The 72,089-nt window shown below is 36.2% G+C and overlaps 1 protein-coding gene and 1 long non-coding RNA gene across 3 annotated transcripts; both read right to left on the bottom strand.

Moving 5' to 3' along the window:
• Window positions 1-45,169: 45,169 nt before the first annotated feature.
• On the bottom strand, window positions 45,170-47,066 carry LOC110903042. Of its 2 annotated transcripts, XR_002571621.2 has the most exons (3): window positions 46,805-47,066; window positions 46,501-46,657; window positions 45,170-46,375 (listed from the first exon to the last, which is right to left on the bottom strand). It is a non-coding gene; the product is annotated as an uncharacterized LOC110903042 (long non-coding RNA). The 2 variants fall into 2 exon arrangements; XR_004876722.1 differs by having other exon boundaries at window positions 45,170-46,657.
• Window positions 47,067-58,332: 11,266 nt separating this feature from the next.
• LOC110901390 lies at window positions 58,333-59,677 on the bottom strand. The gene is made up of 6 exons (XM_022148221.1): window positions 59,482-59,677; window positions 59,198-59,297; window positions 58,971-59,098; window positions 58,804-58,873; window positions 58,639-58,711; window positions 58,333-58,479 (listed from the first exon to the last, which is right to left on the bottom strand). Exons 1-6 carry the CDS (start codon window positions 59,675-59,677, stop codon window positions 58,333-58,335), a joined length of 714 nt encoding a protein of 237 aa, XP_022003913.1.
• Window positions 59,678-72,089: the final 12,412 nt, after the last annotated feature.

Raw genomic sequence — 72,089 nt, 5'->3', positions numbered from 1 at the left:
CTTTCCAAAGCGTGCCACACCCTTTCAGGGTGAAACCTTCAATAACACCATATCTCCTACCTCAAATTCCAGAGGTTTCCTTCTTCGGTCCGCATAACACTTTTGTCGATCGCGAGCCGCTTAGATGCGCTCTTGGATCTGTGCAATCTTGTCTGTCGTTTCCTGGACTCATTCCGGACCAACTAGTTGTCTATCACCAGCGTCAGCCCAACAAATCGGTGATCGACATTTGCGTCCATAAAGAGCTTCGAACGGTGCGGCTTGAATACTTGCATGATAACTGTTATTGTATGAAAATTCAACCAATGGTAGGTGAGTGTCCCAACTTCCACCTAATCCATTACGCAAGCTCGCAGCATGTCTTCAAATGTCTGAATTGTTCTTTCACTCTGTCCATCAGTTTGCGGGTGAAATGTTATACTCAGATTCAACTAAGAACCAAACGCTTCTTGAAAGGATTGCCAAATCCTTGACACGAATCTTCCATCCCTATCTGAGATGATTGAGAGAGGTACTCCATGTCGCGCAACAATCTCTCTCATGTACATCTCAGCTAGTTTACTCGTGTTGTCTTTTTCCCTGATTGGCAAGAAGTGCGCAGATTTTGTTAAACGGTCTACTATTACCCAAATCGTATCGTGACCTTTGGGCGTCCTTGGCAATTTCGTTATGAAATCCATTGAAATCTGTTTCCATTTCCATTTGGGTATTTCAGGTTGCTGTAGAAGACCTGAAGGCTTTTGGTACTCGGCTTTCACTTTGGTGCAAGTTAAACACTTGCCAACATATACCGCAACATCGCCTTTCATCCTTGGCCATCAATAGAAATCCTTAAGGTCTTGGTACATTTTATCCGCTCCTGGATGAATCAAGTACCGTGACTTGTGAGCCTCATCGAAAACAACCTTTCTCAATCCACCAAACAGAGGAACCCAAATTCGTTTCATGAAACATAAATTTCCTTCCTCGTTTGGTACCAACTGCTTCTCCATCCCACGGAGATACTCATCCTCAATATTCCTTTCTTTGAGAGCTTCTCTCTGTGCGGCACGAATGCGCAATGAGAGGTCTGTCTGGACAATCATTTCCAAAGCCCTAACCCTTATGGGCTTGATCCTTTCTTTTTGACTTAGGGCATCGGCGACCACATTCACCTTCCCTGGATGATACTTGATTTCGCAGTCGTAGTCGTTCAACAATTCTACCCAGCGTCTTTGCCTCATGTTAAGCTCCTTCTGATCAAATATGTGTTGCAGGCTCTTATGATCAGTGAAGATTGTACATCGCGTACCATACAAATAATGTCGCCAGATCTTTAACGCAAATACCACCGCGCCTAATTATAAGTCGTGCGTGGTATAGTTTTTCTCGTGAACCTTTAACTGGCGTGACCAAAAATAAGATAAGATATGTTAATTCTAACATTGAAAACTGATTTTTGTGACTACAAGTAAAAAAAAGATAAGATAATTTTTTTTTTCAAAATGCAAATCCAAACAAAACCTCTTATATGACTTTGTGTCCATTACCCCAGCTCTGTTGGTTGGTTGGTCGGATGTCTCCATTGGAGGCGCCGGTTCGATCCCCGGCTGGTGCTGGGTATTGGACATCTCGGTGAGGGCTTGGCTTGGGGTTTTACCCGGGTTCGAGTCCAGGGGGGCGGTTTTACCTATTCCATGGGGTTTCCGCGCATCAGGGGTGTGCTACGCTTTCTAGCGGTGGTTGAGTAGTCGGCCTTTGGACATAGCTCCGAAAGGGTGGGTTTACACGTGGAAAGCAATTAGCCCTTCAAAAAAAATCTTATGACTTTGTGATTGTAGGAAGAGTGTGAATTGGTAAAAAGATATATATTCATCACCGTGTTCAAGGGGATGTGGTTCTTGAATGTGTACATGTGGATCATGTTAGGGAGGAAATTATATTTAGAGTAATGTTTCACACAACATTTGTGCGAAGTGGCGTACTCAATTTGAGTTGTGATGAAGTTGGTGGGATGCAAGAGACCAGATGCAAAATAACTTTAAAGCAAAGGCAGGCCTTTTTTTCACACTGAGTATGCCCTTATTTTGCAAACACCGGAAGTTGAATGAATATATCCTTCAATTTGTATCAGGTATGTTTTTTGGATGCTGATGCTCTACCATCTATAATCACCACAAAAGGAGAATTTGACGACAAGAATGGGACCGAGTCCTACACATGAAGAGTGTTTTAAGGTCGAAGAGATTTTTAGTAATGCGGTTGATGAGCAAAAAATTAAGGTGGATGCTGAAAATGGTGATATAGTCTTGAAGGAAGGACCTTTACCAGAATCCGAAGTTGATGCATTTGAAGACTATGAACCAGATGATGGGAACAAAAAACCTGAAAACATGATTTTAGTTTGGTATGAAGATGCACGGTGGTCGCAACAACGAAGCCTAGTGAGTAGAACCGGCAGCAACGCGCCGGGTACTACTTCTAGTTCTCTATGAATAACTATATGTTGTGTATTGTTTGTTATTATATTATAATAATAATATCTAGAAAAATATATACAACGGTATTTTATAATATAATTATAGAGTAGGATTTGGGTAGAAAGTTTATTTTTCCTAGAAAGTCTAGGAAGCAATGAGAATTGGACATGTGGCATTGAGTTATTTTAACTAAAAGAGCAAGTATGTAATTTCACATTTTAATTTTATTTTTGGAATTTATTTTTCATTAACTAACATTCCAAGATTTTCGGAATTTTTGTTGTTTTCGAATTCAAATCTGGAAGTCAATGTGTTTATCTGGAAAAACTATCAGCATGTCATGGTGATGTGTTTTACCAATCAGAGAGGTTGAAGTCAGTGTGTTTTAACACTCTGAAGTCAATATATAATCATGTTGTGTTTTAACAGTTCCTTTGCATTTTAACACTCTGAATGTGTTTTATGTTGTTGTCTATGTCACTTTACATCACATTGTGTTTTTTGATGATTACATTACATCATAATGTGTTTTACAACAGTTTGTTTTTATACTAGAGTTTAACAAATCTGATTGTGTTTTAAGTCAGCAGATTTGCTGGAGGATTCTTGATATTGTGTTTTAACAGCAAGCAGATTTCTTGACATTGTGTTTTAACAGCAAGCAGGCCATTGTGTTTTAACAGCAAGCAGATTCTTGATGCTGTGTTTTAACAGCAAGCAGATTTCTTCACGCTGTGTTTTAACAGCAAGCAGATTCTTGACGCTGTGTTTTAACAGCAAGCAGATTGCTGGAGGATTCTGGACATTGTGTTTTAACAGCAAGCAGATTTATTGACGTGTTTTAACAGCAAGCAGATTGCTGGAGGATTCTTGACATTGTGTTTTAACAGCAAGCAGATTTCTTGACGCTGTGTTTTAACTGCAATCAGATTTCTTGACGTCGTGTTTTACCATCCATGCTGGTAATCCTTCCAATTATCAAGAACGACTCGGAAACAGCGGTACAAGCCTCTCTACAATCATCAATTAAAACAGGAAAAATGCAGCCAAGTTACAAGCAGATTAAGACCGAAAACGTATATGCACTTCAAGAACTTTAATCACAACACAAGATATGAATACCTAGTGAAGAAAAGGGGTATGAACAAGCCTTGGAACCGAAATCTGAATGCTCTTGGGATCCTGTTTTGCGTCGCCAGCAACAAGGGGAAAGAGATCGGTTTGGAGAGGGAGAGAGAGAAAGAGGGGAAATTGGATGAATTTAGGAATTGGTTATTGATATGGCAGTTTCGTGACTTATTTAAAACACTCCCAATTACCAAAATACCCTCACTATATTAAAAGTCTCTAATTATATAACTCAAATATTACAAGATTGCCATTGATTGAATCTCAACCCTTAAGCACACCAATCGGATGGACCAGATCGCTTCCTAGACTTTCTAGGAAAAATACACTTTCCGTGCGAACCCTACTCTATAATTATAACATTTCTGTGTATATATTAAATATAATTTAGATAATTTATAAAAAATAAAAAAAAATTATATTATGAAATCTTAACACTATATTAATAACATTTATTAACATATGAAATTATTCGTTAAATTTATTGGGTAATAACCAAATGTATGTAGTCGATATATTATTAATGTGAAAGTCTAATAATATAAACATGTATTATAGTTTAAATATTTCCTAATGTTAATTAAATGAAGGAATTTAAAAGTTACAAACAATAAAACATTTTTTAAATTGATCTATATATAGTTTTTATGATATGGTTTAATAATTACCGAACCTTTACCCAATGAATATAGCTAAATTTTATTATGGATATTATATAAATGTTAAAATATTATTATTTATAGTTTTGGGATATAACAGACGCAAACCGTTGTCGTATATAATGTAGCTGTTATTATTTATAAAGCTTTGCTATAAATTGTGGTAAAATGACTATGGATAAAGCTATAGAACGATATCCTAAATAACTAAGTTATTATATATCTTTATTATATTTTAAATCAGTTAAACCCTATATCAATTAAAAGTAATAAATATAATGTTTCACATAAACCATACACTGTCCTCCTTATGAAAAAAATAATAATAAAAAAGGGGGTTTTATTCTAAATAAAGTATTTTCCTTTGTATCATAACATATACCAGCATTGAACCGTTACCTTGACAAACCAAACCGATCTCGACTAAACAATATCGGTGTCGGTATTTTCAGAACCGCTACCGGTATTTATTTTTTTATCGTTTCTAACCGATGTAAAACACTTGCGGATATTTTTTTAACATATTACAATTTTGTATATTTTTTAGCTTTCTCTTTCGATTGTTATCGCAAGTATCGGTGCCCTAACGATCCAAACTGATAACGATTGAATATCCGCCGCATAGCACGGCGAATTCCAATAGTTAACTTTAAATATATATATATATATATATATATATATATATATATATACACGTGTGGTACAGTTGAATATTATAATATAATACCACCTTATATAAATATTCACTACATATACTTTTATACAAGTTTCGTAGTAAAATATGAAATTTATTTTATAATAAAGTAATGTATATTTAAAAACGTAAATATTTAATATATTTATCTGTAATATTTAATAACGTGTTTTATTACTTATATTCTACCAAGTCCTTTTCACGTATCATTAAATATATTTTATCACCTTCTACTTTAATTATATACTATTTAGAAATTTAGGTGAGATAAGTTATACTGTGGGGACAAATTATATAGACATATTCTTTGAGTATTAAATAATGTGTTTATAGGAAACTCATATAATTTTATAATTTTAATCCTATACTATTTATAAAAGTCGTAACAAGATTATACATTTGATAATATAGCGTTTAAACTGTATTACATAAGAACAATCCTTGGTTCCACTTAAATAGTACACAAACTATTGAAGGTATAACTTAAAAAATACACAGTAATAGCTTAACACCATGAGGTATCTGCTTTGGCATATTATATGTTATCCTAATTACATGATTGCTTTCGTAAATTATACGTTAAACTCGATGAAATAAGAACGGGTGTTACATCTTTCAGTCTGGCCGTCGGTTTGAGGATGGAATGCGGTACTTAAGTTAAGCGACGTATCGAGAGCTGCTTGAAACGTTTCCCACAATCGCGAGGTAAACCGAGCATCACGGTCAGAAATAAAGTCACGGGGCGTACCATGATTACAAATGATCTCGTCGGTGTAGATTCGGGCTAATCGTTCTACCTTGTAGTCTTCCCGTATTGGCAAAAAGTGGGCTGATTTGGTCAAACGATCAACGACAACCCAAATGATGTCGTGACCTGATGACGTGGGCGGAAGTTTCGTTATGAAATCCATAGCTATACTCTCCCATTTCCATATAGGGATTGGTGGTTGTTCGAGTAAGCCAGAGGGTCTTTGATGTTCAGCCTTGACCCTTGCACAAGTCAGGCATCTTCCGACATAGAGGGTGATATCCCTTTTCATGCCTGGCCACCAGTACTTGTAACGAAGATCCTGGTACATTTTATCGGCACCGGGATGAATAGATTACCGGGATTTGTGGGCTTCGTCCATTAAAATCTTTCGCAATTCGGTCCGCTTAGAGATCCAAATTCGGTCCAGAAAATAGAAGATCCCATTCGATTTGCTTACAAGCTGAGCTCCATCGTGATAGATTCTCTCTTTCTTCAAGGTACGTTCATTAAAGCAAGCATGTTGGGCTTCGCAGATGAGGGTTTCGAGATCGTGTTGGGCTTGGGTATTACGAATGCTGAGCAAATAACTTCGTCTGCTGAGCACGTCGGCAACGACATTTGCCTTGCCTGGGTGATAACGAATCTCCCAGTCGTAATCGTTGAGGAGTTCTACCCATCGGCGTTGACGCATATTGAGTTCTTTCTGATCAAAGATGTGTTGTAAACTCCTGTGATCGGTGAAGATCGTACACTTGGTACCATACAGGTAGTGTCGCCAAATCTTTAATGCAAAAACAACTGCGCCTAGCTCGAGGTCGTGGGTTGTATAGTTCTTCTCGTGGATTTTGAGCTGACGAGACGCGTAAGCTATAACCTTGTCCCGTTGCATGAGAACACAACCAAGACAAGGGCTGGAAGCATCACAATAGACAATGAAACCGTCGTTTCCATCGGGCAATGTGAGAACAGGAGCATTGCAAAGCCTATGCTTAAGGGTTTGGGAAGCAGACTCTTTTCCAGTTCCCCAAACAAAAGACTTGTCTTTGTGCGTAAGGGCGGTAAGTGGCACAGCGATCTTGGAGAATCCTTCGGTAAATCGTCGATAGTAGCCCGCTAATCCGAGAAAAGAACGGACTTCAGACGGGTTCTTTGGTGTAATCCAACTCTTAACTGCTTCAATCTTCGCATGATCGACATGGATACCTTGACTATTCACTATGTGACCCAGAAACTAAACCTCTTCTAACCAGAATTCGCACTTGGAGAACTTGGCATAGAGTTGGTTCCCCTGGAGTAACTTGAGAACCAAACGTAGATGTTGCACGTGCTCAGCCTTCGACTTGGAATAGATCAAGACATCGTCGATGAACACGATGACGAAACGGTCCAGATAGGGCTTACACACGCGATTCATCAGATCTATGAAAACCGCGGGTGCGTTGGTTAAACCAAAAGGCATAAAAACGAACTCATAGTGGCCGTAACGAGTGCGAAAAGCGGTTTTAGGTATATCTTCCTCTTGAATGCGTAGTTGATGATAGCCTGAGCGTAGATCGATCTTCGAGAAACACGTAGCACCTTGCAGTTGGTCAAACAAATCGTTGATGCGAGGTAGGGGATAACGGTTCTTGATGGTTAACTTATTCAATTCCCGGTAATCGATGCACATCCTGAACGACCCATCCTTCTTTTTAACGAAGAGGACTGGTGTGCCCCAAGGAGAGGTGCTCGGGCGAATAAAACCTTTTTCAACTAATTCCTGGAGTTGGTTCGAGAGTTCCCGCATTTCGGATGGCGCGAGTCGATAAGGGGCTTTGGCTATGGGGTTAGCTCCATGAATGAGGTCGATACGAAAGTCGATATCACGACTTGGCGGTAGTCCAGGAAGATCATCAGAGAACACCTGAGGAAATTCACGGACCACTGGAATGTCCTTAACTTCTGTCTTCCTTTTCTTTCCCTTCTCCGCTACTACAATGTTGGCCAAGAAAGCTCTGTATTCCTTGTGGAGATACTTGCTAGCTTGCACACACAACATGAGCTTGAGACCTTTTGAAGCAGTTTCACCGTACACACATAACAAATCACCATTGGCCAGCGAGAATCGAATCATTTTACCGAAGCACACAACTTCAACATGGTTTTCGCGAAGAAAATCCATGCCTACTATAATGTCAAAACTTCCGAGCTGCATCGGAATGAGGTCGATTGGGAAGATGTGATTGTTGAGCTCGAGAGTACAATCACGAAGAACAGAATTAACGGCAACAGTTCTTCCAGTAGCGACTTCAACTTCGAATGACGAGGGAAGATAAGAGTGTTTACGACTAAGGAGCTTCTCGAATTCAAACGACACAAAGCAGTTATCGGCTCCAATATCAAACAAACACGATGCATAAATACCATTCACAAGGAACGTACCATTAACCACGTTGTTGTCAGCATGGGCTTGACGAGCATTGATGTTGAAGGTTCTGACGCGTACTGCTTGTTGCTGCTGAGGCTGTTGCTGCTGCTGGGGCTCTTACTTCACCACCCTGTTCAGGCACATGTTTGCAAAGTGGTTAGGGTCACCACATGCAAAGTAGACTCGAGCATTGATCGCGGGTGCCTGAGCTGCTTGTTGGCCTTGCGAGGCTAGGGTTAGAGCTTGATGAGCAGTGGCAGGAGCTGCGGTGTTGCGGGGATTATAGCGACAGTTGGCAGTGAAATGACCGTACAGATTTCAATGAGCACAGAAGCAACATGCAAGACCCATCGGATGATGATATGAGCATGTCGGGCAGAGCAGGTGGGGACCTGTGTAAGCACGCATTGCTGGCGGCGCTTGAGTAACTGGTGCTGGTCGGTGATGGGACTGCTGCTGAGCCTTCAACTGTTGGGCCATCTTCTCCGGTGAATTCCTTTGGTCCGTATGCCTTCAACTGTTTGAAGCTAAAAACAGTTTTGGTAGCATCTTTGGGAGCTTCAGTCCTCGACTCCCCAGATGATTTGCTGATGTTTTCATCGACATCACTCACAACTTTTGCTACTTGTTTGGCGATGATGGCAGCAAGACGTCTGTCTCTCTTTTCTTGGCGAGTAAGTGGGGTTCGGTGTCCAGATGACGACATTGTCTGCAACAGACATCGTTGTAGGTCTCAGACACATCAAAATCGAATCTCACCTCACACGTCTACTACTTACTAAAGCTCAGGAACACGTCAAAATACGTATCACATAAACACATAGACACATAACCACAGTTTCACGTAATCACCGAAGAACATAAGCATGTAAGCACGTAGGGCACAGAAGCATAGAAACACAGAGACACAGAGACACATATGCATACAGAAGCAGTCAGGATACAGAAACCTATCATTCAAAGCTCGCGTGTCGTTCGTATATTTCGGTCGCGTATAGTATATCGAGTAGTATAGTATGATCGTATAGCATGTCGAGTATAGTATAAGCGTATATCGTAGCATAATTTTGTCTAGATTTGCAGCGACTTGTTATCATTTTAAGATAGGAGAGCAATGCGGGTTGTGTGTGTCGATCGAAGTGAGGGCAAAATAGGATAAACATCAAAATTAAACACATAAACAGTTAAACACACATAAAATCAAAGAGTCATCAGAGTCAGCAGTTGCGTGCTCAGAATCGAAACATGTAAAAATCAAGGAATAGATTGTCTGCGGCTATTAAACATCGACTACCAAAGCGATTCGACTATTCCCAATAGGCTTGTCGTCACATTTCAACTTTCGGGATCGTGTTTCTGCCTCGATTCTTGGGCAATCAGCACGCATTCCCTAGGTCATACTCGTGAGTTCAGGTCGTTGGAGTCCGTCGAGGCTTTGGTGAGAGTTTTGGTAAAATTCATGGATAAGCCGTCAAGGTTAGGGTTTCACCCCTGGCTTGACAACTTCCCCTTGATTTTAGTAAAATAGAGGAGATTATTCATTAAAATATGGATTTCACTCCTGGTTTGGTATAATTCTCCCGTTTGAACAAGCGTTCGTTATTAAAAAGAATGAAAAAATCATTGATAAGTTGATAAAAATAGCATTGATCAAGCAATTTAGTCGAGAGTTTGCGGCTTTCACACCTAATCTTGGCTAAATCACTTTCTCATCTTTGAAAATTCGAGTGTGGTGATAGTGTAGTGTAGGCGAGAAACAGCAGGATATATAGCACATAAGCTCGGTCTGTTGGTTCCTAACTATAGTCTAGGTCTCTAAGACATCGACCTGAACTAGGTCGAGTCTTACCTAATTCCCTATAGTTATGGCTCTGATACCAATCTGTTACACCCCAACCGATGGCGGAATCATCGGGGCATGGCACTGAGCAAAACAGATTGTCCAGAAGTTTCCATAACAATTATCATTACTATTCAATTTATATAATACGTCCCATACCATACCTCAAATAGCAAACAAATTATTACAGGTAAAATCCAGGCAAATATTCTGTTCCGACAACTCAGATTTAAATATAAATATTGTTTATCTATGTCTAGAGACTCAAGCTGCAAGATCTACAGATAACTATGCTCTAGACTTTTATTCTAGCTTCGCCTTCCTAGCAGATAAGCATCTTAAACACCTGTCATATACGTTAAAATAAAGTCAATACATCAAATGTAAAGGTGAGCATACAAGTTTGATAATAGCATAATAGAGTTCGAAATAGTTTACGCATAACCAACACGTACACAGAGGAAAACGGAGCATGTTAATTATCGACATGGATCTATCGATACCAATGACTGCGGGTTGACCGCCCGAGGCAGTTCGCAATACATGATTACCACCATAATCCATGCAAGTAATTGTCCTTAACAACCCCCATGTGAACGGGTGCTGAGTCCAAACTATAGTACTATCGTCGTTAAGGCAGGTAGACAGCATTCCACGTTTAAACATAACAACAAGCATTCATTTAGTCACATAATACATGCGGTAACGATTAGCGTTTAAAGTAATTGAGTAGTGTGTTCGATGTGATTTCGTTTAAGTAACGTATGTCACACCCAAAAGTGCTAAAAGCAAAAAGGGATCGAGTATACTCACAGCGATTGATGGATTGAAGGGAGCGCTTGAGAGTAGGGTTAGCCTGAATAGTTTGATAGCATAACGATAAGCAATGCGTAAAACGGAAAATAAGGTGTTGGAGGGTCGGACAACTGACGGCTGACCGTTCGGTTGACTGTCCGTTCGGACAGCTGTCCGGTCGGTCGGTAGGCCGATCGGATGGCTGTTCGAGTGGATTGTTTCTTCCTTTGAGAAGGATGTGTTTGTGTATGATGGTTTGACATTTGAAGTTTTTGTCGTAGCATTTGAAAACATTGAAGTATCTTTACCTTTCAGGTCGGTCGGTCGAACGGCCGTTCGATTGGCCAGCTATCCGATCGGTTAGGTACTTCAGTAAATAGGTTCCCAGCAGGATGTCACCTGATCAGACGACTGTTCGATCGGGTGGCACTCCAAACGCGTTGAACGCGTTGAAAATCGACTAAGTGTTGAAGCATAGTATTTCATGATCCGAAGAGTAATCCAATCGGACGGTAGTCCGATCGAACATCAGTTCGTTCAATACTAGACTTCAATGAATTGCTCAAGTGTGGGTCGATCGGCTGACTGTCCGATCGGCTGGCTGTCCGTTCGGACAGCAGTCCGATCGGTCAACATGCTGACCTGGTCGGCCTGTTCGTCTAACACTTGGCTGTTCTGGTTTCTTTGTCGTTATATCGAGGCATTTTGACAACGAGTCGAACCATAGAACCCCCGTTCTTATTTGTTTCTCCTGCTCGGACAGGAATCACCCAAATCCGGCCGGTGAACTGTTCGGAACGGAGTTTAACGTTGAACCCGGGATCGGTGAACCTAGTGGATAGAATCCGGATCTTGAGTCATGCAACCACCGGAATGATTAGCAAATCGGCACAAGCTCCGTTTCTACCGGTTTGAAGGCATTGAGTGTAAAAGAGTTGAAAGAAAGTTGGAAAACCATCTTTCAATCCTTCCCACCGTGTAAATGTTTAGATCCATGAGAGATCTTTGTTTGTTTATGTGGAAATCGGTTTGATCCAAGTTATTCTTGGTGGATTGAGGCCAAAACATGAAGTTCTTCAAGAACACCATGATGACATCATCCTAGAACACTTGAATCTTGATGATTTCACGGGTAGAAATCAAGATTTGAAAGATAGAAAGGTGTAGGAGTGCGTGTAGATCAAGAAAGTACAAGATTTAGGATGAAATCTTATCGGAATTGGGAGGAATCTGAGAAAAGGAGGGGAGCACGAGCTGATCGGTCAGAGGTTTCCAAAAGTAGAAAGTTTGAGAGTGACAAGGGGTATTTATAGGATGCCATAAGAGGTAAGTGTTGGCCGATCGGCCAGGCAGCTCGATCGGACAGCCTGTCCGATTGGACAGCAGTCCGATCGGCTGGCTGTGCGATCGGCTGGTAGCTTGATCGATCAGCTGCACGATTCGAGTGTTCGATGCAACGTGTCTTGATATTTCGATTTCGATTGAGGACGATGCGAATACGATAGAGTTTCCTATTCAAATTACTTTTAATCCCAACCACTATATCTAACATACAATCATCTATATCTCGCGCTATCTCTTCTCCACCAATTATCATCATTTGATTTCGATTGAGTTCGATTGAGTTTCGATTTCGAGTCGAGTTTCGATTGATTACCACACATAACATAAAGTAGACACGCACAAGTAACACATAAGGCACACACACACATATATTAACACCAAAATTCGCGTAATTCGAGTCTCGAGTTCGATGATGATTAGATTAGCTCGATTATTGACTAGTTAACTTTATCCCATTGTTACTTCCTATTATTCACAGTCGTAAAGCGATTCGCATTGATAAATAAACTTCGATTAATTCGATTGTAATTAATTACTCCACATAATACAACTAACGTAAACATAAAATAGACTAACTACCGTCTAAGAAGTCAAACGGGGATTGAGTAAGGGGAGACATATTGCAATTAGCGATCTTTTCTTCCTTTGACTGCAATCTTTGACCTTGACTTTGACGTTCGGTAACACGGGGTGTTACACACATGCACTGTTTGTTGCGCATGTGGGTAGTTTGATTTATGAAGACCATTATAGGACTTCACTCCAAATTGTTGTTTTATCAAAACTCAAATATCGTTTCACTATACTTGATCTTTGCATTTGTAAACTGCGTTTTTTTCAAAACGATGACTCTTTGATATCGAATCGATAAATTTCTTGAAAAACTCGATTTTCTTTTAAGTGGCATACATGGTTTTCGTTGTGACCATGTCAGAACTTTCTTATTGATACATGAACTCGTTGTGTTTAAACCAAGTTCCATTGTTTGAACTTGCTCGCAATACGTATTCAATTCAAAGTCCCATATGATGAATTGAAGCCATCATCTTCGAAATAATCCCAACAAGCACTTCAATTCTCTTGAACCATAACATGCTTGTTTGATCTTCGACTTCATTGAATTGTTTCTTTAATCACGATCACCTTGTGGTGACGCTTTCACAAATCTGAAGCTTGCGCTAATCTCGTTGCACACATCATATACAGATTTAATTATTTATTTATATTGAATCCGCTTTATTGGTTTATCATATTCAAGCAATCTTAACACAATCATGTGTTAAGATAATGATACACAAATTCATGTCATATCTCAGTGTATCTCTTAACAGTTCCTACAACATCGATCGAGCATTTCTTGTTCTTTTCGATCGAAAAACATTATTCAATTGTTTCATTTTCAATCAAAAATCCTACCAGATTGTTTGAAACAAACATTCGGATTTACTTCATTAAACTTTCATTTGGTTTCAAGCATGGTGAACTCATTCAGTCACCGCTATTATTATTTCGATTACTACGACACCTCGTGGCGTCGGTATAGACTTGTAGCTTGAGCTAATCTATATATACCTTTCACTTGACTCATTCTTGAAAGTGGTCTTAATACAACTATGTGTTAAGACAATGATACACTAAACTCTGTTGTATATAGGTGTATCCTTGCAATTCAATAAATGTCAACACATTGATTTTTCTCATATCATAATTCGATAATTGACAAATTATTTTCGTGCGTCTATTTCATTTTGAGCTTGTTATTCTGAATCTTCCTCAATTGACAATCAAAGAAAGTTTTCTTTTGACAATAAATTCTCTTGTTTCTAAAAGTCATTCACGACTTGTAAACATTGAATTTATATATCTATTGATCATAACTCCCTTTTGGCTTAAACCTAGTCACCTTGGAAATTATATCGTTTCACCCCATTCGTTTGACATTGATTTACTGAACTAATTCAGTTGAACCATTGAGTCCTATTTATTATACAATTTGTATTCACAAAATTTGATATTTTGATTCGGTATCATTTACCTTAATATTATTCTTATTGACCAAGACGTGACATAACTCTAAAAGAGATATCGTAGCCCAAATCTCGAGGACGAGATTTAAAACAAGGTGGTGAGGATGTAACATTTCCATTTTTATCATATAAGAATTTTAGGGTTGTTTAAATTAATTAACCACTAGTAACTAGTTTTATTTTTAATATAATTATTCGACCCAAATAGCTTTAAAAACTATTTTATATATAATTGGTTGGAATGTGATACTAATTAATTGGCTTATAAATGTGTGACACTTCTATTTTCTATATTAAAATAAAGTGTATAAAACTTAGATTATTAAACGGTAGACCACGGGTAAGTTTACTGTTAGAAATATGAAGTACCTAGACGGGCCTAGGAATCGTTTAATAATTAAATTATAAAATACATTATATTTGAACCTACTCTGTTTTAATGAAACTTGATTTAAAATGTAGATTAGAATATTCTCGTTCTAATGGCAAATTCATTATTTTATAAAACGTTATAATTTAGAAGTTATAAGCGTCAAATGATTGAATCAGTTAAATTAAATATAATATATAATAATAAAATAATAATTAAAATACAAAGAAAAAAACTTTAACATTTGAAATTTGAGATTGTAAATCTTGTGTGTACGTGTCAATTAGAAAGGAATTCTACAATTGAATGGTAGGCGTGTCTGGGTATGCAACTTACGTGTCTTCACTGCGTGAGTTTAAAGCTAAAGCCACTTTAGTATATATATAGGAGTAACTTACAATTGAAATTGTTTTTCTTTGGTCTCTTGATCGTCCTCTCTTTTTTTCATATATATATATATATATTAAGTTAATTCATTCTCTAATAATAATAATAATAATAATAAAGCTCTGCCCCGTTTTAAGTGTTTTAACTTCCGATCACCGCTACCCTTTCCGATTGATCTGGAGCTCCATAACGCATGTCAAGGCTCTGTCCGACTAAGTTCGTTGTGGTTCGGTCTCGTGACATCGGGATAAGGTTGAATTAGGGTTACTATACTTAACACGAGTGCATATATATATATATATATATATATATAGGGTAAGGTTCATGCGAGAACCACCCTTATTGCGAGAACCACGAGAACCAATGTGAACAGGGGGCAATTTTGTAAATACATAAAACTTGTAAATTAGTCGCTCCTCTCCCTATCTGTACTACTGGACTTCAAACAAAAACTAAATCACAATCTATCAAGAAATCACGTCCGACAATCCCACAAGCATCATCAATCTGCGATTCATCACAGCAATTCACAAAAAATCAAGTTCGACGCTCCACAATATCAGCAGTTCATCATCAAAATTCATCGTATGTTCGATATTAGTGCAAAAAGAACATAATCATCGATTGCACATTCCTCTTCTATTCGAAATTAGGGCAAAACGACCATAATCATCAAGATTTGTTGTACAGATAGGGATAATTTGAAGAACATATGTCGTTTAATGGAATCGCGTCTAACGGAATCACGTCTAACGGAATCACGATTCGTTGTTGCACCGTTCTGTGAATTTGTAAGTTCATACACTTTGTTTTGTAGTCGTATGTGACAATACAACTCTTAATCTTCGATTCAGATATGTTATTATGTGATTATGACACTTAAACAGTCGTTTCATACCTGTTTCATATTTGCAATATTGAAAATTGTGTTTTATATATGATTTTTTGAGTGAACAGGGGTGAATGTTGTGATAGAACTATATGTATTGGGGTAGTTATGTGTTTGTTCATGTAGTTTTTCTTGATGAATAATGTTATGTGAATAATGCTAGATATGATGGGCAAAACACAACTTGATTTGGTAAGCGTTAGGGTTTTTTTTACTGAACTATAACTGTTGATAAGTTATGTCATGTCAATGCATATTTTGACAAGATATGCTTACACGGAACAGGATAATAAGGTAATGTTGTGATCTATATAGATATGCACATGTGCATATTTTCTAACAGAAACAGAACAAGATAATTAGGTAATGTTGTGATCTATATAGATATGCACATGTGCATATTTTCTAACCGAACAGGCTTACACAGAACATGTCGATTAGGTATAATTGTGTGATATATAGTTATGCACATGTGCATATCTTGACAGAATATGATTACACATAACAGGATAATAAACTAAATTTGTGATCTATATAGTTATGCACATGTGCATAAATTGTTATAATAGGTTAATATGCACGTGTGCATAGTTTGCAATAATAGTCTAACAAGGTAGATAATATTGATGCATATGACTTTGATCTATATGGTTATGCACAGTTATGCTAACATGTATTTCATCTTGGAATATGTTAATAAGGTATAATTGTGTGATATATAGTTATGCACATGTGCATAGATTGTCAGAATATGTTAATATGCACATGTGCATAATTTATCAACATAGGTTCTTAAGGTATTTAATGTTTATGCACATGTATATAATGATGCACGTGTGCATATCTTATATGTTGATCATAAATTAATGTTGATACACATGCTCATTGTAGATCATCTATGGCAAAAAAATACATGGATTAACAGATGATAGAGTTAAGCATATGTTAGACGAAGAGGCGTTGAAGCAATAGGAATGCTGGGGTGTGCTCAACAACTGGAAAAGGAACAGGCAATATGATGTTATGGATGTTAGATGTGGGTGATTCAAGGATCGAAACTGTTGGGGCGGATACGTGAAATGTTGTTTGTGTGAAGATGGCGATGAAACAGCTGAACACCTTCTTTGTTCGTGCAGGGTAGCGTCAACTGTCTGGTATCACATCAGTCAGTGGTGCAAGGTGAGTCCTTTTACTCTGTTTTTGGCTAAATATATCGTAATTGCCTCTGAGTTTTGCAATCTGGATAGAGAAGTGAAAGAAAATTTACATGGAATTATGTTCGTGACAAGTTGGTGTATATGGTTAGCTAGGAACTATAAAAGGTTCTCGGAGAATCAAGTTAAATCCGGAGAGATTATCCGTAATATTAAGTCCGCCGGTTTTTTATGGTATAAGAATCGGTCTAAAAATAGGTCCGTGAGTTGGGGAAAATGGTGTAGTTTCGATATAAGGTACCTGCTAGTTTTCGGTCTTTAGGTTCTTGTGTTGAGTTGTTGTTTTTCGTTTTGCTGTAGTGGTTGGTTCGGGCGCCTCTGTTTTGGAGGTTAGCTTCAGTGAATAACATTTACATTTAAAAAAAACTTATGCACGTATTCATAGTTTGTCATACTAGTTTTGTTACTAATTAATGTAAAATATGATTGGTGGTATTACGAAATTTGATTGGTAAGGGTTAAGTTTTGTTATTGAAATAAACCTGTTGATAAGGTCAGTCATGTTAATGCACATGTGCATAGTTATGCACATATGCATATTTTGTCAGATTAAGTTAATATGAATGTATTACGGCATATGCACACGTGCATTATTACCTTAAAACATAAACATTGTACATATTGTATGTAATATGTTTACTTCACATGTGCATACATGAAATAATTGATGTAATATGTAATGTATGCAGGAAAAAAATATTCGAAACTGCTCATGGATTGACAACAAAGACGTATTTGATTAATAGGTTGACGGATGAAAGATACCAGTGAAAATGATGGACGAAGAGGCGTTGAAACAGGAGGAGTGTTGGAAGATAGTTATGAAATGGAAAGAAGATCAGAAGGTGTGAGGTTGTGAACTAATGCGAATGTTATGTAGGTAGTTTATGGATATGCTATTTATACAGACAATTTTTTTTTTTGTTTTCTTGATGTTTTTTGATTGTATTATGTGGGTAGTTTTTACGATAGCGGTTGATATAAGAAGTTTTTGACGTATGTGATGTCTTATATGGTGGTTGATGGGTTAAAACACTATTTGATTATTCAGGTATATTGGTATGTTTGTTAATATTTTATGTATTATGTTGTTTGGTATAGAAAATGTTGGTATTGCACATGTGCACAGTTTGGTATAGCATATCATATTACGGATACAGTAAACATGTATGCACATGTGCATTTTTCAAAACAGTAACCATGTTGGTAATATATGTTAAGTGGTCAATAATGAAATTACATACGCTTATGTATAATAAGTAATTGATATCAAAGTATCATGATCACAATCATAACCTATGAATACGGATACAGACAGTGCAGAATGATTGTAAACAAAAAGAATAATGCTTAGAAACTATTTGTCATTATATATAGGATAATCAATAATCGTTGAATGTTATATGCAGGGCCTTTAGCATCATCATCAACATCTTCATCAGTATCATTGGAATCAACGTCCTCCCAACTGTTAAACATACTGTTTATAATAGGGATGTATTCAGCATCAACATCGGGTATCCAATATGGTGTGCCATTAGGTGTAGAAGTCGTAATTGTTCCTGTATAAAGAAAAAGGAAAAACATAAAAGATTGTGATTAATATGGTATGTGGTGTGTATACGCACGATGTATAAATGTTTAACAATTCTTTTTGGTGATGAGTATGGGGTGTTGGTAATGTGATGCACATGTGCATAATTATGTACTGATGGTTAACAGTTTATTTGTGATGATTATGGATTGTTGGCACATGTGCATGTTCATGTTAATGATGGTTAACAGTTTACGGATGACGAGTATGGGTGTTATCAACATAATGCACATGTGCATGATCAGTGACGAGTATGGGTGTTATCAACATAATGCACATGTGCATGATCGTTGTATTGATCAAGTAGATAAACAAAAAAATGAACAATTTATATAAACAATGATACAAGAACATAGAGTAACCAAGCAAATGTAAAATAAACAATGATATAGTAACATAGAGTAGTAAAGCATGTAAAAACTAGAAAAAGAAACAATGAACAATGACAAATAAACACTAATATATAGGAAAACAGAGTTATCAAGCATGTAAAAACTATCTCTGTATACTACCTTTAGTCTCGTATCGTATAAATTGTAATTGTTGGTATAAATTGCAATTGTTGTTGGTCCAGATTTGTGGGTGATGTAGCAGTCGATGTTCAAGTATTGTCATCGGAAATTGAGTATTCAGCGGGAATTGAGTGTTCGGCTTCAACACATTTTCTGATGTAGACATAGATTCAATAGTATGGATATCAAAAAATATGTCTTTTTATAAGCTGAAGTTGACCTAACTTTGTTAATGTCATTATCAGATTGACGAGGAGGGTATATATGTGATGAATCAGAGGATGCCATCTGTATTACAAAGGGGTTACAACTGAAATTATGTTTATTTGTATAGGGATGACAAAAAACAATAAAATCGGACAAAAAAAGGATGTAACTTGTTCTGATTACCGGATAAATGATGTATTCAACGGAGTAATCGTATAAGGACGAGCCGGATTAGTTATCGCAGTGGTGACTTATGAGCAGATGTATGAATGTCACCAGATGGGTTGTCGCCGGAGGAGTTGTTGAAAGAGTTGTCACGATGGTGGTGCGGTGGTGTCGCAGTGGTGGCAGAGGCGATGTGTCGGCAGCGGAGGAGGTTATCAGGGGGTAGTAGCAGTGAGCGATTTCAACAAAATGAGGATGTAAACCCTAATGATTTGAACAGGACGAGGATATAAACCCAGTTAGATGGAATTTCACTTTAATTACAAAAAAACGCCATGTGTTCACACTGGTTCTCGCGGTTTCCAATGTAACATAATTTGAAAATATGATGCATAATTTGTAATATGAGGCAGTTAACATAATGCACATGTGCATATAACATTGAGTAATCATAATTTACAACATAAAACAATTGTAAACATGCAGTTAATACAATGCACATGTGCATATAATTTTGAGTAATTGTAATTTACAACATAAAGCAGTTGTGAACATGATGCAAAAGGGTATATCATTGAACAAGTCACAATTTACATAAAATGGATATACAATACCTTTAGTTTCAAACCAAATGACTTGTAAGTGTTGATGTTCTGTGCTTGTAGGTGTTGTACCTGTAGATGTGGTGTTACCAGTAGATGTGGTGTCAACTGATAATGATTAATCAGGTAAATTAGCAGTCTCAGAGCCTACGTTGCCTGGTGTAAACATGGAATCAAACGTCTGTATTTCAAACCCATGAAAGGTGTGTCGATTTGCAACTGTTGTAAACACAGGATTGCAACTTTCATTTGGATTAACTGCAGGTAAGGTATTGACATCAACATCAGATGGACCCACGACAGAAATAGGATTGAAATTGACATCAGATGGGCCAAAAAAACCAGAATCGGGATGTGGATTGTATGCAGAAGATGTTGTATGATGATCATCAGATGCCGTAGGTTCAACTCCAACACGAGATGAGTCAGACGAAGCCATGTGTAGCCGAAATCAGTATACAAACGCCGAAATCAGTATCCCAATTGAATCCCCTGTAAGATGTGTATATCGCCGCCTATCGCCGCCGTGAATCTAGAGAGATTAGTCACCGCCGAAGATCTCCGTCGCTGATTAAGAAAAATCTCCAGCGAAACCCTAGATTGTAAATGACGATAGTGAACAGGGGATGAAATAAGAGGAGTGCGTGTTTTTTTTATTAGATGTCACTTAATTACAAATTTGCCATGTGTTCACATTGGTTCTCGCGGTTCTCGCAATAAAGGGTGGTTCCTAACGGATCTTTATCCTATATATATATATATATATATATATAGGGGACCGCTAGAATGAGAACCACCACGAGTTGTAAGAACCACGAGAACCGCGACCCGCGGGTGGCCGTTGACCACGAAATTTTTTTTACACCTAGATCCGTATATTTTAAGACCGGGTGTAAATTTTGGGTTCAAACGGCACGCCCGAGGGGGTAGTTTTTTACGCCCAAAGTTTGGTTAAAAAAAAAGAAAAATTAAAAAAATTAAAAAAACCCAAACTTTGGGCGTAAAAAACTACCCCCTCGGGCGCGCCGTTTGAACCCAAAATTTACACCCGGTCTTAAAATATACGGATCTAGGTGTAAAAAAAATTTCGTGGTCAACGGCCACCCGCGGGTCGCGGTTCTCGTGGTTCTTACAACTCGGGGTGGTTCTCATTCTAGCGGTCCCCTATATATATATATATATATATATATATATATATATATATATATATATATATATATATAGGGCAAGGATAAATCGAAAACCCACTCCAGTTGACTAAACCCTGAAAACTCATTAATCACCATTGATTAAGCATGATGGATGGCTAAGATTAATTTTGGGATATGTGTTGCTTTTTCTCCCTTTCTCTCAATATTTAAATATATATGATATACTTGGAGGGTAAAATGGGAAAAGTCTACTTCTATATGTCAGCTTTTTTATTTCTTTTGATGTAATTCTGTTTTTTTTCATTTTTATATAAATCAGATTTTTTGTTTCTTTTTTATATACATCTGTATTTTATTACATAAAAATAATGTAACATACATTTTTTAGTTATCAATTTATGCCACATTTCTATAACATAAAATATTACACAGAAACGTAACATATAATTTTTACATGATCAAATGCACTTTATTTTCTGTAACGGACATTATTTCTGTAACACAAAAAAATGTAACATGCATTTTTGCTTTGATTGATTGTTACATTTCTAACACAAAAAAAAAATGTAACAAACATTTTTTCTTTGATTGTTACATCTCGTAACTATGTTCAACATCAAACATCTTTTGAAATCATCTTCAACATCTGAAACATCATCTTCAACATCTGAAACATCATCTTCAAAGTGTAGATTTCCAAACAAAGCTGAAAAAAACATACTTATTCACCTTCTTGAACAAGATCTAAACAAATTTTACACAAAAATGATGCAATCGATAATAAAAACAACAGTCTAAAAAAGTGTACAACACACTTTATTTTCAGTAACGTGCATTATTTATGTAACATGAAAAAATGTAACATGCATTTTTTAACTATCAATTTATGCCAGAAACACAACACACTTTATTTTCAGTAACGTGCATTATTTATGTAACACGAAAAAATGTAACATGCATTTTTTAATTATCAATTTATGCCAGAAACACAACACACTTTATTTTCAGTAACGTGCATTATTTATGTAACACGAAAAAATGTAACATGCATTTTTTTAATAATAAAAAATTGCAGATCCACAAACCACAACAAAAAAACAAATTAAAAACATTCATCTTCTTGAACAAAAAACAAAGTTGCATATCTACAAAATACAAAAAAATGATAAATCAAGAAATTAAAAAATTGATAAATCAAGAAATTAAAAACATTCATCTTCTTGAACAAAAAAAAACAACATATCCAGAAAAAAGTTGCAGATCTACAAAATACAAAAAAATGAAGAACTACAAAACGCAAAACAATTGCAAATCTGAAAAAAAAAAAAAAAACTGAAAACAAACATACTTATGGACCTCGAGGATCTTTGGGGTCATCTTCAACATCAAACCGGATCTGAAAATGAATTAGATCTTCAAGATCTGGATGAAGATCTTCAATTGTGTAAGATGAAAAACCCACTCCACTTGCCACCATCATTCATCAAACTTCAACGATCACCACCCACCTGCGACCATCCTTCATCAACAACCGCCAACATCAACCCACCTGCCACCTTCCTTTAACAACAACGACCGCCATCAATAGCCGCCATCAACCCCACCTGCCACCATCCTTCATCAACCTTCAACCGTCAATTTGAGCTATCCTCTTTTGTACATGAAAACCCCAAATTTTTATTTCGAACAAACCCTAACCTTCCACCAAATCTGCAACCACCATTGCAGATCTGGTTCCCGAAGAGAGAGATGGGAGATGGTGGAAAGAAAGAGGAAGAGTGATGTTTAATTCTGATTATTTCCGATCTGGATCCGGATCCGACTGTGGGGATGAGAGTTTACGGCGGTGGTGGTGGTGTTGGAAGTAGGTTACGGCGGTGATGGTGGTGGTGGAAGGAGGAGGCGATGTTGATGGTAGAGAGATGGAGCAGAGAGTTTGGAACATGGAAATGGGAGTTTTGTTTCAGATCTTAGATCTGGAATGAAGTAGATAAGTTTTTTTATAAGTGTAGCCATTATAAATTCTAGAGAGAGAATATGTAAAAATGTTGTCAGAATTCTCATAAAGGTACCTGTTACATTTTCAGACTATGGTAAATTGACGTAAATACCCCTCTCTTCAACTTTATTCATATGTGATGTGGCTGAATTGTAGCCACACATGTGGGTTTTCAGGGTTTAGTCAACTGGAGTGGGTTTTCTCCTTATAATTAGCCTATATATATATATGTATATGGGGAAGGTTCAAATGAAAACCACTAGTTATTGTGAAAACTAGAAAACTAACTAAAACCCACTAAAAAGGAGGGGGGGGGAAGACTTTTAATGAAGGAGGGGTAAAATTGGAACAAAAAATATATAACTTTTCAAACATTTCCCATTTCTCCATACGTTATCATTTTAAAACAAAAATGGCACATAAGATCACAAATTTTCTTATCTTTCATTCAAGTATATTCGAGCATATTTTTTATGACATAAAAAAAGATTTATGGTGTCGTCTTGTTTTCAATACTATTATTATAGTAGTGCATATGTGCAATATAACATGTACTACAATGTGCATTACATGCTTAAAATTAGCTTTTTGATTCTAGTTTAGCTTTTAGGGTTAGTTTTTTTGGAGGTTTAGGATTAGGATTAGGTTTTTGGGTGTGGGGGGGAGGGGGGTTTAGGTTTTTGGGGGGTGGGGGTGGGGGGGGTTAGGTTTTTTTCGGGTTTATGTTTAGGGTTTAGTTTTAGGTTTTCGGGAGGGTGGGGGTGGGGGGTTAGGCTTTTTTTTTTGGGGGGGGGGGGTTAGGCTTTTGGTGGGAGGGTGAATTTAGGTTTTTTTTTTTTTTTTTTTGGGGGGGGGGGTTTAGGTTTTTGGGGGGTGTCGGTGGGGGGTGGGTTAAGTGGTTTAGGCTTTCCGTATTAGTGCACATGTGCAGTACAACCAATTTTTTTTTTTTTTTTGAAATTTTATTCCATATATAAAAAGTAGCGATTTTTCTAAAAAAAATTGTAAAAAAAAAAATTTGTATGTTTTTTTAGGTTTTTTAGGCTTTTTTTAGTTAGTTTTCGAGTTTTCACAATAAAAGTGGTTTTCATTTGAACCATCCCCATATATATATATATATGTATATATATTTAAAATAGCTCAGAAGTTATACCCAAGATTCTACCAGGAGGCTTTCTAGTTGAACTCTAAAGTTACAAAGTGAGTCATTCTCTTTTGATCAAAAGTATTTTACAATACCTCAAATTATTTTCAAAGTTATAATTACAGGGATTAAGTCGTGGTTATCTTGAATCACTGGCTAGTGGGGTATTGTGCACATTACTAATTTCTCACGGTTAGGCTAATCAATCCTAACAGTGATAATCATCACTACTTGGGTGAAAGGACCCAATAGTGGTATGACCATCGTCACAAGGCTGTGACACGGCGCCAGATAAAAATAAGATAAAGGCCATTGTAATCGCTCTTATGCTGTAATTAATAGCTATGTGTCGTTTTAACAAATTTGAGTGACCCACCAGTATTTCCTCGTTGATAAAATATTTTTAAAACATGTTTCAGGAAATTTACTGTGAACCAAGGAAAAACGTGCTACGGAGCACTAACAAGCTTTAAGTGGTGGCTCAGTAAAATAAATAAACTTGGGATATATCGGGGTTTGTCATGCATGCCTCACGGTCCACTGTTATCTCATTTTCTTTTTGCAGATGAAGTGGTGTTCATTGGCGAGTGGTCCGAGCAAAACACTCAAAACCTTAATAGACTACTGCGTTGCTTTTATCTTGCATCAGGATTGAAAGTGAATCTGTCCGAAAGTAGCTTGTTCGGGGTTTGTGTTGATGGGCCTCTAGTGCAAGATATGGCGAGTATTTTGAGGTGCAGAGTCGGGTGTCTCCCCTTTAGGTATCTCGGGCTTTTCGTTGGGGCTAATATGAATTTAACTAGGAATTGGGAGCCGATTGTTGACACGTTCAGGAGAAGGCTATCCATTTGGAAGGCGAATAAGGTTTCCTTCGGAGGCCGTATTACTCTTATCAGATCAGTCTTATCTTCACTCCCTACCTATTTCTTCTCTCTGTATAAGCCTCCGATGGCCACTATTCGTCAATTGGAAAGATTACGTCGACAATTCTTATGGGGTAGCTCGCTAGAGTGCGCTAAAAGTAGTTGGGTTGCATGGAACAATGTAATGGGTCCAAAGGATCTAGGGGGTTGGGCATCGGTTCGCTACATGAGGCGAATGTGGCGATGTTATCTAAGTGGTGGTGGCGCTTTAAAGTTGAGTAAAATGCGCATTGGAGGAAGGTGATTTGGTCCTACACAACAAGTCTAGAGGCTGGAATTTCATCCCGGTTAGATTAACTGTTGCTGGGCTTTGGAAACAGGTCTCGTTAATTACTAGAGATTTGGACCGTTGGGGTATTGATTTGATTCCTCTCTTTAGTGGTAGGGTAGGTGACGGGCGGGGCCTGAGGTTCTGGAAGGATCGTTGGTTTTCTGATACGCCGTTATGTGACAAATATCCTTTATTATTCAATCTGGAGGTGGACAAAAATAGTGTGGTTGGGGACCGACTGGTGACCAATGGCAACGGGGTCGCCCTCACATTCTACTGGAGAACGAGGTTTACTTCTAACCATGAATTCAGAAGTCTGGATGCATTATCGGATGAGTTGAGGGTCGTTTCTTTCGGTTTGGGTGAAGACAAATAGGTCTGGTCTTTGGACACTTCTGGGGAGTTTAATGTGAGAAGCCTTCGTCTCCAGATCCAACGTGTAGCGCATACCGACCTCGGCATCAATTATAGTTGGAATTCTTGGGCACCTATAAAAGTCAACTTCATGGTTTTGAGGCTGGCCTTAAATAAGTTACCAACTATGGAAGCTCTTACGAGAAGAAATATCACAGTTGAGACGAGTAGATGCCGGATGTGTGTTGAAGGCGATGAAAATGCAGACCAACTTTTCGTCTAGTGCAGATTCGCTCAGGCGGTTTGGGAGTTTGTTTCAGCTTGGTGTAGGATCCCGCCAATGTTTGCTTTTAGTCCGATTGATGTTATAAACCTACACTATACTCTGAGAGGTACGAAAAGATAGAAGAAAGTTCATCATCATCATCATACTCAGTAAATCCCATCAATAGTAAAGCTACGGTAGGGTCTGAGAAGGGTAAGATGTAGACAACCTTACCTCTACCCCGTAGGAATAGAGAGGCTGCTTCCAGTGAGACCCACGGCTCGATAGTAGTTTTGCATCAAGCCTTGGACACAAGGCATATAACACTCAACAATCGGGACAAAGGCCGATTAGTGCATATACCCTTTTGTGTTTCGGCTATCAACGCCACCACATGATGCATGATTAACCATCCCCCTCTTTTAACGTTATTTTCACGAAATTAGTAAAATAACGTTAAAATTAGTGCACTTTCACGAAATTAGGCATATAACACTCAACAACCGGATGGTTTTAGTAAAATACATTATATGTGCATACCGCAAGCGGAGCTAATAGAAGAAGGTTGTTTACCTGATTATACAAACTGTTATTTGGTGTATTTGGAGACAAAGGAACGATGCAGTTTTCAATAGAAGGCAACCGACTTTGGCGAGGATAAAAGATGAAGCAAAACACTGGTCGTTTTTGTGGTTTAAAAATAGAGCAAGACACCAAGGTTTAACTTGGGAGCAATTGTGTGATTTCCAGTTGTCTAGTATGGAAGTGTAATGGTTCTGTAATTTTTTTCCTCTGGTGTACTGCAACTGTGCTATAGCTAACTGTTGTATATATAACATTAAAAAACTAATTTCAAGGGGTGCGCCCGCCCCCTTGGCCAAAGCATAGGTCCGCCCCTGTGTGAAATTATAACTAGCTGGGGCTAAATGCCTAATCTTAAATACAATTATTTATTGTTTATTATATGGCTCAAACTAAATTCAGATTTTCAGAACCCAAAACCGGAATATCAGTGTTAATGAATACTTAAGTAAATGAAATATAAGTAGTGCTCACAAAAAGTGAAAACAAATAGTGATATACATGAAAGTTAATGCATAAAGCTTCAGTAAGTTTACCAACTTTTTTATTACATTTTCCTTTTTAAAATTCTTGTTGTTTTTATGTTTACATAATTGTAATAAGATAGAGAAGAGGGGTGCACATACATCCAATCGGCGACATACTTGCAGGTGAGTGTCATATTTCAATTTCGTTATTATTAGATTGCAAATTTTTGTTACATTTTGCCTTTTCTTATTAACAAGTTTTTAAGATCCATATGTTTTCACGGGACCATTAAACCGAACAAAAATAGACGTAAAAATATTAAACTATTCATGCGTGTTACATAGTATTAACTTACTAAATTTTGACTTCAAATGATAAAAGAATAAAAAAATTATTTGACCTACACAAATAAGTATTTTTTAACTCTAATACCAAACTAAATAACAATCCAACATATTACAGTTAGGAATATTAAAAAAATAATAAAGTGATAAATTCTTAGAGAAATAAATTGAGAGACATGTGATTCTTAAACAAACAAATTGAGAGGATTGAAGACTTGAAGTGGATAGGGCAAAATTTAACCAATCAAAAGAAACCATACCACAACTAAACCAATTAAAAGAGAGTAAAATTGAATGGTGAATCATGAGGGGGATCAAAGTTAGTAATTAAGGGTGTTCGGTGTGGTGCGGCAAAGGGAAGTGGCAAAGTGGTTTGCTGCGCGGTAACACCGCCGCCAACCCCTTTGCCGCGTTGGTTTGGTTAGTCATGTGGTGACCATATGCCGCTCGGGAACTTCAATTCAAACGGCTATAATGCCGTTGGCAATAATAAAAAAAAAATCATTTTTTACCTTAGTAAATTACACAAATTCATTTCCATGTTCACTAAACAAACTCAACATCCATTTTCACTACATTTCACTCTCATTCTTTCAAATCTTTTCAAAAAAATGGAAGGCTCAAACAAAGGTGAAGGCAAGAAAAAAATGGTAGGGTCCGGTTCGAAGGCGATGGCTCAAGATAAACGTGGTGGTTCGGGTGGTTCTAGTGTGCCATTTCATCCCCACCTTGGGTTTGTGAATCAAACCCAACCTCCATTTTATTTTAACCAACCCATGCATCAACCTTTTGGTTATGATACCCAACCCATCCAAAATTGGATGCAACACGGTCTGACGATGGTTCGACCCGGTTATTATGATTACTCCCTAGACGCCCAAAATGCTTTTGACCCGTTTGCTTTCCAAACCCCAAGCTCACAATCGCCGAGACCTTTTCAAACCCCAAGCTCACAATCACCGAGAGACATACAAGATGACTCCGATGAAGAGTTCATGCCGGATACCCAAGAACAACATTTTGATGAGGATGAAGATGTTGCGGTTGAAGAAAATCCCGTGAACGAAAATGAAGCCGCACCGGAAAGAAAAGGAAAAGCGAAACGGGAATGTTGGACGCCTAAACAAGAAGAGGCGTTGGCAAAGGCTTTTGTTCATTGAACTTTGAATAAAAAGAAAGGCAATCAACAAAAGGCGGATAGGTTTTGGAAGTAAGTTCTAAACCACTTCAATCAAACGGTCGGAGGAAGTAACCGAACCCACCACCAAGTTCGATCAAAATGGATCACGATGCAAACAAAATTGAACACATTCAACGGTCTATATCATCAAGCGGTATACTTTATTTTTTTATACGGTTTATTTTTTAACGAAGTATTTGAATTAAGTTGTTGATAATTTATTATTTTAGGATCGTTTACGTCCTAGCGGGAGTGACGTTGCTTTTGTAATGAAGCAAGCGCTAATGGATTACAAAGGCAAAGAAATTGATTTTGCTCATATTGCGGCTTGGGAGATTGATGTGTGTAAAATGCAACATATAAAACACATCAATTAAGGCATAAAACTAACCCTTTTTAAGTACTAATGTTGGAAAAAGAGTGTTTTTGTCTTCCTTTTGTATTTTCAGGATGAAATGAGATCAAAATCACAAAAGAAGCAAAAAGACTACTAAATCTACCATAAATACAAGAAAAGGAACAAAAGTGAACTGCCCGGACCCTCAACGGCACCTCCCAAGACAAAGAGAAGAGAAACAGAGCCTGAACACGCCCCGTGTCCAGTGAACACGGGGGCGTGCCCAGGAAGCAGCAGAAAAGACAAACCAGTAGAAGCTTCCATTGCTCACCACGGGGCCGTGTCCAGCGGACACGGGGGCGTGTTGAAAGTACAGCAGGCGCATTAATTGTAATTCGCAATTACAATTAATGAAGAGAGAGAATGTCAGACGGGCACGGGGCCGTGTTCAGCGAACACGGGGCCGTGTCCAGCGTTCTGTTCAGCCTATAAATAGAGGAGCTTGGCTTCATTCTCTCTCATCCCTTGGCACACCACCTCTCTCACACTTCATCCACCACCCATCATCACCATAACACCATCATCCACCACCATCATCCATTGTCCATCATAGAGTGTGTGAGTCGTCTCGGGATCCAAGATTGATCGTAAGAGTTCTTGACAATCAAGGCCATGTTTGCCTAAGTCTCTTACATCACTTGGTGAAGACAAGTGTTTAGTATAATACTTTTTATTTTTAATCTTTTGCACTTTTTATTTGGTTTTGTATTAATGACTTTAATAACTAGTTACTTATGTTGAAGGTGATCTTTCCTTATCGTTTGTCCGTGGTGTCTTGGCGTTATTTTACTGTCTATATAAAATAAAAGATTTTCACCATTCATATCTCCACGGTCTATATGGAGGTATGTTGGCTACCTGGTCGGGGGTTAAGGGAACGGTTTGGTAAAGGTCTTGCCCTTGTTCAACGTTTAGAGGTCCTGCTTGGGACCTGGGTCAAATTTAGTAGGATCTCCTTCAATGCCCATAGGTATTGGATGGCGGGGATCCAAACTCTTTGACCCCCTCATAAGCTAACTACTATTAATACTATAACCCGGCTATTTAGGACTGTATCCCTGCTGACTCAGACTACTTAGCCGAGGGTAACGTCACCGCCAAAAGCGGGGCCTACCATAATTTGCATTAATAACTTAATTCATTATCTTTCAATAATCCGACCCTTTAGGATTGTATCCTTGCTGACTCAAACTACTGGGTTGAGGGTAACGTCGCCTTCAAAAGAGGGGCCTACTACAATAACTAAGATAATCTCTTAAACAAGTGCAAAAGTGCGAAAATAATCAAAGGTTATACTAATACACGTGTCGGATCCAAGTGATTCATCTTGTCTATCTGTTTTTATTTATTTTATTTTTCAGCATTTAGTTAGTTTTTATTTTTCTTAGTTTAAAACATTTTTCTAACTTTTTGATTTGATTAGACGTTGAGGATAAACCGGTATTAAAAGCTCTTGTGTCCTTGGACGACCTCGGTATCTTACCAACACTATACTACGTCCACGATGGGTGCACTTGCCCATATGTGTGCTTAGTGTTAGTAAATATCGTGTTTTATAAATTTAAAACTTGGCTAAAAGTGTAAAAAGGGCTTAAATAAACATCTAAAAACATATATACACTAACACGCATCAAGTTTTTGGCGCCGCTGCCGGGGACACAAGGATTTTAAGAAAGCTTAAAATCGACGGCCTAATCAGTTTTTCAAAACATATTTAAAACGCGCGCATTTTTCTGCATTTTAGTTTAGTTTTTGCATTTACAGTAGCTTGAACACGGGGCCGTGCTCGCTGAACACGCCCCCGTGCTGCATATTTTAGAGTAGACACCCAGATACAGAGTTTGACCACGGGGCCGTGTTCACTCAACACGCCCCCGTGCTCAACGTGACCAGTTAATTTAATTAAAACGCCCAGATACAGTCCCTGAACACGGGGCCGTGTTCACCCAACACGGGGCCGTGTTCAGCTTCTGTTTCCGTCTTATTTTTGTTTTCTGGTCCCGAGACTCAGTTGTAGTCTGTTGAGTGATTCCTATGGATCAATACTCAAGAGATTACAACTACACCTATGATGAGGATGATTATAGAGGTAATTATTGCACTAATTGTCGTAATGCACGCTCGGTTCAATATGATACTTCATATCAACCATCCAATTCATACAACCATTATGAGGAGCCCAGGTACGAGCCATCAACTTCATACACATCCTATGAAGACCAAAGGTATGAACCTCCTCCCTCATACTCGTATTTTGATGAACCAAGGTATGAACCTTCATACTCATACTTTGAAGATTCAACATATGAGCCACCACCTTCATACTCTTATTATGAGGAACCATGGCGTGAACAACCCACCTCATATGAGTACTATGAAGAACAAAGTTTCGACCCTTATCCATCATATACTTACAATGAAGAACAATGGTGTGAACCATCTACTTCATATGAGTACTATGAGGAACCAAGGATCGAACAACCGGATTCAAGCTTAGAGGATCCAAATTCTTTCAATCTCACCGAAGTGACCAATAGGATATTAGAACACATTAAAACTATCGAACGTTGCATGAAAGAATCTCGCGCAAGGGAAGAGGAATCCCGCGCAAGAGAAGAGTTAAAAAGTAATAATAACGTAGAGGTAGTTGAAAATGTAAAAATGGAAGAACAAGAAAGTGAAAAACAGACACATGAGTTAAACAACGAAAATGGTGAGTCCGATAATGTTAAAATTCAAGAAGAGTCTAATTTAGAGGAAATTATTCTCTTATCACCTACTTTCGAAAACCATTGTTTAATAACCCCTCATGCCAAGTTTTTAAAAGAGTTAAACACTAGTGCTAAAATCAAAGAAATGGTAAGTGTTAAGTTAACTAATGATCAAACCTCGCTAATAAAAGAAGATCCTTTTGAAATTAACATCACACCGGTTCCATGTTTCTTTCAAAATTCGTTTATTAGTAATGTAACTATTGATAAAGATCTTTGTGTTAACATAATGCCCAACTACATTTTTGAAAAGTTAAGTATTAGTGATTTTACTCCACTTCAAATACCCATTTTTCTATCCGACCGAAAAGTAATGAAATCAATCGGTGTAGTCGAAGATATTTTGGTTCAAACAAATCAAATGGTAATCCCAACCGACTTCGTCATCTTAGATGATGCTCCCCTAGTCTTGGGAAAACCTTTTGTACAAACTCACAAAGCTTTGAAAAACCGGAAATTCAACACTCTAACTCTTCAATTAGGGGCATTCAAAAGGAGCATAGATCTTGAGCGCTCAATGAAATATCCTTTTGGCAACTATGACCCCCTAATTGAAGATGAAGCTGAACCACCTGATACAAACCACGAGGAAGACCACTTTGTCGACGAAGAGGTAGCCATAGAACAAACTTTTAAAGTTCTTGATCTAGATGAGTCACAAAATTTCACTCAACAACAAAGTGGGAGAGAAAGGCTCGAAGATACTATATCTCGCCTCGTCTCTGACACTGACAAGAAAAATTCGGAAAGATTCCTACAATTAGAATCAAACTTTAGGAATCAACAAGCTAGCATTCAAAATATAGAAAAACAAATAAATCAACTAGCTCAAAATTTTTCCGAAAGACCACAAGGCGCGTTACCTAGCAATACCGAAACCAACCCGAAGGCACAAGTTCACCTCATCACGCTACGAAACCGAACCGTAGGGCCTACAGAAGTACCTCCAACCGCGGAAGAATCAACGCCAACACATCTGCAGGAGAAGGACCCTCCCCCATCAACAGAGCCTACCAAGGCTCCTCGAGTTCCGTACCCCGGTAGGTTAATTCGTCAAAAAACCAACGAGCAATTCGCAAAGTTCGAAAGTTTGCTAAAACAATTGCATGTCAATATTCCTTTTATCGAAGTCCTAACCCAAATGCCCAAATACTCTAAATTTATGAGGGACTTCCTTACACATAAAAAGAAAATTGAGAATTTGCAATTAGTTAATTTAGGCGAAGAATGCTCTGCCCTCGTACTCAATAAACTACCCCAAAAGAAGATCGATCCCGGAAGCTTCACGATTCCGTGCTCAATAGGGGAATCTCCCGTTCGCAATGCCTTGGCCGACTTAGGGGCAAGCATTAACCTCATGCCCTCTTCAATGTTTAAAAGGCTTGGCTTGGGAACCACAAGCCCCACAAAAATAAGCATACAACTCGCGGATCGATCGGTCAAGTTCCCGCAAGGTGTCATCGAGAATGTCTTGGTAAGGGTAAGCAGGTTTGTTTATCCTGTTGACTTTGTCATACTCGACATGGAGGAAGACAACGAGGTCCCCCTTATTCTAGGGAGGCCTTTCCTTGCCACCGCACAAGAATGAAGGGACACTAACGTTGAGGTATGGGGACGATGAGGTAAAGTTCGGAGTTGGGAAAAGAATAGAGGATGACGACCCGGTCCACTACATGAAGGTTATCGACTCAAGCTTGGATGCCGCTCTCCGACGGTGTAACTTGGGAGGCAAGGCACCCCAGTCAAATGACGTGTGACCGGGAATTGGGTCTAGCCAAGGACCCTTATAAACGTGGCGCACCACGGAGGCATTCCGCGGACCTATCCTTAGTTTAAGTTTAATCTTTTAGTTTTTGCAGAATAAAACACACTCATGGTGGTAATGGATGAAAAAGGGAACGAGAAAAAATGGAACCATGCAGAAGAACAGAACAAACCGACAAAAATCTCCATAACAGAAGGCTCCACACGGGCCGTGCCCAACCAACACGGCCCCGTGCTGAGCCCCCTGCAGGAAATCACCCAGTTCAGGTAACTGGACACGGGCCGTGTTCAGCGAACACGCCCCCGTGTCCAGGCTTCTGTTTCAATTCTATAATTTTTGTTACTGGCACTTGACCACGGGGCCGTGCCCGGTCAACACGGGGCCGTGTCCAGAGTGCCAGTAACACAAATCTTTGTTTTTAAACACACTTTTACATATTCTAATCAACCAAAAACTCTATTTTTGGACACATTGAGGACAATGTGTAATTTAAGTGTGGGGGGGATGCTAAAACCTTGGAATTTTGCAAAATCCTAAAACAAGCCTTACACAAAACTCTATTGGAACCGCTAAACACCCCAAATTTTTTCAAAAACTTTTTCAATTTTTTATTTACTTGTCTTAGTTTAAGTTGGGAATAACAAGTTATAAAAGGGTTATATTTTTACAAACTTACAACCGATAGCGTCGTGATAAAAAGAACTAACATAAGAAAATTATGAAACGGTATAACAAGTCTAGCTAAAATTCGATTATATATGCTTGGTCACATTAAAAACCCATTCCCACAAAAAAGTGAGTTTTGAGCCTTTATTGAGCATAAAAATACACATATTTAGATTAAATGCTCATTTTTCGTTTCTTGTGTGAATAGCCGCTCGGTCTTTACAAATCTAGAACTTGCCACGACGATACATTCCCGGTCCTTACCAACTTAAACCCAAGTAAGTAAATGATGGAGGCATTAGGACTAACTATTTTTCTTTCAAAACCATTATTTTTCATTTTTTTTTACCTACCCAAAATCCCCCTAGAAAACCCCTTTGAGCCTAAACCTTTCATTTCATTACCCCCAAAACAATTTTCTACCCACCAAAAACCTTTTTCATTTTTTTCACCTTTATTTTAGTGACAAACTCGGTTTTTCATAAACATACCTTTACGTGATCAAAAAAAAAAAAAAAAAAAAATGATGAAGTCAAAAACAAACATAAGCTACAAAAAGCTTGTTTGAGAAATACTTCAAAAATAAATGTCACCAAAAATAAGGTATTTTACGAAAACCGACACTTGTTACGATTTTCGCCCTTTTTACTAACCACTAACCAACCACCCACCTTTAAACCCAAGCCTTCACCCCAAAAGACCTCTTGATATTTACAAAGGTAAAAGTTAAAAAGGAGGAGGATTGATCGCTTGGCAAGCATATGGAAAATGTAAATCCGTGCAGCTCTCGAGCGATTCACTTAAATATACACCTTCGGCCGAGTGATTGAGTGATCTCCCGTGAGGTATGTGAACTTGTATATAAATGGAATTTTAATAAGGCATGCTATGCCAAATTAAGTAGTTTATCTTATGAAAAAGTTCAAAATAAACCATGACGAATAAGATTGTAAATAAAATAAAAATAGAACCTATACAAACCTTGGATTCCCGACACTCTAGGACAAGTTGAAAAACTTCTCTTCTACCTATTCCATTTGGGAGTGTAAGCCACATTAAAAGAGTTTTGCTTGAGGACAAGCAAAAGTTCAAGTGTAGGGGTATTTGATGTGTGTAAAATGCAACATATAAAACACATCAATTAAGGCATAAAACTAACCCTTTTTAAGTACTAATGTTGGAAAAAGAGTGTTTTTGTCTTCCTTTTGTATTTTCAGGATGAAATGAGATCAAAATCACAAAAGAAGCAAAAAGACTACTAAATCTACCATAAATACAAGAAAAGGAACAAAAGTGAACTGCCCGGACCCTCAACGGCACCTCCCAAGACAAAGAGAAGAGAAACAGAGCCTGAACACGCCCCGTGTCCAGTGAACACGGGGGCGTGCCCAGGAAGCAGCAGAAAAGACAAACCAGTAGAAGCTTCCATTGCTCACCACGGGGCCGTGTCCAGCGGACACGGGGGCGTGTTGAAAGTACAGCAGGCGCATTAATTGTAATTCGCAATTACAATTAATGAAGAGAGAGAATGTCAGACGGGCACGGGGCCGTGTTCAGCGAACACGGGGCCGTGTCCAGCGTTCTGTTCAGCCTATAAATAGAGGAGCTTGGCTTCATTCTCTCTCATCCCTTGGCACACCACCTCTCTCACACTTCATCCACCACCCATCATCACCATAACACCATCATCCACCACCATCATCCATTGTCCATCATAGAGTGTGTGAGTCGTCTCGGGATCCAAGATTGATCGTAAGAGTTCTTGACAATCAAGGCCATGTTTGCCTAAGTCTCTTACATCACTTGGTGAAGACAAGTGTTTAGTATAATACTTTTTATTTTTAATCTTTTGCACTTTTTATTTGGTTTTGTATTAATGACTTTAATAACTAGTTACTTATGTTGAAGGTGATCTTTCCTTATCGTTTGTCCGTGGTGTCTTGGCGTTATTTTACTGTCTATATAAAATAAAAGATTTTCACCATTCATATCTCCACGGTCTATATGGAGGTATGTTGGCTACCTGGTCGGGGGTTAAGGGAACGGTTTGGTAAAGGTCTTGCCCTTGTTCAGCGTTTAGAGGTCCTGCTTGGGACCTGGGTCAAATTTAGTAGGATCTCCTTCAATGCCCATAGGTATTGGATGGCGGGGATCCAAACTCTTTGACCCCCTCATAAGCTAACTACTATTAATACTATAACCCGGCTATTTAGGACTGTATCCCTGCTGACTCAGACTACTTAGCCGAGGGTAACGTCACCGCCAAAAGCGGGGCCTACCATAATTTGCATTAATAACTTAATTCATTATCTTTCAATAATCCGACCCTTTAGGATTGTATCCTTGCTGACTCAAACTACTGGGTTGAGGGTAACGTCGCCTTCAAAAGAGGGGCCTACTACAATAACTAAGATAATCTCTTAAACAAGTGCAAAAGTGCGAAAATAATCAAAGGTTATACTAATACACGTGTCGGATCCAAGTGATTCATCTTGTCTATCTGTTTTTATTTATTTTATTTTTCAGCATTTAGTTAGTTTTTATTTTTCTTAGTTTAAAACATTTTTCTAACTTTTTGATTTGATTAGACGTTGAGGATAAACCGGTATTAAAAGCTCTTGTGTCCTTGGACGACCTCGGTATCTTACCAACACTATACTACGTCCACGATGGGTGCACTTGCCCATATGTGTGCTTAGTGTTAGTAAATATCGTGTTTTATAAATTTAAAACTTGGCTAAAAGTGTAAAAAGGGCTTAAATAAATATCTAAAAACATATATACACTAACACGCATCAGAGATTGTTAGAACAAATCAAAAGTGGTCGCCGGTACCCTTGTTGGGTGAAGAAAGCTCTGGCTCGATCAAAAAGAAAGTCTTCGGATTCGGGAAATTATAGAGCGGATACACCGAATGTCGAAGTCTCGAGCGGTTCGGTATTCCCGACATAAATGAGGATCCCTCGCCAAGACGACAAACGAGAAAGGAGAAAAAGGACAAAGGGCCGTCGTCAAGAAACGGAGATCCAAGAGATATAACACAAAATTCGAAGAGTACAAGGTCATGAAAAAAGAGATAATGGAAACTAAACGTATACGAGAAGAAAAATACTTGACCTTGGTGGATGAGCAACGAGAGGCGTTGCGATAAACAATGTACGACAAGGACTTGGAGACGTTTAATAGGCCTACCGACAATGTTCGCCCTGCGATGTTGGAAATCACACTCGCTAGAAAACGTGAGATCGCAAAAAAATATGGATGGCCTTGTGATATTTAGTTTTTTTTTAACTTAGATTTTATTTAAAATGTAATGCTTTATTTTTATTTATAAAACTTTGATGTTTTTTCCATTTTATCTTAAATTAAAAAAAACAGAAAATAAAAAAAAAAGTTTACCACTTCAGCAAGTGTCTAAACCATTGCCAACACTTTTCAGCAAAGTTTAAACACTTTTCACTGATTGACATGGCGCACTCTGATTGGTTGTTTTTTTTTTGGTTTGCCACTCTAAGGTGTTTAACCACTCCTTACACCCTAATAGAGGGATAATTTCGTTTGACCGTATTATTTCACATGTTTATTTAATTTAGTGTTCTATTTATGATTTTAGCCGAAAAGGATGCTCATTTTGTTCTCTCATGTCAAACTCGCTACTTTCCAAACACAAACTTGACATGGATGTTGGTTACTGTTTTGACTTAGAGGGTGTTTAGGGTTGAGTTTTGAAAATAGATTATGCGTTTTGAGTAATCAGAATCAGATAATTAACTGTAACAAAACGTGATGTTAAAAGATAGTGTGTGGATTTGATTATGTTCCTTGATATCACAATAATCAACTATTTGAGTGTTTGGCAAATATATATTTAAAAAAATAAACAAGTGAAAATCCTTTTCTAAACGCAAATAATCAATTTTTGGAAAACTGCGTTTTATTGCAGTATGGGGAGCTGCTTTTGGAAAACTGCGTTTTGTAACTTTCTAAACGCAAATAATCAATTTTTTAATTTTTTTACCCAAACACTCAAAACTGATTATTTACGATTTCAAAACTCAATAATCTAAAAATCTCCTTCAAAACTCAACCCCAAACACCCTCTTAAAGTCTAAAATTCTATGGCTTTATAGCCTAATAACGTCTTGGGATGAGATAAGGCTTGTGACCAATAGGTCTTGGGTTCGATTCTCACAAGGGGGATTATTTTCGTATTTATTGGGTTTCCTCCTGAATTGGTATATAGGCATCATGCCTAGTGGGATGAATATGATCAGGTGGTCCCGCTGATAGCACGATGATACTACAGTGGTCCATCAGTGATCCAAATTTGTCGTTCAAAAAACACAAAAAAAAAAAATTAAAGTCTAAAAATTAAAAATCTTTAGTTTTAAGTGGACTTGAACCCACGTGACATTGGTGAGGATTAATACCTGATGCCACGAGTCCAAAATTCGTTCAGCAAAAACTAACTAATAATCACTATGACTTCAGGCTGCTCTATGAAAATTACCTAACTAGGAAAATTACCTATGGAATTCATGATTTATGACCCTTCAACTCGTAATGATCAGGGGCAGACCCACCCTTTGGCCAAGGTGAGCGGCCGCATCCCTTGGAAAACAAATAGTGTATATTTTAGGCAAAAAACCCGACCGCACCCCTTGAAAATATGGTTGAACACCTCATCCGCACCCTCAACAAATAATTCATAGGTCCGCCACGGCGTTCACATTAATATGATAGGAATTTTACAACTTAAGAACATACAAAGTAATATATTACGTCTCATAATAAGCATACTAATTGCATGTCAAAGACAAAACGTACAAAATTGTTGTTATATATGTAATACGACGGGATATATAATACAACACAAAAACATACAAACTAAAATATTAAGTTTAAGAATAAAAAAGTTGATTGCATTTTATATACAAAATTTACAATCAATTTTACACACGCTATGAAGTTATGTTAAAGCTAGACTTTAACATCCTTTTTGCCTTTGTAGCGCGCATAAAGCGCGCCAATGGAGACTTGTAGCTCCGCTTATATCTCGCGTATACCGACAACCCTCGCGGTTAACTCGCTCAGCTTGTCGCCCAAACGTCCATCTAATTCGACAACATCTTCCAAAGCCTCTCAAGCTAGTATAAAATATATACACGGTTTGAAGAAGACATCCTACAACAAAACATATGTACACCAAATAATTATAAATCGTGCCAACTAATGTAAACGTAAAGCAAGAACCAAAAAGTTAATGTAATTAAAAGGCCCTCACATGCCACGCCAAAACTGATGCGACAATCGTCATAGCCGATAAGTAGGGTAGAACCAATAAGCATATGGTAAAACAACAAAGCCAAAGTTACATCCATGAATACACCATACGCCCCCACAACTAAATGGTACAAACCAAACAACAAAAGGAACAATACACCTAAAGCAAGGAAACCCAACAAAGCCAAACGTACAACCCACAATGCACCAGAATGTTAGTAATTAACATTGTATAAGATAGATTCTGAGGCTCGGGTTATTGGCTGCAACCGGCGGCTTCATTGAAGCCACCTTGGTTGCCATGCCTAGACAAAAAGTCTTCACACCCTTAAGAAAGTAAGCCACAATTTGCCAACTATTGTTCATTTAAAAATACATGTACAACAAAAGCCACAAATATGCCATCAAATAAAATAAAATAAAATAAAATAAACGAACCATCAAAGGATGTTACCTCATGCAAACAAAAAAGCTAACAACATTGACAACATACCAAATCAAGAAAGCGTCTCAAATGAGTATGGCCTCACCATCATCAACCACATAATTAATTTGAAACAAAACAGTCCAAAAGAAACGACATAAGGATGAAGGACGATAAACTTGTAAGAAGCCAACATGGCAGTCAAATTTCAAATCTGAAAGACGTCTCAAATGAGTTTGGCTTCTAACCATCCTTGACTACAAAGTTTCCTCAAACCAACAATACCAAAAGAACCAACACAACCATGATAAACATGTAAGAAGCTAACAGCTCAATAAAAGCACGTTAAACGCTTACAATAGGTCTTAGCATAGCATTATAGACCCAAAGGACATCATACTACTCTGAAATGGCACAATTTTTATATAATGTTAATTAAAAAGATGTTCTGCAAGAAAAGATTATTTGCTCTAACAATAGAATCAACCTCACTCATCAATTAACCAACAACTCAGAAATATCCAACAACAATCGTCTCAGCAAAGCATCATAGACCAAAATGAAGAGCATAAACAGCCTCATACATTTAAAGAATCATCCAAACACACTGAATACCCATCAGTAGACGAACATTCCGCAACAATATTGTAAGCATAACAAAATATATCCAAAATTAAAGTGTAAATAATCTCGGACAACTTAACTGTCATCCTCACCAACCGAACACCACTGAATACACCAGCATTCAAGAACAATAGTCTCAGCATAGCATCACTGACCCAAAACAAATCAGTAAACGATCTCTAATAGTTAAAAGTCATCGTCACAGAACAAATAACATTGAATACACCAAAATCCAACAACCTTCAGTAAATGCATGACAAAAAAACCCAAACAATAACATTAGTTAACTATTCGTCAAAAGTAATCAACAACCCAAAAAACAAACCCTAAAATACGCATCCATTACCAAAAACAAACTGAAAGTATTTAGTAAAAGCAAAACACCGAAAGAAAACATATGAGGTCATCGTAAAATAAAACACCAACGGTAAGAAAGAGGAGTAGCCAGGACAAAAGGCCTCTGACAATCAAAGTCGTACAACCAAACGATCAACCAATACACAACAAGAAACCCAAAAAAATAAGTTATCTAAAATCACTGAAGAACACGTATGCCAGAAGAGAGAAAGAGAGATATAGAGATGGAAAGAGTAGAGGATAGTTGGTCGGTGAGGGCTTGCCCTTTTAAATCCCCCACAGACCTAAAAGGTACAAACAACAAGATTAAAGGAACAACCTACTCAAAGCAAGGAAAACCAATAAAACAAAAGGTACAATCCTCAATGGCTACAAATCTTGCAAGTTAACATCTATATCTATATATATAATAAATGAGAAGTGATTTGGGAGTCGTGTCAGTGAATGGTGGAACAAGTTTATGGTTTGGTGGGATTCTTCACTCTTTTTTTCCGGTCATCCAATTAATACGGGTTATCCATCAGTGTTATGTGCCGACGCTTTCTCCCTTCTAAAAAACCCTAGCATCTTCTCATCAGCTGCAAATCCTCGATCACATTGAAGATCGTTCATTTTTTCCTCTTGATTCCGTTACATTTTGAAAGATCCACAAACAGGTAATCGTATTTTCCTTATTTACATTGATTATACTTTGCATATATATTTTTAGTTTTTCTACGTGGTTAAACTTTTAATAGTTTTTTATGAACATTTGATGAATTTGAGGATTTAATTATGGTGCTTGATTGTACCATCCAATCCATCTTCAGGAAATCCTCTGCATTTTCAATTCCTCCACTTTATTTTAGTTTACGATTACCTTGCTTTGATTTACATTTGTTTCTTAGATTTGAAGTTAAGCCCTAACATCCCCTTCATTGTTATCAAGACTTGAATCGAGTTCATAAGCTATCAAGTTTGGTGATTCTATGCGATTTGTTCTCAACTGGTTACATAAAAGTTGCATGATCTAGAGTTGTCGAGGTTGATTCAGATTAGAAGAGCGAGAGATGTTTGATTTGACGTTTTATGGTTGTTATATGCTTTGTTTTATGAAGGTATTTGTTGGCCTCCTTCTGTTGGAGGCTTTGTAATATCCTTTATTTTCAAGGTTATTTAGATAGATACAAACGATTATCTTCACTTTATGCTATTTGCGATTATTTTTCTTAACCTTGTTTTTTCGTAATAAATTAGGAAGAGGATGTTGTAGTTCTTCTTGTCATCTATCTTTAGCCAACTCATATATATGTATTAATTTACATCTGTCGGTGCAACAGTAATTTTTGGTTATTTACGTTTTGACCACCACATCACAAAAGTCTTCTGCTTCATTCAAAAGACATTACACACTTACAGAGAGTCAGTGGCGAGAGACATAGACAATGAAAGGAAAATGACTTCCATCGGGCTTCGTCGTGATAAGAGCGAAACCTCTTTAACAGTCTCTTGGAAGATCATCCATCTTCTTCACCACCAAGATAGCATCACAAACCCTAAGAAATGGAAGCTAGGATTTCAGCGATCCGATTGCATGTTGGTTCTCTTTCCCTTTGCTTAATTTTGCTGGAGTAAGTAGATACAATACGCTCATTTCCCCCCTTTCGCATTGTTCAATTGTGATTTCTGAATGGCTATTAAGATATTTTCATTCTTGAACAAAATTTCCCTAGAAAGGGGTGTTGTATTTTAGGGATGATCACATAAATCGTAATTTCAAATTGCAGCCTCCTCCTCCTCTTAACTCATATTAAGAAAAAAATCTTTAAACAAAAGCTAATTCGTGTTTCCACCAGCACTATCCATTCTTAGGAATCCACATTAATAAATAAATAAATATCCACATGCTCTTTATGTTTGGAAATTAGGCATACTAAATGTACTGTAGTGAAAAAATTTTCTGGTTGTAAATTTGTGACGGTATTCAATATAGTTAATACGGTAATATGAAGTGAAGAAAAGGAACGACCACCTATTATTCATGTTCTCCAATTTATTTTAACTTTTTGTTGTTATTGCTGAAGCTCTTAAGAAGTAAACAAAAGGTTTCTTCTAATTACAAAGTTGATAAATTAGTCTACCATGAATATGGTTAGAAAAATGTGTATACAAAGTTACAAACTTAGAAACGATAAATAAAAGAAATACACTTACAACAGTTGCCTTTCTGTTTGAGGATAACCACATTCATCCCGAATATTCACAAGGTTTGAATTTTTACGATCGTTTGTGATTTTTCAGTATTTTTATGTCTGATAGTTCTTTTTTTTACCCTTTTTTGAACATCTAGATGGTATGTCTTTCTTTCAATATATACGAGTTAAGATGCAGACTACGATTTGTTACTGTTGATGCCTAATTGTTATTGCTGATGTTAGTTATAGTTTTCTTTTGTGAAGTGGGTTTTCGGTAGAGTTTATTATATGTACGATTTGTGAAGTGGACAAAGTTACAAAAGTCCTTTTAAGTTTAACTTATTAGTCAACGAATCGCTTTAAGGTCTTATAGAGTTATATACTTATATGCTATGCATTGTGAACTATATATAGCATAAATATTTTGTTTAGTTTCGTTTCAGCATTTAAATGGGAATCTTTTAGTCGTTTTTTTTTTTTTTTTTTTGCGAATTTTCATGAATTTTAGATATTCTTTAAGTAATGTTCAATGCATGTTCAACGTTGCTATCAAGGTAAGGATTCCTTGTTTGTGCCCTAACGCAGGGCATGGTAACCTTAAGTGGTGGTTTGATGATGCTCATCACTGGTAGTTTAGTTTTTCACTCACAACTTATTTTAGATCTTGATGTTGCACAACTAGCCATGAAACTGACATTTAGTGGTACATATTTTTGCTGGCAAGTTTTTGTATGACACTGTAATGTGTTTGATATAAAAGCACCTCCAACGGGCGTTTGTGAGCTATTTGGAGGTCGTGGCAGATCCTCGTGTCCATTGAAAGTTTTTTTTTCTTCCATAGAATTGTACGTATATACCTAAATATTCAAACTATGGCAACTAGATAAACCCCTAGAAAAAATAGGGATTTTTCCTAATACAAATTTTTAAAAAATTAGAAAATACAAGGGTTGATTGTATTTATTTACAAACTTCAGGGAGGAAGTGCAATCAGTAAAATTAAAAAAAATGGGAGTGAATTTAGCAACACCCAACTTCTAACCCTTTTTGACTTGTTATCTTTTTAGTTTTTTATTACATATAATTTGTTTTAGTAGAAGGTTGTTTTGAGCAAACTAGAGATGGTTATTTAAGTCAGCAGAAGGTTGTATGTACATGTATTGGGTTTGATTTTATTTATTTTGTTTAAAACTGAAAGGCTAGAAGACACACCAAGTGTTTGATTCAACAATACTAACTTTTATTACCCATGTTTTTCTATAATGTAAGTGGATCTTTTGTTGTTCAATACTTGAAACTCATGATTTTGGTGCAAGATGTGACCCTTAAGGGTTTGGATGTTTGTTTATTGGAATATGTATTTTCTTAGTATTGTTTATGTAAAATGATACTTTGCCTAATAATCATGTCTAAAGATTTGTGTCAAACAATTTTTTTTTTTTTTTTTTTTTGCAATTTTAGATTTTTCCAGCTAGGTTTTTTTTTTTTTTTTTTGCTAATCTGAGTCGTTTCCATCTCATTTTTGTTTTACGATTTTCTTGGTTTTGGTCACCGATTGCTTACTACTTGCGTTCGCAACGTGGGTTTTGCCCCCACTTTCTGAAAACATAGAAAAAGATCACTTATGCCGGGTCGCGGTATAAGATCGCGTTTGTTTTTTTTATGTATTTTACGTCACGTGACAATATAAATTCGTGTTTGCTTACTACTTATAAGTTCATCTATTCAAGGGATTAATGTGTAAAATTTGAAATGTAAGATAGTTAATTTGACGTAAATTTAACAACACCTAACAATAAACTTTTTAATTTTTTTGGGCCATGGATAAAATAGAAGATAGTGATGCATGGCTAAATCTATAACTTTACAAGTATGAAATCCATTGTTAGATCTGAGAGTGTGTGTTGGTGCGTGTTTTGATAACACAATTTAGAAATTAATCAAACACTAATAATAAACACATCAATTCAATACATAACTGGATTCGGAAAATGATTATCAAAAGATTCAATATATTCAATGATTTAAGTACAATAACTCCCCTCACCAGGTGCACTATGTCTCTTACTTCTTAAGTTTTTCTCTATCTAAAACAAAGGATATTCAGTTGTAAAAGTTAACTATTACATTAGTGTACAGTTCTATTTATAAGAGGAGACTACTCGGTGACGTCACCATCAAAGTGACCTTAAACAACCTATTAAATGATGTAACTTCCTTCAGTTTGCAAAATAACCAGACAATTGTAAAAACTACTGTTATATTGAAATACTGTACAAGGAAAACAGTTGATTCCAAAGCTCCTAGAAAGATTTCAACATTTTTGGAATCCAATACTTTTGGTCTTTTAAGTTGACTGATCTTTGGTCTTCAGCTTTGACTTGTTGACTCTGTTGTTGACTTGTTGACCAATACTTTATGAATCCAGCACTTGTACTCTATCTTCCAAGACTTTAACCCATAGTTCTTATTTCAGTAGTTTTTTTGAATGGTTGTTAGCGTAGCTTTCATGGAGGAACTTCGGGTACAATAAGTTGATCGTTAACCTTATTCCATCAGTCAGGAAAAATGGTTCTCTTAGGTTTTAACTTTAATTATGAGTAAAATGCTCGGATAGTCCCTGTGGTTTGATCTTTTTTCATCTTTAGTCCCTAACTTTCTAAAATTAACTCTACAGGCCCCAACTTTTCAATTTTCGTTCCCGGATAGTCCCAGGCGCAGATGGAGGTTAGTTTTTTCAGTTAAGTGGATGTGAAATTACTAAAATACCCTTGTTATTAAAAAATATCTTAAAGATAAAAAAATATATTTAAATCAATTTATCCTACCCCTACCCTTCTCCCCTTTCTCTCTTCCTCTTTCTCCTTTTAGTATGCAAGAATCAAACCACAACCACCACTTCATCTTCCCCACCTTCACCACCCTTCACCACCATCTCCACATTTCACCCACGAGATATGGACCCATACCATGTATCTATTTTTAGAAGTCTTCTTGTTATAATGATCTTACTTAGGGTGGGAAACACCTTTGTTCCAAATAAAGTGCTTAGTGTGTCTTTGTCATCAATGTCATCAACAACAATAAGCACCTTATTCATTCGTGTGGCCTTCTCAAGCTGAAGAGCTCCCTCAAAACATCTGACATCATCATATTATTATTTCCTGAAATATCCTTGAGAAGTTGTTTCTGCACACCAAGCAAGCCATCAGATTGATTTTCAATGTTTTCAAGAAAACTGTTACTGTCAAACTTATGCTTATTTGAGTAAAATATGTGTTTGGCAAGTGTTGTCTTGCCACTTCCTCCCATACCACAGATAGCTAGAACAGGAGAACCAGGTCCCTCATCATTCAACCAGGAATTAATACGTTCAGCTCGAGTCTCTATTCCAGTTAAACCAGTCGGAGTTTCAAACCTAGTTGAGAGTGAATTTTTTCAACAATATTTGGAATAAAGGTGGTTTCATACCTGTATGAAAACAAGGAAATTGAACATATTCAGAGCAAGACATTAAAAGCCCAATACATTCAGATAAAGAGATTCACTTTTGCTAGTCACTCATTTTTTTCAAATTAAACATGCAAAGAGATACATAAAAGAGATAATGAAGCATACCCTGACACAACACTCCTCTTCAAATTAGCAACCTCTTTTAGGGCTGCCTTCCACCGCTTCACATTATCACGTGTCCATTTTGATTTTTTGAATAACAATCCATGGTTTATAGAGATAGAGAAGGGGTTCTGAAGGTGGTGGTGAAATGTGAAGACGGTGGTGAATGGTGGTGAGGGTGGAGAAAATAAAGTGGTGGTGGTGGTTTGATTCTTGCAGAGAAAGAGGAAGAGAGAAAGGAGAGATGGGGTAGGAGAGGCGTAGGATAAAGGTGTCCCCGCTTGATTTAAATATATTTCTTTTTATATTTAAGTTATTTTTTTAATAACAAGGGCATTTTAGTAATTTTACACTCACTTAACTAAAAAAACTAACCTCTATCTGAGCATTTTACTCTTTTATTATTAGTAGATCTTATATAATCCAACATTCATAATTTGGGTCAAACGATATTGGCTATCGTGTAATTTACTATTATTATCATTGATATTATTATATTATTACCATTGTTGTATACTACACAAATCACAATCACATGTGAATATGAATAGCGATGGTTTGCTAAAATAAATCTAAGGTCGATGCTAATGTGAGCCTAGGATTCATGCTAAAATGCAACGATAGTTATTTTTTATTGGCATTTTTTTCAAATGGTTCCAAAAATTGAAAATTACAATGGTATTTTAAATGTTTTATTATCGTTTAGGCTATGAATAGTGATAGTTTACTAATGTGAGCTTAAAGTTCATGCTAAAAATGTGTCGGTAACTTTTTTTTCTTTTGGGAAATTCGTTGTAAATTTTTTTGACATTTTTTATTGGAAAGTGTTTTATTTAATTTTTGTTCAAATTATATATATTAAAAAGAAAGATTGGTGGTTACATGCCACCAACCCTACTCTCATTTTCTTTTGTTTTATATGCTATTAATTTCTTTTGTCTTACTCTTGGAAAAGTGATAATATGACAAATTAGTTTACTATATGCTATTAACTAGGTTAATGCCCGCGTAATACGCGGGCTTCAACCAAAACCATATTAAAATCCATATATAATCTCATATTCTATAACACGTCTGTAAAGTTTATTAATACGTAGTCTTGTACTGTTGCATAAAAAATTCTGTTGATCAATATACACCGGTCGAGTAAAAAAGAAATTATCAAAATATGAACCAAATGTTATAAAATGTGAATGTATTATATGGTTGAAAATAAAGAACATTATATAAAAAAGATAAAGTCATTTATTCATGTATAACAACTAATTATATAAATTTTATCTTAAATATATTTTCAAATCAAGTACTAAAAGGGACTAATCATTCATCACAAATTTGAATCAAGTAATTTTAGAGAATCAATACACAAATCATATTAAGTAATAATTGTTATAGAAAGTGGTTAAGAGCATGAATATCATCCAAACACTTGCTAGTTGCTTGAACATCTTGACAATTTGAGATCATTCCACTTCTTCTTTGTACCTAATATGAACAAAATAAATGTCACACGTAATGAATATAGTCATATAAAAGAATTGAATTTATAATTCTAAGAAATCTATGAAATGAAAGGTAAATGAATAAAAAAAAATTAAATGTTCCAAGGACTTACATATCATTTCCTAAAAGTCGCAGCTGAAACCTAGATGTCGATTAAGATGGCTACACAACTGAATTAATCCTGAAAGTTAAAAGAAATAATAAAACGAAAAAAATTGATATTCAACAGCAAGTAATCAATTCAGAAGAACAATAAACCAAACCTGAAAGTTGCATCGTAATATAACCAACCCGACCCGGCCCGACCCAGGTGACCACTTGTACATATCAAGCCTCAACTTGAATGATCCAATCATATACCCGATCCGACCCAACCCAAATGACCAGTTGTCCTCATCAACCATCAACCCAAAAGATCCAGCGTGATATATAACCAACCCGACCAGGATGACCAGTTGTATCCATTAAGCATCAAACAGTCAATCTTGGCCCGTTTAGTACAAACAATTTTTAACAGAATAATCCAAACATAAAAACATATAAAAAAGATGCCAAAAAGGCTTCAAAATTTAGCAAATCATGTGAATTAGTCAAGGTATAAAATAAAGCATCTAAGGTGATCAAAACTGAACCGATCAATTTTCAAAATCAAAAAAATCCTAATTGAATCTTAATGTAACAACACATACAGGGTCAGTCAACACATTTCAGATGATACAGGTTCAGGCAAGACATTTATATTGTCAGACTGTCAGGCTCAGATTGTGCATAAAGATGACAACACCATGGCTGCAAGAGAGGTTGCATGAACAACTGCCATCCTACGACCTTGCCATACCATAATGCTATCTTCATTCAATTTTTACTCTGATCTACAAAATCATCAAAGCCTCATGTTGAAAGGACAAGAAAAATGCACTTTGAATTCACTTTTTTATTCATCTTCACAGTCAACACTAAATGATTTGCTAAAGTAATTCAAATGATTTGAAAATGTCAGACCTCGCTTATTCGGGCAGACGTTTGCATCATCATAGTTTTAGTCTCAGGTGAGAAGCTATTAGACTAAAATAACTCTCCCTTGATTCCCTCTAAGTCAACAATCACAATTAAATACTATATATTCAAAATCTTCTATTATTGTAATTGTAGCATATATCTCTCCTTAATTCTCTCCCTTGTTTTAGTATTTATGTATCCTCTTCTGTAGTTGTAAATCATTGGTAAAGAAATTGAATAGCTTGGTTTATATGGTATCAGCCAAGGCCTTATCCTAGTCAATCCCCTGCCTTTTTTTTTCTTTTTCCCCTTCTCTTTCCTCTGCCGCCACCCTCCTTCTTCTTTCATCCCTAATTTTTCTTTCAACCATGTCTACCTCATCAGACCTTTCTGCAATTCCACTACATTCTCTAACCCACCTTATCAACATCAAGCTTACTTCCACCAATTATCTCACTTGGCAAAAACAAGTCCAACCTGTTCTTGATTATCTTGGTCTCCTTAACCACATCGATCCTAAATCTGTCATCCCATCTCAAACCTTCACTGCTAATAATCAGACCAAAGACAATCCGGAGTATACCTCCTGGAAATCGGCTGATCAGAAAGTCTTATTGCTGCTGAATTCGACACTTTCTGAGGAAGCCATGGCCGAAACTATAGGCCACTCGACTGCACTTCAGGTTTGGAAGGCTCTTGCGGATGCATACAGACACTGTTCTATTGAACGTATGCACAATATTCAAGATTCCCTTCGCACAATTCAAAAGGGCACCTCTTCCGTTTCCGAATTCGGTCGCAAATTCAAAGCCCTCACAGACCAACTCGCCGCTATCGGACACCCGGTAAGCGACGAAGACAAACGACACTATTTTCTTTGTGGCCTCGGTGCATGGTTTGAAAATTTTTCCACCTCTCAAAGGACCATACGACCTGCCCCAACCTTTCGTGACCTTCTCGCTAATGCCGAAAACCAAGAAATGTTCGTTCAAAAATTACACAATACCTAAACCACCCCTCAAGCCGCCTTTTATGTAAACAATCCCAAACCGTATACCAATCGAGGTAACACCTCATGGGGCCGCGGACGTCACACTTCCTATAACCGTGGGCGTGGTACTACACAGCCAAAACGAACACCACATTGTCAATTATGTCGTACCGATGGTCACTATGCGAGTACATGCCCACAACTCGCCTCCTTTGCCAAAAAAGCCACATCTCTTGATGCAAACCTAGCCGACGCTTTCCTTGCTCAATGCAATATTGCTGCCGACACTCCAGATTGGATGGCAGATTCAGGTGCTACCACCCACATGCTTCCCACAACTTTCGGTCTAAATAATTACACGACTCAAACCGGTAACACACGAGTTACATTTGGGAACGGGGAATCTTCACCCGTTACCCACATTGGTAACACTCATATACATAAAAATCTTCCCTTACAAAATGTCTTAGTAGTTCCAAATCTCACGAAAAATCTACTCTCCATTAGTAGATTAACAAATGATTCTCCTGTCGATGTATTGTTTTCTAACAATTATTTTCAAATACAGGACCGAAAAACGGCGGAAGTTCTAGCTAAAGGCACGTGCGAAAATGGCTTTTATGTCTTAACTTAAAGTCACAAGTCTCTAGTTGCCGCTCTCTCCGCTTCATATCTTCGTGCTTCTTTCAATAAATGGCATGATCGTCTTGGACATGTGTCTTTTGACACTATATCCACCTTAAATAAAAACGGTCATGTTTTTGTTACATCTTTGTTACCCAAACCGGGATTATGCAATTCGTGTGAAATGGCTAAAGCTAAACATTTACCTTTTCTTGAAAACTATAAACGTGCTAATCATGTTTTGGACCTTATTCATTGTGACTTGTGGGGACCCGCACCGGTCTCATCCACCGATGGATACCGGTATTATGTCATCTTTATAGACGACCATTCTCGCTTTACTTGGTTTTATCCGTTGAAAGCTAAATCGGAATTTCCTACAATTCTTAAAACTTTCTTAACATTTGTACATAATCAATTTTCTTCAAATGTTAAGATTTTTCAAAGCGATGGAGGAACCGAATTCACAAACCACCAAGTACAAGCATGCTTTCAAGAATATGGTATTCATCATCGGATTTCTTGCCCTCACACACCGGAACAAAATGGGCGAGCCGAACGGAAACACCGTCACATCACTGAAACCGGGTTGGCCATAATGTTTAATTCCCATGCACCCACAACCTTTTGGTTTGATGCTTTTATCACCGCCACATACATTATCAATCGACTCCCCACCAAACTCCTTAACGACCTCTCACCCTTTGAAATATTGTTTCATCAACCACCAACCTACTCAAATCTTCGAATCTTTGGTTGCCGAGTATATCCATACCTTAGAGACTATGCCCAAAACAAACTACTTCCTAGAAGCACTCCATGCATTTTTATCGGCTATAGTCCTAGGTACAAAGGTTTTCGTTGTCTTGACCCCACAACGGGACGCATTTATACAACTCGACACGCCAAATTTGACGAAGATATTCTTCCGTTCAAAACCAACTCCACATCATCCAACATCTTCTCTCTACCCATTACCAATTTTGAAGAACAATTACCTACACCATCTACAAATATTCCTAATCCTCCTACCACACCTAACACCACTACAACCACACCTTCTGTTCACAATCCCATTTTCATTCCTTCACAACCTATACCACAGCCACCCCAAAATCAATTACCTACACCCTCACAATCACATACGGACCCATCTGACACCTCCCCTATTCCCGAGCAAACCTCACCCACGACCCACTCAACTCCACCAACAAATACCCAACCCATGGCCCAGTCAACAGAACCAAACCATTCCCCATCCACAACCCAATCTTCCACTGCCAACTCTTTCGATCCAAATCCAACCGAAAATCAAACCATAAACCTACACCCAATGACAACTCGCTCCAAAAACGGTATTTTCAAACCAAAACATTCTGTTAACATTTCTAACCATCACTCTCTCTTCTCAAGCCACGTTCCCAAAGGGATCAAAACCGCCCTCAAAGATCCTAAATGGGTCACAGCCATGCACAACGAACTTCATGCCCTACATCATAATCATACATGGACTCTTGTTCCACGACCAACCAACACCAACGTCATTGGATCCAAATGGATTTTTCGAATTAAATATAAATCCGATGGATCAGTTGACCGCTACAAAGCGAGACTTGTAGCCCAAGGCTTCTCTCAAATTCCGGGTCTCGACTTCTCTCACACATTTAGTCCGGTTGTAAAAGCGTCCACCATTCGTGTTGTTCTTAGTCTCGCAACCATAAATCGTTGGAAATTACGCCAACTTGACGTGAACAATGCTTTCTTAAACGGCCATCTAAATAAAACGGTCTTTATCGAACAACCTCCAGGTTTTGAAGACCCGAAACATCCAACTCATGTGTGCAAACTAAATCGTGCTTTGTATGGCCTAAAACAAGCACCAAGAGCTTGGTTTCAACGCCTAAGCACCTTTCTCATTACTCTTGGCTTTCGAAATAGTAGAGCCGACCCATCCTTATTCATTTACAATCATCATGGGGTGCTAGTCTACCTTCTTGTCTACGTAGACGATATCGTTGTCACCGGTAATAACGATAAATTCATTAATACATTTGCATCTCGTCTTGACAAGGAATTCAAAATCAAAGATCTCGGCCTACTAAATTTTTTCCTCGGTTTGGAAGTCACACATACCACATCCGGCCTTTTTTTAAGTCAAGCAAAATATGCTTACGACATTCTCTCTCGTGCGGGTCTACTTGACTCAAAGCCGGTTTCCACTCCTTTAACATCCAAGGATGTTTTCACCACCCAAGGTGAACCGTTCCATGACCCTACTCTCTATCGATCTCTTGTAGGGGCTCTCCAATATCTCACAATAACACGTCCCGACCTTTCCTATGCCGTAAACCAAGCTAGTCAATTTCTTCAACAACCCACCACTACTCATTTTCAATTACTAAATCGAATTCTTCGATTTGTCAAAGGCACTTTATCTCATGGTTTAACTTTTGATCGGCCACCTAACATTTTTTTGCAAGGTTTTTCAGATGCAGATTGGGCTCGCTGTCTAGACACTAGAAGATCTACTTACGGCTATTGTATTTACTTGGGAGGTAACTTAATATCTTGGAGCGCCAAGAAACAACCTACCGTCTCTCGCTCAAGCTGCGAATCGGAGTATCGGGCCATGGCAAACACCGCTGCAGAAATAGTTTGGATAACTCACCTCCTTCGTGAACTTCAAGCTTTACCTTCCACTCGTCCAACGCTTCTATGCGACAACAAGAGTGCTTTGTTCCTAAGCCAAAACCCCATTTCCCACAAACGAGCCAAACACATTGACATAGATTATCACTTTGTTCGTGAGCTCGTTACCGCCGGTCACCTCGACACCAAATTCATCCCAACTGATCAACAAGTTGCGGACATCTTCACCAAAAGCTTGCCAGAACCTCTTTTCAACAAGTTTCGTTCAATGCTTCGTATCGGACCACTTCCATCCTTGCATTGACGGGGGGTATTAGACTAAAATAACTCTCCCTTGATTCCCTCTAAGTCAACAATCACAATTAAATACTGTATATTCAAAATCTTCTATTATTGTAATTGTAACATATATCTCTCCTTAATTCTCTCCCTTGTTTTAGTATTTATGTATCCTCTTCTATAGTTGTAAATCATTGGTAAAGAAATTGAATAGCTTGGTTTATAGAAGCATCTCATCAACATCATTGACTGAATATCCCTTAGGTGACATCGATCTAATTATCCTAAAACAAACATCGATTACACCCAACGCTACCTAGAACAGCCGCGAACGGCAGCCAGCAACGATGAGGGCATGTTGCAATAACACGGCAGATCTAGCCATCATAGCCTCAGATGACAAAAGCATCTGTGGTGATCAAAACTGAATCGATCAATTTTCAAAATAAAAAAAAATCCTAATTGAATCTTGATGTAACAACACATACAGGGTCAATCAACACAGTTGAGATGATACAGGTTCAGGTAATAAAAAGAAACCCTCTGTTGTAGAAGCAACCAGTGAGAGAGTTTTGATGGAATTTTTAAGAGGGGTCGGTGACATAGTCGAGGAGTTTCAGGAAATGCTATCACTTAGCATTTCCTGACACTCCTCGACATCGTCACTGACCCCTCCATGTTTCCAGCAAAACACCCTCACTGGTTGCTTCTTCAACAGAGGGTTTCTTCTTATTACCTTGAACATGTATCATCTAAACTGTGTTTGACACATCCTTTGTGTCTTCCTCTCTTCCTTAATAGCTAAGAACGTGACACGTAGGCAAATCGAGGTCATCCTCTAATCTTCTTTAATAGATAGTATAGATTGTGAAAACACTACATGTAATCAAAATCCCCGAATTAGAACTGTAATTTCTAAAATTAAGCAAATTACTACAAAAAGGTAATTAAATTATATAAAAGTGAACACTTCTAATTAGATAAAACATTAAATTCATTCAAATTGTACCACAAATAGCAATCGAGTCATATCCCAATTACTTTGTAGTCATCAGAAATCAACATAACAGAAAAAAACTAAATTTATATTAAGTAGTAAACAATTTGAAAATTTCCCTGAACATTTTTATTGGTTGGCCAAATACGAAACATATATGTTTCGTAAAAGTCAACAACATTTCTGACAGAGTAAATATGCAACACACAACATTAAGTTGACATTTCAGATATTTTTTTTTCAGAATCGGCCATATAAAGTTGGCATTTATAGAAGAGCAAAACCTCAAAACAAAAAAAAATTGGCATTTAGAGCAGTCAGAAATTGAAATTGATGACATAAACCATGCTCTCAAGTTTAGGTAAATTTATGCCAGTTCATACCAATTTACAAACAATTTAACCGATATTTGTTTTCCTTAACTAACACTCGAACATCATTGCAACACAACATATATGACAATCATCAAATTTAAGATGAATCACACTGTCATCAAACAACGTCACCTCTAACCTGATGTAATTTAAAGGGCAACATGAGTTATCTCAAACTTACCGATATCAATTGCTCATGAATAAAATCCATTAACTTTTGGCTTGACATGCAATCCCTAAACACATGATGGTATCACTATAAGGGTGCCATGAAACGAACCATGAGATCCCCCTACAAATCAGTAGATTAAAAGGGTTTTCACAATAGATCCATTAATATCGAACATACCATGAGCATCCACAAGGCAAACTTTTAAAGAAAATGTGTTATAAATATCAAAAATAAAATTATCGATAACAAACACATAGATAAAGAGACGGAATCAGATCAAAACAGATTGATGATATATGAACAAATGAATGAGAAAACAGAACATATAACATAACTTAACAAAACGAATCACGGCAAAAAGGCACTAAAAACACAATTTCAGCCCTAATTCAAGATCTCAGTCATTCAAAACATTCAAAACCAATCGTTAAAGAGATGAATGATTTGAGTTACATATCATAGATAGGAAAATAAACAAAAGATAAGAAACATAAACTTACCGATATTTGCAAATTATGTGAGTAGAAGATTAGATTTCCTCTTCAAACCGATATATGTATGAGCAGAAGTGAAAATAGTTCTAACCTTCAATCGCTGCGTCAGTAGAGAGAGATCTAGGGTTTGCGAGTTTTAACATGGAGAAGATGAATTAGATATGGATCTGGGATGTGAGAAAATACGAAGGTTAAAGATTAGGGTTTGTTCATCAATCGAGCCTATTCATCAATTGAAAGTCAGTGTACAAAGAATAAAAATAAAAAGATTTGAAGGTTATGGGGGTGTTTGGGTTAGCTTATTTTGGAGCAACTTATAACTTATTGGGTTAGCTTAAATTGATTTAAATGGAAAGTTTTTCTTAAAAAAATATTTATTATCAGTTATACAATTTAAAAAAGGAAAAAAAATCATATTAACTTTTAATTTTACGTAAATTTTAAAAAAAAATGACGGTTTATTATAAAATTTAATGAAATAATACAGTTGGCACTAATCAAACAATTTACTTAAATGATGTTTAATATGATGAATACTTTACTTTTGATTATAAGTAAGAACAATGTTGCGATGATTTGAAATAGATAAGTACGGCAAACAATAAACTTATGATAGAATCTATATATAAAGTACGATTAACCTATACGCAAAAACCATATTATTTGATGTGAACAAAAGCTGCTAATTGTCATAATCATAAACTTGATAAACAGTTCGTTCGCCATTTTCAAACATCACCATCTCCTCCAAAACGTTTGAATTTTCTTGAAGTAAATGTTGATGATCAAACTTATAAATTTGAATGAGTTCACGCGGCCACAATTCCATCAAAACAGACGAAGTAATGAACACACCTTGGTCTTATAGCATTTCCTGAAAAAAGATGATTATCAAATGACATTAATATCATAAAAACTTGTTAACAAAATTAATTGTCTTTTAATGTAAATACTATAACACAACAGATACTACCAGATAATCTTCAACATAACAACCACGTTTGAAAGCAAATTAAGAAGATGAGAGGCCATCACGCCATTGTTTAGATACTGACTTGAAACGATGTATTGATTTCGTATCGATCTTGATTAAAATGTGGAAAAGTATCAAGTGAAAAGGAAGCTCAACCATTGTATCAATAATACCTAAAACATTATAAAAACACATCAAAAAATAATCTTTTTAACAAAAACAATACATTATGAAAAGGAGTTGTGATATCTGTGTTTATCTAAAAATATTTGATATGATGAACATTATAAGAGTAATACCTTAATATGAATTTCTAAGATGTTATTGAATGAATGATTTGTAAGAAAGATGATGATGTTATATATAACAATCAAGATATTTAATTATAGAATCGATCATGTGTAGAATGTTTTACATTATTATGAGATTTAAAAAATATTATTAACTTAATATCATAATATGTATACTTTTTTAAATATTATGTAGGTATAAAATAATGTAAAACAATAAAGATCTCAAAATATATAATTTATTGTTTCATAATTTTTCGTCCATTATTTGGAGACTTAAAAAAATAAAATTAATAAAAACAACCTTCAATTGTGATATGAGTTTAATATAGTATGTTATTTAAACTAAATCATTTTATGGAATTTAAATATAGTATTTTCGGTTCACATATAGTTTTTTTATTAATATTTTGTATATTGTTATTTTTAGAAGATTTAGTAAAGTCAAACATCATTTATTACATAAAATGAAAACAATTTACATAAAACGAATCTACATTAACATTTAAAATATAATTACAATATTTGAAATTGAATTCGGTTTTTTTGGTTTGTTCAATTAGGCACAAGTTGATATTATTAATATTATTAGATCATTTTTTGAAAAGGTCCCCGATTTTTTTGTTAAAAAATATAAGTTTTCGGTTATAAAACTTTAAAAAGGAAAGAAAATCATACCAATTTAAGTGTTTACTAAATCTTAAAAGAGTTGGGGGGTTTTAAAAAAACAAAATTATATTTTATAAATTAATGAGGATTCAAAAAAATATACTTTTAAAATCTATATAAATATTTTAGAAATTAAATTAAATTAGAGAATTAGAATATTGAAGTCTTTATTTGCAAGTTAAATATTAAAAATGTATTAAGAGTTTAAAAATATCTAATTACAAAAAAATAAACAAATGTTTTAGGAAACATTTTATAGATGCAAAATAATAAAACAAAGATAAAGATAAAGATAAAGGTTAAAAGAGTATAGGTAATACGAAATATTCCAAACCAACAATTAAAACTAACAAACCATATGTTTCAAATAAAAAAAACAACCAACCATATATTTAAAAAAAACAAACCATCCAACCATCACAAATCAATCCAAACCAATCAAACACACAAACCAAACCAAAGCAGCAATATTCGAAAAAAGATAAATTGTTTTTGTTAAAAATACTTCAACCACGAATCACTTTGGTTCCTCAGCACCCTCTTTAGCTTCCTCAATGAAAAATGTTGTCTCCACCTTCCGATTGCACTCATCACAACCAACGTAGTACCAATCATCTTTATCATCCACACTCATGATCATACCATGAACTATGAGCTCACATGGCTGAAATTAAATGTAAGAAAATAGATTTATAAATATAAATATTATAAACAATTTTGTTTAATGTATTTATTTCTACTTTTAAAAAGTAGACACACACCTTATCCAACGGCGTAATATCAAGGAAATTGGAAAAAGGATGCTTGAATAAAAAGTCATTGCAAGACTGATGTTTCCAGATGAACCAATAGATTTCCGACCATTAGACGATGTTTTACATATCTTCTCAACAAACCTGGTTAAAATAATATAAACAAAAAAATGTTATAAAACATCAATGAGTAGTTCCTATTTATTTTATAAACTGTTTACTTTGTTCTAAATGACCGAATCTCCTCTATGTCAGCATTGATAAACAACCTGGTTATTTGGAAAGCATTAGATAACATTATCTTCCCTGTGTAAAAAAATTTAGATAAGAGATTAAGATATTCAATTTCGTAAATCTTATAAATATTTATATAAAATCCACAAAGTTTATAAACAATAAATACCTTTATACTTGTTGAAACTACCAAACTGCACAAGCAGAACCACATCAACTTCTTCTTTATGGCTCTGAATGTAACCAAACATCTGATCGCAATACTCATCCCATAAAGTGCACTTTAACTTGATTCCCCTACATAAATATAAATTAAACACATATAAGGATATCATGTAAAAAACATATATCATACAAAAATTGTAATGAAATTAAATTAGAATTTAATAAACAGACTCTTCATCCAGCAATTGCATGTTCATGTATTTGCTATCTTTTCCCGTCTTCATTTTGGTCACTTCTGGTTCAGACCACTCATCTACATACCCAATAAAATCTGAAAAAAAACTAATTAAAAACAAAGGTAATCAGCACAAAAAACAAAATTAAAACATATGTAATCTATATTTTATATTTTTTAATTTATGATGTAGTTGTTATATATTATGAAGTACAAACCAAGTCGATACTTGACATCGACTTCACCAGCTTTTATGGACTCAACGATGCTAACCGAATACCATATACACTTCCATAAAGATTCTCACACTTTTTAACCGATGTATCAAAGTTTAAGCTAATAGCATGTTCCTTCTCAAAGTGTTTCAAATTTGACTTAATGACAGAAAGTTGAGATTTATATATGTAATAATACTCATTTTCATTAAGCAAAATTTCATGTTTTTTCATAAACTTGCTCCAAACAGTAGCCTGCATCAGGGTCCCCTAATCAAAAACACAAATTAAAAGTAGTTACTATAAACAACAATAAAAAAATTAACCTACATTTTAGAAAGCAAATGACATTCAAACATGCATGCTCATCCATGACCACCATCTCAATACCAAGGTGTAACGCCCCAAAACCGAATTATTAATTTGCTAGTTTGTTATCATGTTTAACAAAAGGGGGTATAATAACTAGGTTAGTAAACCTAGTTAAATGTCTAGCAAATTAAGTAAAGGATTGAAACTTGTGGTAACTATGATGGGTAATAAACTTGAGGGACTAGGATTGCCAAAGTTGAAAGTGAATTTAATTAAAACAAAAATCTCACACACACAAGGTGTATGTGTGCGTGAGAACGATCAGGAGAAGGGAGTGAGGGGTGTAAACCCTAACCCTCAAGAAACCATCAAATTGAAGAAGGATTTCAGCCTAAACTAATGCATGAACACGTTTTCTTGATGATCTAGCCCTATTAAACATGTGGTAAGTTGTAATTTACGATTTAATGATCTTGCTATGAAGTGGGTTATGAACAATCCATGAAATTGTACGAAATTGATCATGTACATGTGTTAGAATCACCATATAGAACATGAACTATGCAAGATTCTAAGTAATTTGATGATTTTGGATGAAACCCACTTGTAGTAGTGAAGATGATGATATGGATAATCATACATGTTTAATTGTTGTGTAAAATTCATGTATGATGTTGTATGTAATGAGTAATTGTTAGTTAATTTGGGTATATTATGAGAATTTTATGATTCTAGTGGAACTTGATGATCTTGATATGAACTTGTAATATTATGCATAAAATACTTGTACATTAGGCTTAGAAAGTTGTACGCATACCAAGTGTTTGATGAAATGTCTAAATGGAAATGATGTGTGAAATTGTATGCAAGTAATAGGTAATTATATATAGAACGTGATAATAATGTATTTGATAGTAAACTAACATGAGAAGTGCGTTTTAGATATAGTTCATGCGGAGGCTATGTTGAAATGATGTTGGGTTAGCTAAGTATGAGTTAAGGTGTTAGTTGTGAAGATATGAAAACGTTGGTGTGGAAGAAATGGATTATGTATGTACATGTGTATATAATTAGGTGATCATGTAGTTTAATATGTCATATAATACGATCATGAAATGCGTATAATGTTAATACTATGCTCTACCATATTAAGATGGATACATGTTCATAAGTTGAAAGTGTGTAAGTAAGACAGTTGACTTTTTGAAAGTCAACAATGAATGAATAACATGGTTAGCCTTTCGGACACAATTATAATAGTAGAGAAGTAATGTGTTATGTACTAGATGATCTACATGTCGTGTACGATGATGATTGAGTTGCGTGAATGTGGAACAAGGTAACTTTTAGTCTATGCCTTATGTATGTGGTATTTGGTTAATAAAAATGCAAGTAATATATGAATGGAAGGAAATGAATGTTAGTATGAATGAGCATTTGTGCTAACCATAATGTGATTGTAATGACATGAAAGGATAGGGATCACATTAGCATGGACTCAAGAACGGAACGCTAACGGGTCATGAGGAGGTGAGGAAGCAAGCTTGAACACGAACGATTAAGGTAAGTGATTTCCGTAATCACTTCTTAGTTGTTTACGTAAAGATATGTGCTAGTTAATTAAGTATGATAATTGAGGACAAATAAGGATGGTTCGTATGAAATCGATGATTTTCGCTAAGTAGAGGTAATGGATCAAAATGTGGTTTTATTACTATACCGGAAGGGTTGCGTAAGTGATGAATACGGTGCTATAACCGGGTAAGGGTAGAATGGTACATAAGCACGCTAATCAAGAATTAGAGGCGCGAATTAATAGTATAAATACCCGGTCGTGAGTTACGGTTAATGGACAATCAAGTTAGCAAGTTGAAATTGTATTAAGCAAGTTGTTTTCGTATAAATGAATGAAATGAATAAGTTTAACGCATACCGGGCATCGGGTACGTAAATCCCAAGTACGAAACCCCGGATAATGTAAAAGTATTATGGTTATAAGGTTCGTGTAAGTTTTGGGCCAATAAGAATGAAATGTTTGATAAAAACATGAACGGGTCGAATAATCGAACGTGAATAATAAGCCGATAGCGTGTAAGTTAAGAATTTGCTTAATTCGGATATGGGATTTTAAGTTCATATGATAGAATGTGAATTTACAAGCATGTAGGAAGAAACGGGAGGTTAAACGGGTAAACGGTTCAAAAGTTATGCGCGTTTTAGTGCGTACGGACGACGAAACGGATCTGCAGAAAAATGGGTTTTCTAGAGGGCGTCGCCGACGGGGTTAGGGCCGACGCCGACGGGCTCTAGAAAACCTATTTTCCTCCGACGCCTTATTTACCTGTCTACGGGTGTTTCTGGCTACGGGTAAATGCAAGGCCCGTCGCCGACGCCCCTAGGGCCGTCGGCGACGGCCTCCCCAAGTTCCAAAAGCTGAAATCTTGTTATTTAAGTTGATTTATGTATCGTAGGCTCCGGTTTGTCATCCGTCGTCTACGGCAGACCTTCCAAACATGATTTTGATGGTTCCTTAGATGTTTATGGGTTATAAAGCAAAGTCTAAGACCCATGTAAATATTGTATGATTATGTAAGAGGTATGCGTGATCTAGCACGTGTACGTAAAGGTATGTACGAATGTAGATGTGTATATATGTATGTATAAAGATATGTACGAGTATATGCATGTATGTAATGATGTAGGAAAGGTATGTACAAATGTAGGTGTGTATATATGTATGTATAAAGATATATACGAGTGTATGCATGTATGTAATGATGTATGAAAGGTTTGTACGTATGTAGACGTGTATGTATGTATGTAAGTATAAAGATATGTACGGGCGTATGCATGTATGTAAAGATGTAGGAAAGGTACGCACGTATGTAGATGTGTATGTATGTATGTATAAAGACATGTATGAGTGTATGCACGTATGTAAAGTTGTAGGAAAGATATGTACGTATGTAGATGTGTATGTATGTATGTATAAAGACATGTATGAATGTATGCACGTATGTAAAGTTGTAGGAAAGATATGTACGTATGTAGATGTGTATGTATGCATGTATGTAAGTACCTATGTATGCATGATTTAGACACGTTGAGGGTTAACGTTATTAATGGTGTACCTTGAGAATGAAAAGTAATGCAGGTACATTATTGAAGCCTCACCAGGAAATGGATACGCAGATGAAAAGCTTAAAGTTTGAAAGAAGACGAAATGTGAAGTGTACGTGAATGAATCTTGTTATTATAATGTGTGATAATGTTATGAATGTATGTGGTGAGTGCAGGTTCTACGGATAACGGGCGATTATCACAAGGATTAGAGATCGAAGACCGAGTCACAAGATAGATTATACGGGAATAATTGAGTATGTACTATTAGTAAACAGGACTTATGCTTTATCTTTGTAAAAGATACATAATAAAACGAACTTTCAAGTATGTCAAGACGTTTGTAATGAAAGAAATTTTATGGCACGAATTTCCGCTGCGACTTTTTGTCAAATACGAATTAGGGTCTAACAAGTTGGTATCAGAGCCCTGGTTTGAGAGAATCAAGTACAAGAAAGTAAGTACTTGAACTCAAACTTGTGTGCTCTTATGATAAGGAACCCGTACAATCTAAGACTCGATCAAGATCCAAATGTAGAAGCGAATGTAAGTATGTACTTATGTATACGTATAAAGAAACTGACGGTATGTTATGTGCAAGGTAAGTATAAGTGTTTGAGGAAGATGACCCTTGAATGCAGTCTAGGATGAATGCTAAGGCAGGCAAGGATGCGAATGGACAGACGGACCCCAGGTACACAATGTTAATATGTATGGTACCGGTGTTAAAAGAAAAAGAAAGAAATCTCCTTGGGAGGGTAAGTACTAAATGGTAGACGGCGATATTGTCTTGATAAGATTGTAAGAATGTAGCACGAACTGAGACCCACTACTGCAGACATAAGGCGGTGATTACCTGAAGGCACGAAATTAGTATGTGAATTGCGCACCTGGCCAGTACGCAAGAAGCATATGACATTCGTGAGACCGTGGTAATTATCACAGGTATGTCCGTTAGAATTGGGTAGCAGGTGGGTGTGCGGGAGAAGTGGGTAGTAAGACTCTCGGGAAATTGAGAGTACTATGAAGAAATGAAAAAAAAACATGAATGATAAGAACGAAGAATGTTGAATCCGTAAGAAAGTACGGATCCTTCAACAACAATGTATGAATGCAATGCTTGAATCCGCGAGACGGATTCAAGGGATGAAAAGCGTATATGCAATGTTTGAATCCGCGAGACGGATTCAAAGAATGAAAGATATGAATGCAATGCTTGAATCCGCGAGACGGATTCAAGGGATGAAAAGCGTATATGCAATGTTTGAATCCGCGAGACGGATTCAAAGAATGAAAGATATGAATGCAATGCTTGAATCCGCGAGACGGATTCAAGGGATGAAAAGCGTATATGCAATGTTTGAATCCGCGAGACGGATTCAAAGAATGAAAGATATGAATGCAATGCTTGAATCCGCGAGACGGATTCAAGGGATGAAAAGCGTATATGCAATGTTTGAATCCGCGAGACGGATTCAAAGAATGAAAGATATGAATGCAATGTTTGAATCCGAGAGACGGATTCAAAGAAGGAAAGATGTGAATGCAATGTTTGAATCCGCGAGACGGATTCAAAACATCGAAGGTACGAAAAGTATGAATAATGTGTTCGAATCCGCGAAACAGATTTAAGATATAAAAGACGAAGCTAGTCTACATAAGAAGAGGTCAATAGCTTGACCATGTATGCGTCAAATAAGTCATATAAGTAAATGTAAAGCAAATGAAAAAAAAAATATCTGAATGTGTAAGTAACGAAGGGATATGTATGGTACAAAAGACTATAGAAATGTAGAATGATGTTAGCTAAGGAGTTAAGCACGTAGGTATGACGATGACATAGCAGTTTTGTTGAGATAACAAAACAAGAGTTAAATGTTATACAATGAGTCTATAGAATGGAATCTTAAAGGATGAGATGAAAGTACTAAATCCGATAAAAACGGATCATATGAGTGTAAGTATTATTATAAGTTTGAATGAATATGTACATTAAACTGTTACTAAACGGTCAAGGAAATGAGAATGTTAGGTGAAAATATGCCATGGGAAGTATACACTTGCTAAGAAGTTAATTGTATGAGTAAATACGAAATGAGATGAGATGATTACTTATAATTATGATGTGATCATAAAGTCAAACAATGATAGGTGTATGTATAAATGGAAGTGAGAAAGGTTTCGGGGACGAAACCTCATTTAAGGGGGGTAGACTTGTAACGCCCCAAAACCAAATTATTAATTTGCTAGTTTGTTATCATGTTTAACAAAAGGGGGTATAATAACTAGGTTAGTAAACCTAGTTAAATGTCTAGCAAATTAAGTAAAGGATTGAAACTTGTGGTAACTATGATGGGTAATAAACTTGAGGGACTAGGATTGCCAAAGTTGAAAGTGAATTTAATTAAAACAAAAATCTCACACACACAAGGTGTATGTGTGCGTGAGAACGATCAGGAGAAGGGAGTGAGGGGTGTAAACCCTAACCCTCAAGAAACCATCAAATTGAAGAAGGATTTCAGCCTAAACTAATGCATGAACACGTTTTCTTGATGATCTAGCCCTATTAAACATGTGGTAAGTTGTAATTTACGATTTAATGATCTTGCTATGAAGTGGGTTATGAACAATCCATGAAATTGTACGAAATTGATCATGTACATGTGTTAGAATCACCATATAGAACATGAACTATGCAAGATTCTAAGTAATTTGATGATTTTGGATGAAACCCACTTGTAGTAGTGAAGATGATGATATGGATAATCATACATGTTTAATTGCTGTGTAAAATTCATGTATGATGTTGTATGTAATGAGTAATTGTTAGTTAATTTGGGTATATTATGAGAATTTTATGATTCTAGTGGAACTTGATGATCTTGATATGAACTTGTAATATTATGCATAAAATACTTGTACATTAGGCTTAGAAAGTTGTACGCATACCAAGTGTTTGATGAAATGTCTAAATGGAAATGATGTGTGAAATTGTATGCAAGTAATAGGTAATTATATATAGAACGTGATAATAATGTATTTGATAGTAAACTAACATGAGAAGTGCGTTTTAGATATAGTTCATGCGAAGGCTATGTTGAAATGATGTTGGGTTAGCTAAGTATGAGTTAAGGTGTTAGTTGTGAAGATATGAAAACGTTGGTGTGGAAGAAATGGATTATGTATGTACATGTGTATATAATTAGGTGATCATGTAGTTTAATATGTCATATAATACGATCATGAAATGCGTATAATGTTAATACTATGCTCTACCATATTAAGATGGATACATGTTCATAAGTTGAAAGTGTGTAAGTAAGACAGTTGACTTTTTGAAAGTCAACAATGAATGAATAACATGGTTAGCCTTTCGGACACAATTATAATAGTAGAGAAGTAATGTGTTATGTACTAGATGATCTACATGTCGTGTACGATGATGATTAAGTTGCGTGAATGTGGAACAAGGTAACTTTTAGTCTATGCCTTATGTATGTGGTATTTGGTTAATAAAAATGCAAGTAATATATGAATGGAAGGAAATGAATGTTAGTATGAATGAGCATTTGTGCTAACCATAATGTGATTGTAATGACATGAAAGGATAGGGATCACATTAGCATGGACTCAAGAACGGAACGCTAACGGGTCATGAGGAGGTGAGGAAGCAAGCTTGAACACGAACGATTAAGGTAAGTGATTTCCGTAATCACTTCTTAGTTGTTTACGTAAAGATATGTGCTAGTTAATTAAGTATGATAATTGAGGACAAATACGGATGGTTCGTATGAAATCGATGATTTTCGCTAAGTAGAGGTAATGGATCAAAATGTGGTTTTATTACTATACCGGAAGGGTTGCGTAAGTGATGAATACGGTGCTATAACCGGGTAAGGGTAGAATGGTACATAAGCACGCTAATCAAGAATTAGAGGCGCGAATTAATAGTATAAATACCCGGTCGTGAGTTACGGTTAATGGACAATTAAGTTAGCAAGTTGAAATTGCATTAAGCAAGTTGTTTTCGTATAAATGAATGAAATGAATAAGTTTAACGCATACCGGGCATCGGGTACGTAAATCCCAAGTACGAAACCCCGGATAATGTAAAAGTATTATGGTTATAAGGTTCGTGTAAGTTTTGGGCCAAAAAGAATGAAATGTTTGATAAAAACATGAACGGGTCGAATAATCGTACATGAATAATAAGCCGATAGCGTGTAAGTTAAGAATTTGCTTAATCCGGATATGGGATTTTAAGTTCAAATGATAGAATGTGAATTTACAAGCATGTAGGAAGAAACGGGAGGTTAAACGGGTAAACGGTTCAAAAGTTATGCGCGTTTTAGTGCGTACGGACGACGAAACGGATCTGCAGAAAAATGGGTTTTCTAGAGGGCGTCGCCGACGGGGTTAGGGCTGTCGCCGACGGGCTCTAGAAAACCTATTTTCCTCCGACGCCTTATTTACCTGTCTACGGGTGTTTCTGGCTACGGGTAAATGCAAGGCCCGTCGCCGACGCCCCTAGGGCCGTCGGCGACGGCCTCCCCAAGTTCCAAAAGATGAAATCTTATTATTTAAGTTGATTTATGTATCGTAGGCTCCGGTTTGTCATCCGTGGTCTACGGCAGACCTTCCAAACATGATTTTGATGGTTCCTTAGATGTTTATGGGTTATAAAGCTAAGTCTAAGACCCATGTAAATATTGTATGATTATGTAAGAGGTATGCGTGATCTAGCACGTGTACGTAAAGGTATGTACGAATGTAGATGTGTATATATGTATGTATAAAGATATGTATGAGTATATGCATGTATGTAATGATGTAGGAAAGGTATGTACAAATGTAGGTGTGTATATATGTATGTATAAAGATATATACGAGTGTATGCATGTATGTAATGATGTATGAAAGGTTTGTACGTATGTAGACGTGTATGTATGTATGTAAGTATAAAGATATGTACGGGCGTATGCATGTATGTAAAGATGTAGGAAAGGTACGCACGTATGTAGATGTGTATATATGTATGTATAAAGACATGTATGAGTGTATGCACGTATGTAAAGTTGTAGGAAAGATATGTACGTATGTAGATGTGTATGTATGTATGTATGTATAAAGACATGTATGAATGTATGCACGTATGTAAAGTTGTAGGAAAGATATGTACGTATGTAGATGTGTATGTATGTATGTATGTATGTATGTATGTATGTAAGTACCTATGTATGCATGATTTAGACACGTTGAGGGTTAACGTTATTAATGGTGTTCCTTGAGAATGAAAAGTAATGCAGGTACATTATTGAAGCCTCACCAGGAAATGGATACGCAGATGAAAAGCTTAAAGTTTGAAAGAAGACGAAATGTGAAGTGTACGTGAATGAATCTTGTTATTATAATGTGTGCTAATGTTATGAATGTATGTGGTGAGTACAGGTTGTACGGATAACGGGCGATTATCACAAGGATTAGAGATCGAAGACCGAGTCACAAGATAGATTGTACGGGAATAATTGAGTATGTACTATTAGTAAACAGGACTTATGCTTTATCTTTGTAAAAGATACATAATAAAACAAACTTTCAAGTATGTCAAGACGTTTGTAATGAAAGAAATTTTATGGCACGAATTTCCGCGGCGACTTTTTGTCAAATACGAATTAGGGTCTAACACAAGGGTTTCTCCTTCTCTCTTTGGATTCACACGAATCCAAAGTCTTAACACATTGACCAAGATTGTTTAAGAAAGTAACACTGTTTTCATCCATTGATTAAGAGATGAATGAAGTTAAAAAATGATTTGTAAGTGAATAAAAAGAATAAATTAAGTGAATATATATACAAATTTCGTTTAGTTATTTTTGTCAAGTAGAAAAATCAGTTGAGTAACATAAAAAATTGTTACCGAATTAACAAATTAGTATTTTTAGAAATGGATTGACATTTCTAAAAAAACTACAAATCTCAAAAAGATTAGGCAACATTTTTATTCAATACCTAATAAAATGAAAGAAAAATCAGTTATTTAAAACAACTTACAGATACAATAAAAATTGACAAAAAACATATATAAGATTTATTGAATAAAAATGCTAAATCTACACTCTAAATCAATGGATGAAAACAACACAAAATGCAATACCACCTAAAAAATAACCACATAACATACATCAAATTTAATATTTAAAAGGTAAACTCAAAGTGTAAGAATGTTGAAAATTTAGGTTTGTGACCAAACAAAGAAAATTAAATCATGCCATATAATTTAGGAAACGGTTGTTTGGTTGTTTTGGTAATAGGTTGTAGTTAGTTTCGCTTTTTTTATTAAATTTAATTGATTAATTAACTATGGCATGATTGTAATTGTTTTAAAATCTGTTTTTACTTTTCAAATTTAAATAAAACAACCTTAAGAATGTTTTATTAAAATATAAAAAAACGGCCACAAATATTTTAAAATTTTAAAACTGAAACGTTAAAATTAAAAAATTAATTTGATATACATCATTATTTATACTGTATATCAAAAAACATTTTAATTATTTCATTGTTTAAACTTTAATTTATTTATACTTTCTAATTTATGCAACAAAAAAGTCAATTTATATACATTATATAATACATTCCTACATAACTGATTCAAGTTACTTATAAATACTAATAAAACAATTTGGTGCAAATTTCAAACACAAGTTTAATAAAATTGAAATTTTAATTTCTAAAATTTTTATTTCACTAACCAAACTTTTTTATGTATAAAATAGTAGAGCATTTTGAAACAAACATTTTGTTATCCAGATATTCAATGAAGGTAAAAAAAAAACTTTAAATTGATTTAAATGGAAGGTTTTTCTTAAAAAATTATAAATTATCGATTATACAATTTAAAAAAGGAAACAAAATAATATTAACTTTTATTTTTACAGAAATTTTAAAAAAGTGACGGTTTATTATAAAATTTAATGAAATAATACAGCTGGCACTAACCAAACAAATTACTTAAATGGTGTTTAATATGATGAATACTTTACTTGATTCTTAAAGTAAGATACATACAATTTCGAAGCACTAATTATTTCACAAAAACATAAAATATTAAGCACAATCACGTAGCAAAAACAGTAACATCAACGTCTAGTAATCTATCATCAAATATGTTCAAAAACTAAGTGCTTCGGCCACACATATAAACGGCCCAAAAAAAGGATCAGCAACATCTACCATCACATATGTTCAACGTAACGACCACACCAAAAAACATACCTTTAAATGTATTCTACCGACCACACAAAAAAAATACTACCAAAACATACCATGTACCTTCACCAACTCAGTTATAAAGCAACATACCTTTACTTTTAACAAATACCATCTGAAACGAAGAACCATATACCAACCGTTTGTCTCTAACAAACTCTCTCACACCGGTAACATTGAATCGCTGACAGCCTTGCGAGAACTCCTTACCAATAGCTACATCCCAAGTTCGACCAGCGCTGTCCTTGATGGTCAAATCTATCTTTCGATCCAAGCCATGAGTTTGTGCCCCCTTCTTCTTAAGACGCTACAAATCAGAATATAAATGTTAACAACACATACAATTAAAACTGGTTTTCCTACAACTAATGATTTCAACTGGATTCACTAAACATACATTAATGGTATGAAGAATTAAATAATAAAAACTTACATAATGATTGTCAACAACAAAAGTAACCGGTACTTCGTCATCAACACTTTATTCAACTCCAGGTGCAGCAACCGCATTAGGCACCTCATCATCAGACACTTCAATTAACTCATCACTTGGTTCTTTTTTGATAACACAAAGTTCAGGCAGGTAAGTTAGAAGGGCAGGCTTACAACTAAAAACACTCAAATCAAACGTATGCTTATCAAGCATTTCAAAAACCAACAAATGATCATCCGTTATCGACATCTCCTCCTTGATACGACTCCAACCTGTGGTAATATAAATCTCATGGTCTATAATTTCCATCCGAACAACCCATTTACGATTTCCAGCAGAACGAACCAAAACCGGATCTGAAGGACAGGTATTCAACATCGAGTGATGAACAAACAACCTGTTCACATACTACACAAAGAAGCAAACAATATCATGATCGATGGTATACACGAAATACAAAAAAGTGTATGAATGCAAGGATAAAAAATTTAAAATGTATATGTGTCAAGTACCATGCAGTCGTCTCGGTCTTTAAAATCATTTTTAGGTTTGTAGTAGAAGTAGTTAGATGGCGCTAGAGAAATGTCTTGATAAAAGTGGAATAGCCAGAACGAAGATAAAGCTTCTTCATACTGACAAACAACCCACGAAGGGTCCGGCAATTTCAATGACGTGACGACATCAAACCAGCCATTGTAAAAGAAATAGTCGCCTGCAAGGTTGAACACTTTCACTTGAAAGGTCCTCCCATCGAGGGTCCTGATGATTGCATTCTTCTCTGGATAACCAAACTTCTTAATCCAGTCACCATAACCAGCAGGAAGTTTCTGTAAAATGATAATGCAAACTCGTTAATGGCAATTATAATATGGGTGAATTTATGAATGTTTATAATGACTATACTAACCAACGATTTTTTGTCGCTCTTCCACACACGGGCAGCAAATCCGTACACCATCTCGCCTACAAACGATGTACGGTTTTCAAAATAAAATTTAATTATTAAAAGATAACAATCCATATGAATATACTTTTCAAATAAGATTCCAACTGTAAACAAAAAACAACATAAATCGAGGTTTAATTCTCAACAATAACTTCAAACAGGGGCTGTGTTAATCAAAAGTTGGATCAAAAAACATAAAGTCAAACCAAAACAGACAACATAAATTGAATATTTAACTAAAATTTAATCACTAAATTAATATTTAACCCTAATATCGTCAATTAAAACACTAAATATAATCATCATCAATCAATAATACAAAAATTACCAAAACAGTTTACAAAAAGATTTTCAATCGCGGTCTATTTTAAAGAATATATACAAACAGGGGTTGTATTCATCAAAAGATGGAAGCAAAATCATACAATCAAACAAAACCAAAAACTTTTGCCTAACAAACAACACCAAACAGACAGATCAAACATGAATCTTTAACTAACATTAAGTGCCTGAATCAAAAAATAACGAAACCAAACTTATTGTTTAAATCAATCGGAAAATAAGAGATTATCGGAATGCTTACCGACGATTAT

This window comes from Helianthus annuus, chromosome 13, assembly GCF_002127325.2.
Source record: "Helianthus annuus cultivar XRQ/B chromosome 13, HanXRQr2.0-SUNRISE, whole genome shotgun sequence".
NCBI classification, from domain to species: Eukaryota; Viridiplantae; Streptophyta; class Magnoliopsida; order Asterales; family Asteraceae; genus Helianthus; species Helianthus annuus.
Note: the sequence above shows the minus strand (reverse complement) of the source record. Positions and strands in the feature narration are given on the sequence as shown.

Bases quoted from the DNA above. Each gene is read 5' to 3' on its own strand.
- LOC110901390 (XM_022148221.1), bottom strand. From the start codon at position 59,677: ATGCAGGCTACTGTTTGGAGCAAGTTTATGAAAAAACATGAAATTTTG. The intron at 59,298-59,481 runs GTATTCGGTTAG...GTTTTTTTTCAG, and splicing joins TCTTTATGGAAGTGTATATG to ATTTTATTGGGTATGTAGAT. The intron at 58,712-58,803 runs GTCATTTAGAAC...TATTTTAACCAG, and splicing joins GCTGACATAGAGGAGATTCG to GTTTGTTGAGAAGATATGTA.